This window comes from Cynocephalus volans, chromosome 10 (genome assembly GCF_027409185.1).
Source record: "Cynocephalus volans isolate mCynVol1 chromosome 10, mCynVol1.pri, whole genome shotgun sequence".
Classification (NCBI taxonomy): Eukaryota; Metazoa; Chordata; class Mammalia; order Dermoptera; family Cynocephalidae; genus Cynocephalus; species Cynocephalus volans.
In genome coordinates, this window is record NC_084469.1 from 111,513,864 (window position 1) to 111,583,607 (window position 69,744).

General features: G+C 54.7%; 2 protein-coding genes and 1 non-coding gene across 9 annotated transcripts; 1 reads left to right on the forward strand and 2 right to left on the reverse strand.

Moving 5' to 3' along the window:
- Nucleotides 1-406: 406 nt before the first annotated feature.
- MAST3 (microtubule associated serine/threonine kinase 3) lies at nt 407-27,325 on the reverse strand. 7 transcript variants are annotated; one of them, XM_063112843.1, is made up of 28 exons: nt 27,279-27,325; nt 26,905-26,994; nt 19,203-19,291; nt 19,052-19,121; nt 18,853-18,873; nt 18,064-18,142; nt 17,457-17,617; nt 17,178-17,253; nt 16,679-16,888; nt 16,486-16,587; nt 16,102-16,234; nt 14,859-14,917; nt 14,371-14,456; nt 13,163-13,371; nt 12,376-12,514; nt 8,938-9,070; nt 8,574-8,739; nt 8,181-8,282; nt 7,165-7,287; nt 6,301-6,410; nt 5,508-5,644; nt 4,634-4,878; nt 3,960-4,181; nt 3,417-3,643; nt 2,825-2,947; nt 1,916-2,052; nt 1,660-1,841; nt 407-939 (listed from the first exon to the last, which is right to left on the reverse strand). In XM_063112843.1, the coding sequence occupies exons 1-28, from the start codon at nt 27,323-27,325 to the stop codon at nt 407-409; spliced, it is 4,011 nt and encodes a 1,336-aa protein (XP_062968913.1). The 7 variants fall into 7 exon arrangements, with proteins under 7 accessions (XP_062968913.1, XP_062968914.1, XP_062968912.1 ...); XM_063112844.1 differs by lacking the exon at nt 18,853-18,873; XM_063112842.1 differs by lacking the exon at nt 18,853-18,873 and having other exon boundaries at nt 19,052-19,124.
- On the forward strand, nt 27,324-57,878 carry IL12RB1 (interleukin 12 receptor subunit beta 1). The gene is given in 23 exon segments (XM_063110079.1): nt 27,324-27,696; nt 27,813-27,914; nt 28,019-28,164; nt 33,768-33,965; nt 34,982-35,172; nt 40,399-40,495; nt 40,497-40,623; nt 42,172-42,231; nt 43,269-43,383; nt 43,858-44,027; nt 45,705-45,844; nt 47,101-47,134; nt 47,531-47,659; nt 48,367-48,449; nt 49,263-49,500; nt 51,191-51,358; nt 52,053-52,190; nt 52,561-52,716; nt 54,183-54,317; nt 55,215-55,311; nt 55,610-55,691; nt 56,469-56,688; nt 57,799-57,878. Coding segments are annotated over 23 exon segments (3,279 nt in total).
- Nucleotides 39,504-39,577, reverse strand: TRNAI-GAU (transfer RNA isoleucine (anticodon GAU)). The gene has a single exon. It is a non-coding gene; the product is annotated as a tRNA-Ile (tRNA).
- Nucleotides 57,879-69,744: the final 11,866 nt, after the last annotated feature.

The window sequence follows — 69,744 nt, forward strand, 5'->3', positions numbered from 1 at the left end:
AACTAGAAAACATAGACACACATCACTTGTCCAAAGTGCTTCCTTCTCAGCCCAGAGGGCAGGGTCTGCAAGTGGTGGCCCAGGTGCCTGGGGCAAAACCTGACAGCCGCCTTCACAGGAGCGGCTCAGTCTGACCATCGCTTATATAAAGTAATAAATTAATTGTAGGGATTTGCTGCTATTTACAATGCTACCCTTGTCCCCCATTCCTGCCCCTATGACCTTTGATTGACAGCAGAACACGAGGGAGGCCCTGTCTCCACCTTCCAGCAAGGACCGAGTTAATTTCTTGCCTTCCAGGTGTCATTGGCTGGTGGCTCAGTCTCCATCCAGGCATGACTTTATGGTAAAAACATTGCACAAAAAACACGCGACTTTGAGGCCAGGGAGAGATCAGATGAGGGGATCAGTCTTTTCCAGCAGGTCCGAGGGCTCCTGGGATGGTTTCGGCGCCCTCCACAGCAATCTGTGGCACTGACGTGGGTGGCCCAGTACCCTCCTCAGGTGGTTCATCAAAGCTCACCTCCTGCACGGCCTCCTGCTTCTTGAAGGAGTCTCGGCGCTCAGACAGGTGTAACCGCCTCATGACCACCAGCTCGGAGTCTGGCCCACGGCTGCGGCGCCCTGGCTCCCCGTCCAACCGCTCACCTGTGCCCAGCTTGTCAGCTGACTGGCCCCGGCGCAGCCGTGGCGATCGGGTGGCTGTGGGTGGGTGCCCAGGCAGGGGCGAGGGTGAGCGGGGTGGCGGTGCAGGCACTGGAGGGCAGGCCAGCGGGGAGGGTGGGATACTGCTGGTGGACTTGCGGCGGCCGGCCTTGGGGCGGGGTGGCCCAAGCTTGGCGGCCAGGCCATGCAGGGAGCTGGGGCGCGTATGGCCAGTGGCGGCCGGAGAGGCAGGGCTGCTGGAACTCGGGGATGCACTGGGTGGGGATGCAGTGTCTGTGGGTGACAGGCATGGGTCAGGGCCAATGGCTTCAATGGCGGGCCCTGGGACTGACTGAACCTGCTAAAGCCCACATCCTTCCCTGTGGCCACCCATCATGCCTGGCTTTTTTGCCTCCCACATAGGGCTGTGCCCTTGGCCTAGATCTGGTGAATTCCTACTCATCCATCAAAGCCTCAGCTCCTATACACCCTCCTCCAGGAAGCCTCTCCTGCCTCCCCTGTGGGTTGCCCCAGCCTGTCCCTCCCTTCAGCCTCACCCTAACCCAGTATGGCTGAGGGTGTCTGTGTCTGGCTGTCAAAGACTGTGGGCCCTCAGGGTTGGGACAAGTCACCATCCTCTCCTGCCTCAGCGTGATCTTTCCAACACTCAGACCATGCCCTCTCCAGCTCACAAACCCTCCATGGCTCCCTACTGCCCCCTAATTTAAACCCAGCTCTTCAGCCTGATCCATTCTTCAACCCACCTCTGCCCTCCCCCAGCCTCTCCTCAGCTTTTACATCTCTCCTGTCTCATGATGTTATCTCTGCTGGGCACACCCTTCTCAACCCCCTGCAACTGTCTGACCACCCCCAGGTTGCCTTTTAGACTCCAGGAGACTAAGGCCCTTCCAGTCATCTGTTTTTTCTACATCATCCCATCCTCCAAACTCCACTCTCTCCCTCCCGGGGGCCAACCAGCCCTTATTCCCAGGGTGGCCCGGGGTGTGCACCTACCTGCTGGGGCGTCAGGGGCTGGGCTGCGGCAGGGCGTGGTGGGGCTGGGGGATAGGCTGTGGGTGGGTGAGCCGGGGAGGCTTTCGCTGGAGGACAGCGAGTGGTGGAGGCCAGAGGAGAAGCTGCGGCTGGTGTGCAGCACAGAGGACTGCTTTGAGATCTTCTTGAAGAGGGATTTCCGCCTGGGGTGAGAAAACCGTGAGGCTTAGAACCTGCCCGGCACCACCCCGCCCGTGCCAGCTAGTGCGCCACTCACCGGTCCTGGGTCTCCCGCCGGCGGCTGCGCTTGCTCCTACGTGCCATGCGGCCCTTGGCCATGTTCTTCCGGGCAGGGCCCACCTTGATGGACGTGTTCTCCAGGGCTGTGGTCCGCAGTGATATCTTGTTGCCGCTCTGGGGGAGGGATTGCAAGGGATCGCCTGTATGCCTCCCGCTGGACCCTCAAGCTGCCAGTGGCTGCTATGGCTCCTTAGCCACCAGCTGGGATCCACCATGCCACGGCCCAGTCATCTATCTGCCCATGACCCACCCACATGTACCCAGTTAGATGACCACCCATGAGTACCATCCATCCTCCAGAGATCCTTCACCCAATGATCAACACCCATCAGGTCCCCTCCAGCTCTCTGCCTTCCCTGGGACCTGACTGTCCATCTCCTGACCCTGTAAGCAACCTTCATCTGCCCCAAATCTCCCCTTCCTCACCTAATGGCCACCCACCCCGTCGGCCAAAGACAAATGCCTGCCCTTGTCCATCCATCTACCCAAGGAGCCCTCCCTGCGCCCACCCGTGGTCCTGGGAGCTTCCAACAGTCCCTGCCTCCTTCCCTGAGACCATCGCCCACCCCCAGGCCCAGCCCCAGGACCCCTGGTCTGGGGGAGGCGAAGACGGTGCAGATACCCCAGCCACATGGGGTCAGGGTGGGCTAAAGCTTTGGGGGTGCCCAGGGGTAGGGAGCCCGGAGGAGGAGCTCTGAGGGGTGGCGTTAGAGGGCTGAAGAAGGAAGCCTATTGTGGACAGAGGAAATGGTGACTCCAGGCTTAGAGTTGACGAGTGTGAAGTGGTGTGGCTGAAGCAGAGGAACCACGGGGAACCAGGAGCTGAGGCTGAGGAGGGGCTGGGGGTCGTGGGGACCCCTGGGGTAGGCAGTGGGGGGTACCGCACCTTTAGCAGCAACTCAACGACATCCATGTGCACCAGCCCAAGTACCGACTCCCCATTGATGTGGGTGATGAGGTCCCCGGCTCGCAGGCCAGCCTCCTGGGCAGGGCTTCCCTCCTCCACGCTCTGGGGGTGGGTGTGGGGGGATGGTGAGGTCAGTGGCCCAGGCCCCACATCTGGAGACCCCAGCCCCACTGGCTCAGCTGAACCGCTTGTGCTGCCTCAGTTTCCCTGACCTTGGGGGCGGTTCAGGGAGCGACTAGTTCCCCTGATGGGGGACTGATGCCCCTGGGCGGGGGGGTAGCAGTGACAGACAACATACCCACTGTGCCCGGTGTGGTGCATGGGGCTTAATGCTCACTCAGGGTCTCTGTCCCTTGTCCATCCCTGTCTCTCGTCGGACCTCCTCCCTCACAACTGATAGGGATGGAGAAGAACCAGATGGGACCAGTCCCCACCTGCCTGCCGCCAAGCCCTCAAATGCAGCTCTGAGAAGGAAGGGACTTGCCTGGACAGAGCCAGAGTTGACCCCAGACCCCCGTGGCTCCAACTCTCCTGGAGCGCTCCCTGCATCCTCCTGGGTAGCTCGACTCACCCAGACAACGTGGTGCACAGTGTAGACGTCGCTGTCGCCCATGTAGACGCGGATCGCCCGAAGGCTGAAGCCGTACTTCTTGCCTGAGCTGTGGATGACAATGGGGGGCCGCAGGCTGCTGCACACAGGGGACGGGTCTCGGCTCGGCGAGGAGTCGCGGGACGACGGGTTCGAGGATAGCGAGCGTGGGGACAGGGGGCTCATGAGGGGGCCCCCGCTGCCGTCATCTGCAGGGGGTCAGGGAGGGGGTCACTCCCTTGTGGGCTCCCCCAAGGGACCCTCTGCCCTCCCGCCACCATGACCATTCTGGCTGCTTTGCCTGCCCCAGGCATGGCCTTCCTGCCAGCGGTGCCCTCCATTGGGAACACTGTTTCCCCAGCTCTCCCTGTGTCCGGCTCCTTCCCCTCTCTTGGGGCTCAACCCCAAGTCACCAACTCAGGAAGGCACTCCCCTCCCCAGCTCCTGACCCCAAGGCCAGAGCAGCCCCCACACCATTGCTTAAAATGGATGTAGACGGAGAATAGACCGGGCCTCGGGCATTACCTGCCGTGATGATGAGGGACAGGGCAGAGACGGAGGCTGACTTGGGTACACGGCTCCCGCCACCACCACCACTGCTAGAGGAGGCCCTGGGCTTCTCAGGGGCTGGGTCTCTTGGGCCCCCAAGGTGGCGGCCACGGCCAGCATCCAGGGGCCGAGGTGTGGAGTGTCGGGCGCCAATGCTGTTACTTCGGAGGCGGGCGTGGCTGAGGGCAGCTGTGTCAGCTAAGGGGTCAGTGGCGTCAGCCTGGCATCCCTCCATCTCACACTTCACCCCTCCACCCTCGGGATGCCTAAGGCCCTTGCTCCCTGGTCAGCATGTACACAGTCCAGCTCTGGACATTTTTCTGCAGTCCCCTCCTCGGCTCAGCCTTCCTGAATCGTTCTCCATGGAGTGCTCCACTCTTCAAGTCCCCTCCTCCAGGAAGCCTCCCCTCACACCCAGTTGAACCCCTAGATCCCCAGCCTCCTCTCTTCCTCTAGTCCCATCCTGACCCTATGAAGCTGGGCATGTTGTCCCTAGACTGGGGGCTCCTAGGGGCCTGAGGCCTCTCCTATCTTAAAGCCTTTGTTAGCTCTGGAAAAACTCCTACGCACACTTGAAAACCAATCTCACATAGCCCCTCCTCTGGGAAACTTTCCATGACACTATCCCTCTCACCCTGGACGCCACTTACCAGAAAGGCTCGAGGGCTTGGGCATCACTGGTGTGGCCACTGAGGGTGGGTCAGGCTCCCCTAGAATGAAGACAGGCCTCTTAGGGCCAACAGGGGCAGGGCCTGCCCCCTCATCCTCTGATGAGAAGGCAAACTTGGGCATCGTGTCCAGGCTGACGTTGCTCAAGAGAGACGGGCTGGGGCCCCGCTCAGGCTGGGATGAAGATGAGTGACAGGAGGAACCAGAGGATGTCCAGGACCTTAGCCTGCATGGAGGAAGAGCCCGTGTCACCCCTGTCAGGAGCTTGCACCCCAAGATACCCAGTTGCCCCTTGTGGCCACATCCTAACTCTCAGTCTGGAGTCAGGGACTGTAATTTGCAAATACAGGGTGTGTTCCCTTGGTCTGAACCATCCTGTGTCTGCCTGAACAACTCCTACTCAACTTTTTTTTTGGCGGCTGGCCAGTACAGGGATTGAACCCCGGGCCTTGGTGTTACCAGTACCACACTCTAACCAACTGAGCTAACTCTCTAGCCTATTCCACTTTCAAACCCAGCTTCCAAAGCCTATCCTCTAGCAGACAGGGATTGTTTCTGTTGGGTCTGGACTTTGAAGAGTGAACAGGAGTTTGTCAGCAAAGGACATTCTGGACAGAATAGCACAAGCAAAAGCCCAGCAGGGCGATGGAATACAGCTGCTTTATGTCGGGCATGGTTAGGAATGTGATTCCAAAGGGAGCAAGGGGGTCAGGGGCCTGACAGCCTGGCCGATACATTTGACCCTTTTCTACTGGGCTACTGGGAAGCTCCATCGATATCAGATTTTGTGTCTCCACCTCTCCACCTCTCAGCAGGCTTAGAAACTGGATCTGCTTACACCCCCTGCCCACCTACCGGATCTCGGTGCTCATTCGGCGGCCACACTCTCCCTCACTGCTGCGCTCCCACCCTTCCTCCCGGTCCTCACTGAAGCTCCTTTCTGCAAAGGTAGGGGTGGTCTGGACGGCCAGAAACTCAGAGCTGCTGTAGACCTGGGAGTCAATAAAAAATAACAGTAACAACGGTGGCAGCAGCCGCACCAGGCTGGGGAGCTGGTTTAGTTGAGCGCTTCCTGTGTGCCAGATGCTCCCATATCAGTCACTTTCTTTAACTCTCACTCTAAAGAGAACAGACTCTTTAGGCCACTGTACAAATGAAGAAACTGAGACTCAGAGGGGCTTGGCTAACAAGGAGGGCCACAGCTGGGGTTTCCACTGACAGCTAGAAAGTCCTGTCTGGGGTCTAGGTCTAAAGCAGTGTGGAAGGTTTTTCTGTTTGTTTGTTTTAAAAAAATGACTGATAAGGAGATCTGAACTCTTGACTGGGTATTGTCAGCACCACGCTCTCCGAAGTGAGCTAACCGGCCAGCCCTATATAGAGATCCGAACCTTTGGCCTTGGTGTTATCAGCACCGCACTCTCCCAAGTGAGCCACGGGCTGGCCCTAGGTTTTTTGATCAAATTACAAACAAAGAAAGGAATTTAAGTTAAGCTTGTGAGACTATAAAACACCACCCAGCATAGCAGCTGTATTAATAAGTGCCACCAAGTGGAAACTGCCCAAATGGCCACCAAAGAATAAATGGATAGACACACAAATATCTTGAATATTTCCCGAGCACTGGCTGCATGCTGGGCCTGGAGCCCACCTTACTGAACCGGTGGGAGCAGGACGAGAACTGGGGGATCTCCGTGGACGACTCCTCATCATTGGTCTCATCGTCCTCAGAGCCCAGGTGGCGGTAGCGTTCCGAACGTGCTGTGGGAGACAGAGGCATGTGTGGCCCACCTGACACCACAGGTGACCTCAGGGGCTGTGTGGTGATGCAGGAAGGGTGTGTCAGGCTGGATGGGGACACTGCCCATGGCAAAGGCCCCAAAGTGGGACCAAGTCTGGTGTGTTTGGGGACCACAGAAGGCTTGGGTGGCAGAGCAGGTGTCTGGGAATAAATCCTAGCCGTGTCCCTAAAAGCTGTGGGACCATGGAATTCTTGTCTCCTCAGCCTCGGTTTCCTCACCCTTGAAATGGGTCGCCCAGAATTAGGTAAAATTGTACATCTCAAGTGTAAAGATGTTTGTCATTTTACAGAAGACGACACAGAAGCTCAGAGGAGAACTCTGACATGCAGTAAGTTCTGGAGGAGGCCCTGTACGCTGAGGCTGGACCCCCAAGTGGGGAGAGGGAGCTGTTGGAGCCCATCTGCAGCAGCACCCTACCCTCCTGCATGACACATAGGGCACATGCCTGGCTAGGGCCAGACACCCAGGAGGCTGACCCTGCTAGGGGACCCCAGCCAAGGCCACATTCAGTGACTTGGCTTCCCCTTCTGAAATCTGAGGGGAGCAACCTGAACCCAGACGCACAGGAAATCCCAGCCAGGGGAGTGATCAGCAGACATGCCCTAGATTCTCGGAAAGCTCAGGAAGTCGGAAGCTCCAGGCCCAGGGTGAGGTGCCAAGCATGGGTGGAGCCCCTGGCAAACAGTCCCCCCACCCCTGACACCCCCACCTACTGTCGAAGTAGCTGGTGTCATCCTCGGCTTCGAGCTGCGGCACGAACTCAGCTTTGTGTCGCAGGAGCCCTGCCCAGTCCAGGGCCCAGAAGAAGGGGTGCTGCTTCACCTCGTGGGTGCCACCTGCAGATGCGCCTGGCTGAGCCCTATGGGGGCTCACCCTGTACCCCGCAGACCTCCCCTCCCATGCTGGATACATGAAGGGGCCAATGCAAAACCAGAAAGATGGGGGCAAAAACAAGCCAATGTTTAGAAGACTGAAAGGGACAGAGCTGGGGCTGAAACCCCAGGCTGGCTGGTTCCCAGGGCCCTGCTCTTCCCTCTGCTGGATTCTCAGATCCCACTGCCCAGAGGACCTGGACCTGTAGGTGGGCTTCCTTCCTGGGCCATTCTGACATGTTTCTACTTCACGGAGCAGGAGGTGACTGTTCCCCAACCTTGAACCCAACCATCCTCTCCCATGGCCAAATTTGTCGTGAACATGACCCATAGTGGCTGCATAACAGGTGTCTACAGGAGTCTCAAATACCTATTCACCAGGTGGCCAGGAAGACTGGGACAGTGGAATCCTCCAGGTGACTTCACTGGCTCATGTACTTACTCAGCCTCAATGTCCCTTTGGGCACCAGACCCAGCTACTGGCTATTCCTCCAAGATCTTGTGCTAGTTCCTGGAGAACTCCTATGCATCCTCCAAAACCCCAGACCCTCCTCCATGCAGCTTCCAAAGTAGAACTCCTGGGCTGGCCCGTGGCTCACTTGGGAGAGTGCGGTGCTGATAACACCAAGGCCACGGGTTCGGATCCTATATAGGGATGGCTGGTTGGCTCACTAGCTGAGCGTGGTGTTGACAACACCAAGCCAAGGGTTGAGATCCCCTTACCGGTCATCTTTTTTAAAAAAAAAACAACAACAAAGTAGAACTCCTGTTTACTCCAGGCCCTATCCCTCCCTCTATCCCCTGGACACCAGGGCCAGAGGGAGCCACCCAACAGGGTCCCACCCACACCTACATACCAGTGCCCAGACGGTCCAGTGGGCTTTGCCGGAGTAGTCTGGTGATGAGGTCCTGGGCATCAGCTGGAAGGGCCTCGTCCCCCTCTGGCCACATGATCTCATCTAAAATGAGGGAAGGGGGCTGGCTGGTTAGCTCACTTGGGAGAGCATGGTGTTGAAAACACCAAAGTCAAGGGTTCAGACCTGCATATGGCCACCCACACTCACACAAAATTCATATAAAATGGGGGGAGGGGAGGAGGGGGCAGGGACAGCCCTTCCTAGCACCTCCTGCCACCTCTCCTCAATTCCTCTGCTCTCTCAACACCCCAGCTTGGCCCCACCTCACAGATGCTCAGTCCTCACTTGGGCTGCTCCCCTCCCTGACACACCCAGGGCCACGAGGGAACGCACCGCTGACCACCTGGCCAAAGAGCTCCTCAGGGGTATCTCCGAAGAAAGGCACGCAGCCCACCAGGAACTCATAGAGGACGACGCCCATGGCCCACCAGTCGACCGGCTTCCCATAGCCCTGGCGGAAGATCACCTCCGGGGCGATATACTCAGGTGTCCCGCACACCTGGGCCAGGCAGAACAGGGAAACTGAGCCCAGCCCCCAGCCTGGGAGAGACGGGGAGGCCGCCGCCGCTCTGGGAATAGGGGTGCGTGGAATTATGGAGGAACAGTTTATGTTCTTCTTTTGCTGCAAAGTCTGCGCACATCTCAGGAAGGGAGCCAGCCCCGCATCCAGGCCCACCCAATCTGCCCGCCAACCCACCTGCTTGTCCACAAACTCCCTGGCGTCCTTCTCGATGTGGCCCTCGTAGAGGTTGGTGGCCATGCTCATGAGTCCGATCTTGGACAGGCCGAAGTCGGTCAGCTTGATGTGGCCGAGGGAGGTGATAAGCAGGCTGTGGGCAAGCAGGCGGCGTGCTCAGGGCTGGGGCCGAGGTCCCTGGCTGCTCGTGCTGCCCAGAACTTGGCCCCAAAGCTTGGCCAAGGCCTGACTCTCTCCAGAGACGATAGGAAAACACTTCCTATGTGCAGCCACGTTATTGAAAGAGCCATGGTGTCTTAGCAGTATTACAAAGCAGACATCTCTGTGCACCCACTGGGTGCATTTGGTGTTGCTATTGAGCACCTACTGTATACTCCATTGTTCAAAAATAAACTTTCTGAGAACCATGGTGTCTACCCACTGAGTGTTAAAACATCTCACAACATCAGCTGGTTGCATCTACAGTATATTTTTGTATAAGCATTGTTATCTTAACAAACTAAACACTTTGCAAGCCCCTACTATTTACATCCCCTTGTTGAAAAATGAACGTATCTTGAGCACCTGCTGTATAAAGGAATATTTCTGTGCACCTGGTGAATGCACTCACTTTTTGAAAACCTGTGCATGTACCACATACGTCTGTGTTTAAGTTTTCCTGTGAACTTAAGTACTGTATATAAATGTTTTGCTAAAGATATAATCATATGCACCAGCTTTATAAAGTCACCTTTTATACAACTCATAGGTATATCTGCCACTTAAAAATAAATTTCTGGAAAACTCATATCATATATCCATTGTGTAATGAACCATTTATTTGGCACCTACTATGTACCCTAGCCCTATTAAAAAAACAATTCTGTGCATCTACTACTTTTTTTTTTTTAAGGAATGATTCTTTTTTTTTTTTTTTTTTCGTGACCGGCGCTCAGCCAGGGAGTGCACCGGTCATTCTTATATAGGATCCGAACCCGCGGCGGGAGCGTCGCCGTGCTGCTAGCGCAGCACGCTACCGAGTGCGCCACGGGCTCAGCCCTAAGGAATGATTCTTGAGCAACTACAGCGTACACAGTTTGTGGGAAAGACACTTAGGTGCAGCCAACACCTCCCAAAACCAAGTCCTGGGGCCATCCATTAAGAGAAGTAATGTTCCTTGAACTCCTGTTGGGCATATCCACTTTCTGGAAAACATTTGCTTCTTGAACACTGACTATATCTGCTTTTAAAATTATTTTTTCCTTCTTACAAATGAAATGATATGATGCCTGGGATTTGCTTCAAATCATCCGGTCGGGAGAGAGGTACCAACAGGGCGAGGAGGAAATGGGAGTGGGGAGTGGGCAGGGACCCCGAACCCTTCTGTTATGGCTCAAACTGTGTCCCCCTAAATCCATATTTTGTTGTCCTAACCATAGTACTTCAGAACATGACCTTATTTGGAAGTAGGGTCACTACAGATGTGATGAATTAACTGAGGTCACACTAGAGTAGGGTGACTCCTCATCCAATATGATTGTGTCCTTACGCAAAGAGGAAATTTAGACACAGACGTACACACAGAGAGAACGCCATGTGATGACTGGAGTTATGCTAAGGAACTACCAGAAGACAGGAGAGAGGCTGGAACAGACATCCCCTAGAGCCTTCAGGGGAGCACAGCCCTGCTGACACCTTGATCTTGGACTTCTAGCTTCCAGATCTGTGAATAAATTTCTGTTGTTTGAGCCACTCACTTTGTGGCACTTTTTAAATGGCAGCTCTAGCAAACTAATGCACCATCTGTTGACTTTTGGGTACATCTGAAATTTTCAAAAGTGAAAAGGAAAAAATATTTTTCTCAAGGGGCTATTGTGGGTGCCTATCTTTCCTTGAACACCCTGGAGCTGGACACCTTCCTACCTCATTTACAAATGAGGGTCCTGAGTTCAGGAGGGGCAGTTCCTGCCGTGGGGTCTGACTCAAGACTCTCAAAAGACTCAGAAACTCTTGTTCCCTGGACCCCACTTCACCCCAGGATGACCCCCCCCGGAGGCTGATGGTAACAGGTTTCCACTTCTCCAGCAGTGAAAGGGCCCCTGCCCTCACACACAGTAGGTGCTCAATGTATGCTGACCACAAAATAAAAACTTGGGCCTGAGGAGCTGGCCAGTTAGCTCAGTTGGTTAGAGTGCAGCCTTGCAACACCAAGGTCAATGGTTCAGTTCCCAGCACTGGCCAGCCACCAAAACAACCACAACAAAAAATTTGGCACACAGTCATCGTCTGATACTTGCTCTGCTCACCTTGTACATAACTGGTGCCCAATGAATACATGCTGACCAAAAAAATGTTCTTTATAAACCCAATGTCAATGTGTAAGGAGTTATTTGTACTTCTGTCTGGATTCCTTAGAGCACCAAGCACAGGCCCAGGTATAGACAGCAGGTGCCAAATATACATTTGGTTTATTTTCATTTTCTTTTCTTTTTTCTTTTTTTTTCTTAAAAAGATCACCGGTAAGGGGATCTTAACCCTTGACTTGGTGTTGTCAGTACCATGCTCACCCAGTGAGCTAACCAACCATCCCTATATGGGATCCGAACTCGTGGCCTTGGTGTTATCAGCATTGCACTCTCCTAAGTGAGCCATGGACTGGCCCCATGTTTGGTTTATTTTCTAAGCCACTTGCAAACTACAGCATGCCCTGAAAGCACATAAGGCTCTTTACACTTATGTTCACATCTGCACACAGCCAGTTTCTGAGACACATGCAGTTCTTACATCCAGAGGTAAAATGCTGGCCCCTCCCTCTGTACACAGCAGGTGTTCAATAAATGCAGGCAAGAGTGCTTTGAAAATTATACAGGATTTACAAAGCAGGTAGCCCTGTATCTCCCAGTCAACCATGGAGGACCTGGCATGCAGTAGGTGTTTACTAGACACTAGAACAAACAGATGAAGGCTCTCAATAAACATGTTCTCTTCCTTTCTTCCCTGCACTAATACACAGCAGGTGCTCAAGACGCGCATGGTCCCTTCCTTCACATATAAGATTTTGCAATGTGCATGTCCCTGTTCCCTGTATATAGCTGGTGCCTCATAAGTGCATGCTCTCTCCCCTTGTGCAGCAGCAGCTCTGGGAGTGCATGGTTCCTTCTCCTGTACACAGGGTGTGCATCCTAAGTGCACATCCCCTTCCCGTGACCGGTAGCACCTCCATTTTCCTGCATTTAGCAGGTGCCTGTTAAGTTCCTGCTCTCCTCTCCTCTGGACACACCAGGTGCTCAATATGTGCACGTTCCCTGCCTTCCTGCCAGGAGAGGTCCTGAGATGCCAACTGAGTTCCAACAGCCGGGGCTCCTGAGCCTCTGTGCCACCCAAGCCTGTCTCCTGCACCACCCCCGCCTCTCTGGGCCCTGCCCCGCCCCCCGCCTCACTGGACGCACGCTGGCTCACTTGTCTGGCTTGAGGTCGCGGTGCACGATGCCGTAGTTGTGCAGGTACTCCAGCGCCAGCACCGTCTCAGCGAAGTACATGCGGGCCATGTCCACGGGCAGCGGGCCCATGTTCTTCAAGAGCGTGGCGCAGTCACCACCTGGGGGAGGGGCAGAAGGGCTCAGGGAGGCCCCGGGCTCCTGGACCCACCTCTCAGGACGTGCCCGATGCCTGTGCACCCTCCTGATTCTCCCAAGCAGGGCAGCAGCTGTTAGCGCACAGTCCCTTAAACGCACGTTCTCTCCCTTTGCCAGCAGCACCTTCGTATTTATACCTGCCTGAAGGTCCCACAAAGCCCCACCCTGGCCCCCAACCCTCCCAACCTCCCCCCCTGCTTTTTTGGTGGCTGGCAGGTAAGGGGATCCAAACCCTTGACCTTAGTGTTACAACACTGTGGTCTAACCAACTGAGTAACCGGCCAGCCCAGCCCTCTGACCCACACCTCCCCTGCCCACTTTTACTCTCGGCCTCCAGACCTGTGCCCACCACTTCCCCCTGCCTAGGATGTCCATCCTTCCTCTGTCCCCAAGGATCTCATCCTCCCACTCCTCTCTGGGCTCCCCCCACCCCAACCCTCCATGGCTGGACCCCCTGGCCCACACTGTGGTTCCCGAGGTCCCCCCAAGGCCAGCTGGAACCCCACAGAGGACAGAGCAGACTCTAGCTTGATCCGATGAGGGACTTTCTCCCAGGTGGAATGGGGGTGAGCTCCCCATTGCTGGAGGCATGCAAGCCCCAGTGCCCGTACCTTCCACGTACTCCATGACCATACACAAGTGGCGCCGGGTCTCAAAGGAGCAGAACATGCTGACCACAAAGGGGTTTTCAGCGAAGGTGAGGATGTCACGCTCCACAAAGACCTGCTGGATCTGGTTGCGCAGGATCAGGTTCTGTTTATTAATCTTCTTGATGGCGAAGCGCTGCCGTGTGTCTCGGTGCCGCACTAGGTAGACAGCCCTGGGGGTGGGGGCTGGGCTTGTTAAGGCCTGAGATGGAGGCCCCAGTAGCCTCAGAACCCAATCTGGCCAGCCTTTGCTTATGCTGTGCCTTCCACCGAGGACACCCTTTCTCCATACCTGGCCCCTCTCCCAAAGCAGCCACCCTACCGGTTTAAGTCACCATCCCCTTGTGTCATATAAATGAGCCACAGATGGCCTCTGTATACTGGCCCTTCTGTGTACTGGCCCTGAGGGCCAAACTTTACTGCAGTTTGAGACCCTTACCTCAAAAGCCCACTAGTTGATAACATCAAGGTCAAGAGTTCGGATCCCCTTACCAGCCAGCCACCCCAGCCCCCCAAAAAGCCCACTGGCACCAAACTCAAATTTTTACACATCCATTTGTTTTAAACAGAGCCCAAAGAGGCAGGATTTTAGCCACTGAGAGCCTGCCTGCTTTGCATATGCTGTGAAACTGCACCTAGTACCTCCTAGCCACAGTTAAGAAATTCTGTTGATATAATGACCCTGAGCTGCTGCTGCCCTACAGAACTGTGACCCAGAGGCTCTGCACCTGTGGTATGGAGACACACCACCGAGTCCCAGGAGCTCCCTCTCCCCCTGGAGTTCCCTTGCCCTGCTCCCCTTTGGGATGGCAACTCCCCAAACCTTAGCCTCAAAGGTCTTATTCTGAGATTTCCCCTCTGTCCCCTGTGCAAACCTGTCAAAGCAGCACCTAAATAAAGCCCACTGCATGCTACTGCTCTCTTTTTCCTTGATCAGCCCCAAACCCCTAGAATCCCTACTCCTGGGGCAGGTATCATGGACAGAGCCCGTCTGAAGCAGCAGCCGGGCCACGTGTCTCCATTTTCCTCTGCAGCCCTCAGTTTCCCTGAGTGCCATTTGAGGGTGAATGCATGAGCCCTGCTGGGGTGGAAGCTGATGCAAGGGCTGCCTGGGGCTCAGTCATCCCAGTGGGCATCTGAGAAATGAGTCTATGGGGGACCCGAGGACTCACCCGTAGGCCCCGTTGCTAATGAGCTTGATGGTCTCAAAGTCGCTCTCACATGGCTTCCTCCGTGACGGGCCGACCAGGGCACGGCTCTGGGGGGCAACAAGGACTAAGGGTCCCGCTCCGCTGCAGGGCAGGCCAGGCTCCTTCTGACCCCAGTTCCAGTCCTGGTGCCCGATGCTACTTCCTCTCCCATCTAAATTTCTCGAGCTCAGCTTCCGAGTTTCTAAGCTTTTGCTCAAGCTGTGTCCTCCTCTCAGCAAACTCCTACACATCCTTCAAAACTCACCTTTCCAGTGCCCCTCCAGCCCTCTCCTGTCTGACCTCCACGGTGGGACAGTCCCACTTGCTGCCACCTTCCTTCCCCAAGTCACAGGTGTTCATCAAGTGCTTACTACATGCAAAACCTCAGCAAGTCCAGCCCCTTCTGTGGCTACCTGGTCTACCCAGAAAGAACAAGATAGGTGGGAGAGCCCCAAAGCCACATGACTCACCTCTGGGGATTCGGGGGCTGGGGGCTGTCCTTCATCAAGGTGACTCAGCGGCACCACCTCTGCAAGATGAGGGAGGAGCCTTGAATGGGGCCTCTATGCTTGGCCCCTCAATCACCCAGCAAGTTTCCTAGGCCTCTGGGGCTTATCCTGGGCTGGGGACGAGGTGCCTCCCTGACCAGCTCCCATGATACTGTCACTGAACCAAACCCAAGAGTCTGGACAAAGCAACAACTGAGGAGCCTTCTAGAAGGGCCAGTGGGAAGCCCAGCCTCTAGATCACTGTTGTGATTAAACCCGGGCTCTGAGACTTGGGCCTTTGGACACAGGTTGAGACACAGCCCTCTGGGTCCTGGCCCTGCACATCCTCCTCAGCTCAGGGCGCGGCCCAGGGCTTGCTTGGCAGAGGGGCAGCCCCTGGTGAGTGCTCAGGGAACGTGTGCTCTGGCACACCCGGGTTTGCTCCCTTGGACCTCATCTGCCCAGAGCCTCAGCTTCCCCAGCTTTAAATGGAGCAACGTCAGTTCGGTCCCAGGATTAACACAGCAATGATGCTCAGTGAACCCTGTACACTGTTAAGACCCTGACTGTGTCTGGCCCCTGCCAACACCTTCATCTGCTCCCAGTTTTCCTCCTTCCACCAGCCACACCCCCTCCTCGCTGCCTTTACAACCCTCCAGCCAGGTCCAACCTCAGGGCCTTTGCCTCTGCCATTCCCCCACCTCGCTCCCGAGATCTGCACCTGGTTACCTCCCCATCCTCCATCCCTCAGCTTGAACATCATCTCCCTCCAGAACCTCTGACTGCCCCTAGACTGAGCCAGGTCCAAGTTCAATACTCTCCTTGCACCAGATTGGTTCCCCTGTCATGGCTAATTTGTGGGAGTTTCTGACCAGCTCCGTCTTGCCCTGTCCATCTCCACGTTCACCTCTGGGCCACAGTCAGATAATATTGGGAAAGCAATTTGTGAACTTGCAGGACAATGGGAAGGCCACTGCTAATGCTGGTCCCCAGGCATCCTGGCCCATCTCAATGTGGCATTTGAAGACACGGAGGCCCTAAGGCCCTAGCAGGTCAGGGGGTCCTACCCGAGGCTGCCTGACCCCAGAATTTGGGCTGCTTTCCCACAGGGGGCCAAGAGCACAGCCGCAGAGAGGTGAAGGACAGTGTGGTTCTGGCATTGGCTCCACCCCAACCTCTGCAGGCCTCAGTTTCCTCTCCCCACTCCACCCCCACTCCAGCTCACCCTCAAGGGGGTCCTTAGTCAGGCCCAGCTGCCCGATGATGTACTGTGGCAGGTCCGTCTTGATGCCTTGGCCCTCCCGGGCCTGGCCCTCGGCCGCCTCCAGCAGGTGGTAAAACTCCTCGGGGTCGAATTCCTGGGGACATAGGGGTGCTGGTCAATCGGGGCTTGGTCCCACCTCTGGGACTTTGCACGTGCTCTTTCTTCTCCCTTGTGCAACCTCTGTGGTGGCTCCAGCTCATCCCCTGGGTCGCAGGTCCTGAGCCCTCCTTGGGGAAGCTCACCCAAGCCTGGCGAAACCCTGTGATCCTCTCAAAGCCCTGCACAATGGGACTGTCTCTTGCATCCCGCCAGGAGCCTGTGCTGGACATGCCAAAAGGGACTCACCAGACACTCGAGGAGCCGTGCCGGCCGCGAGATGATGATCAGCAGTTTCCGGACAAGCTGGATGATAAAGCCGACTTCCTCGCTGTCTGAGCGCTCGTGGGCCTGTGGGGGAGGTGGGCGGTGGTGTTACCCGCAGGCCCTTGGCCCTGCCCCGCCCTGCTTGGGGACCCCCAGCCCCACGTCCCCCACACACGTCCTGCAGCAGCCGCTCCAGCTTCTCCTGCATCTCCAGGAAGTAGCGGGAGGTGATGAGAGCCTCGCCCGACTTGGCTAGACAGTCTCGGGCCAGCTCAACGATCTGGTGGTGGATGAAGCCCAGGACGCCGTCTGCCAGCGCCAGCCGGGCCCCAGGCGCAGAGGCTGCCAGGAACTCCTGCAGACGGCCCTCCATCTGTGCCGTGGCCTGGGCAGGGGGAGACAGGGTGACCTGGTCAGAGGTCGAAGCTGGGGACAACAGGCACAGCTGGGGGCAGGAGAGGCACAGTCAGGGCGAGAGAAGAGATAGGATGGGTGAGGGAGGGGAGGACTGGGGCAGGAGAAGCAATGTACTTACATGCAATGGGTCTGAGACAGATATATGGGGACAGACAGAAATGGACAGATCGGGGGCACAACCAGGAAGACAGAGTGCTTTGGAGGGACAGCCATGTGGCAGGGAGTTGGAGCTGGTCCAGCCACCAGGCGCTGCCCACCTTGGGGAACCTCTCCCGGTACACATGATTCATCATGACGATCTCATTGTCGAAGGTCCCTGTTGTGCGTCCCGGGCTGAAAGGTGGTGGTTGGTTTGTGACATGGGACCCAAGAGTGAGCCCAGGGGAGGGTGTGGGAGCCCCTGAGCCAAGGTTGAGGACAAGAGTCAGAGACCAGGCTTGGGCAGAGTCAGGGCCACAGGGGAGCAGGGGTCACAGAGTGGGTCTCCAAGCCAGCCCAGGGAGGGGCTGGGCCTGGGGCCAGAGGTCTTGGCCCACCTGAGGCTGCGGGAGCGGGGACGAAGGCGGGGTGACCGGCCGCCACCCTCCTCGTCAGCCACACTCTCTGAGCTGCGGAAGTGCTTGGACAGGAAGCACAGCTCGTCCGGCGTGGGTTGGAAGGGAAGCTGGTGGAGGCGCTCCCGGGAAGATGAGCTCGACTGGCGGGGAAGAGGGGATCAGGGCCACGGGTTCACGGTCAGTGCCACAGCCAGGACCCCAGCACCACCCCTCACAGCCCAGGCTATCTGCTAGCCATTGGACAGTAATACTCTTTCTTCAGCCTGGCTGCTGTGTATCTCTCAAAACCCCAGCTCTGATGCCCCCTCCTTTAGGAAGCCCTCCTTGCTTGCCCCCCTGGCAGCTCCATGTGCCCCTCTGGCCAGGTTCTGACCCCATGGGTTGGGAATGTCTGTATCCCCCAGACTGGTGGCTTCTTGGGGCCAAGGCTGGTCCTCTCAGGGGCCCCTGCATTGCCCAGAATGGGACATGGAGGGAGCAGTCAGGATGTCTGCTGACAGCTATCTGACACCTTGAAAAAAACCAAAGATGTATCCTTCCAACCCTGCACCCGACTGTCTGCCCTCCAAGGTAGGGCTGTGGGTACCGAGACGGTGGAGCTGGGTGTGTTGGTTCCATAGCCAGAAGACGGGAGAGATGCAAGAGACCATCTTCTGCCATCTGCCCTGGAGAGAGGGAACAGAAGAGTTGGAAGGAAGGCTTGGTGCCTGTGGTTTGTGGGGACCGAGGGTGGACACCATGGCTAGCAGATTCTGGCCCTGTTGGAGGAAGGACTTTCTGAAAAGGCCGAAAACAGGAAGGAAGACTGAGCGGGTCCACTGTGTGCTCTCGCCTCGTTCTTCACACACCTCCTCCAGGAAGCCCTCCCTTACCCCAGTGGCCAGTGTGTCCCCCAGCAAAGCTCCACCCTCCGAGCTGTAGCTGCTGGGGTACACACTGACCGCCCTCACCACACTGGGACCTCCCAAGGGGCCAGAGTCTAGCCTCCATTCATGGCCATGTCCTCAGCCTCCCAGCCCAGGGCATAGCACACAGCAGGTGCTTAATAAATGTTGTTGAGTGAATAAGTGACACAAGAGCCTGGCACACAACTGGTGCTCCATCTGCTCTGGTTAAGTGAGTTAGTGACTTTTTTTTTTTTTTTTTTTAAAAGATGACCGGTAAGGGGATCTTAACCCTTGACTTGGTGTTGTCAGCACCACGCTCAGCCAGTGAGCGAACCGGCCATCCGTATATGGGATCCGAACCCGGGGCCTTGGCGCTATCAGCACCGCACTCTACCGAGTGAGCCACAGGCCGGCCCGTTAGTGACTTTTTTAGTGAGGTAATGGACTGGGCTATGTCCCTTTCTTCCCCGAGGGCTGGTTGAAGTTACCTGTCCATGTGCGGGATGTGGCTGCAGGAAGCCGTGCATGTGCCAAGGGTGGAAGTCAGAGGGAGAGGCCACCACCAGGCAGGGGGCAGGGGAGGGGGAAATGCCAGTGAGGAGGCAGGTCCAGCCACCAAGTGCATGCCCCTGCCTGACCCCTTGCCAGTTGTGCCGACACCATCCCCCGAAGCCGGGGACCACTTACCTCCGGGCAAAAGGGAAGTTGACAGCCGATGCAGCAGAGAAGTTCCGAGGGCTATCCAGGGGACTGCTGCCTGCTGAGGAGGAGGCGGGGGAAACTGAGTCAGCAGGGGTGGAGACAGGACACAGCACCCACCTGCTGCTCCCACACTCACCCGTTGGGACTGAAAGCGGTGACAGGGGCCGGGAAAGGGTTGGCGAGGGTGTTCCTACCACCAAGCTCTTACGGTTCCCACTGCGGCAGCTGTGGGGGAGCAGGGGATGAGGTCAGGTGGCTGGCCCAGGTCTCAGGGCTCAGAGGACCACATGCCCAGCCCAGGGCACACGTGCGGCCAGCTTTGGAGCGAGACAGGAAGTTGGGCATGCCACTCCCACCCTGCCCCTCGGTTGGGTTCCCTATGCGCCCTGCGGGAGTCACCACTTGATAAACATTGCTGAAACTATTGCCGTTGCTGGTATTGCCAGCGGTGGCACGAAGCATTTGCAGCCTTCATGGTGGCCACTGCATGTGGCCAGGAGCCCCTGGCCCACCATTTCAGGCTTTTGTGTTCATGACCCCACCCCACACCTTCGTCCACACTGTGGCCACTGCCAGGCAGGGGGTAGACAGCACCTGGGGCTCCACAGGTAGGTGGAAGCAGACCCCCTAATTCTATGCACCATTCCCTGAGACTGCTGCCCCAATCTCTTGGCAACCCCCGTCCTCCCCAAGATTCCCCTAAAATGCCACAGTCTGACCCAACTAAAAACCCTACAGTCAGTGTCCTTCACAGTTGGGTTCTGTCCTGCCTGTTCTGCTGATCTCCCCGCCCCACTCCGCAACGTCCCTCCCTCTGCCCCAGCTCCCTTCCGACTGCCAGAACCCCGGCCTGGCCTCTCACACCTTGCCTGGCTTCCTTGACCACCAGGGTCCTGGCCCAAGCCCCTGCCTTGGCAGAGCAAAGTTGGGAGTGACACCGTCCCCCGCCCTCCAAAGCAGTCACCCGGCAACGGCTCTGCTCTCTCGACAAGTGCATCAGCCCACACACCCTAAGCCGCCAACGCAGCTCAGCCGCTGGCAAGAGGGTGAGATAAAGCCTGGGGGCCTTAGAAGGGCAGGGACAGTGTCCCGGGCAGAAGGCACAGGACAGGCCAAGGCATGGGAGGGTGTGATGGGCAAAGGACACGGGGGACAGGTGGGAGGGAGGAGGGGCCCAGCCTGTCCACGGCTGCATATGTGGCTGCCTCCTGAGCCTCAGTTTCCCCATCTGTATACCTCAAAGGATGATGGGAGGTTTGATGAAACCCACACACAGCACTCGGCTTTGGGCCTGGCCCTGGGTAAATTGTGGTGGGTATGTATGTTGCTGTCTGTCTCTGGACAATGCTCACGGGCTTGGCTCGTGGTGAGAGTGCAGGCAGTGCCTCCTGAAGGAATGAAGTCACTGACATATGCCAATTGCAACAAGCCCCACAGGTAGGAGAGACCAGCTGCACCCATTTCCCAGACTGGGAAACTGAGCCCATAGACATCAACTGCCACAAGGATTGTTCCCCAGCCTGAGATGCAGAAGCAAAAACGAAACCAACAGGTTCCTGCAAAACTTCCTGCCAACCCTCCCACCCTACCCTGAGCCAACATACACACGTTGGCCAGTCCCCACATCCTCTCCCAGCCCCTCACCTGGTTCCTCTCTCCCAGGCTGCACCCCTGGGCCCTCACTGCAGCACCTGCTGCTTCCAACAGCATTTGGGAAAAACGCTTGATTGGCCTCTCACTTGCTGTCAGGAGAAGCCTTCTCAGAAGCACGGCCAAATTTGAGGTCTCAAAGGAGAATTAGGCATCGTCCAATCACTCCCTGAGCATCTATTGAGTGCCGACTGTTTGCTCAACCCCTCCCTGGAGGAAGCCCAGGACTTCAAGAAGCTGCCACTCAATAACTGTCCTAGTGAGACCCAGAACACAACAGAGAATAAGGACATGACAGAAAGCCCTGAGGCCAGTTTCCTGCACCCCACCCCTGTGGTGCCCATAAGCCCTTCCATGGTTCCCCAGGATCTCGGAGGAGAGTCTAAGCCCTCAACTCTGCATTCAAAGTACTTCAGCAGCTGGTTCCTCTGTCCAGACTGCCTGGGCTTCCCTCCAGGAATGCCCAGTCCAGCACCAATGAGAAACTCAAGCACAGAGAGGTTAAGGAACTGGCTGAGGTCACACGGCCTGGCGGTGGCTCAGCGGAAATTTGAAACCAGGTCCAGCAGAGTCCACAGCCCTCCCTCAGCCTCTCTGCTTTTCAGATGGGGAAACTGAGACTACAAGAAACCCCAGGCTTTGCCTCCAGTCAACACCAGCTATCTGGGCTCCTGACATCCCACCCACGCGCCAGCCTCCTGCAGTAAATATTTGCTTCTGAGCCAACATTTCCGTTGAATGGGCCCCAGGGACAGACCAGCCTCAGTTTTTCCAAGAAGCTCTTCCCTGGTTCTGCCCGGCCCTAGAAACCCAGGTTCGAATCCTGGCTCAGTCCCAACCCGCTGCTGACTCCGTCACCACCGCAGCTGCGACCCCGGCGGACAGACACCCCAGCCCAGGGAACGGGAAGCAGAAGGAGAGCGCCTGGGAACCCCGGGTCTACCCCGATCCTGCAGTATTCTCCCCCATCCCCTGCTGGCGCACGCGGTGGCCCGCCGCGGCCACCGCCACGCCGCCGGGACGCACTTGTGGCAGCTCACGTCTGCTCGGCCGGCCGCCGCGCCTCTGCCCGCGGGCCCCTACCTCTTGGAGCGCTGCAGCAGGGCACCCTTGGCCAGGCGGCTGCGATGGCCGGGCGCCGCCACCGCCGTCCAGTAGCTGGGGTCGGACATGCTGCTTCCCTTTGTGTCACAGCCCGAAGCCCGGGGGGAGGCGCGGGGGCGCAGCGGGCGGCGGCGGGATCGGCCCCGGGAGCCCCGCGGAGCCGGGAGGGGCGGGGGGCGCCGCGAGGAGGAAACGCGCGCCCCGGAGCTCGGCCTGGAACCCCGCCCAGGCGAGGGCGGGGGCGGGGCCTCGAGGGGCGGGGCGAGCGGCGCGGAAGCGAGGCCGGCGAACCCGCGCGCCGGCGAGTGGGCGGGGCGTTACCATGACCGCGGGCGGTGGGGCGGGGCGCTGCTAGGGCCCCGGGCGGCGGGGGCGGGGCGTTGCCAGGGTCGCGGGCGGCGGGGGCGGGGCGTTGCTAGGGCCCCGGGCGCAGGGCCGGCGGATCCTGGCTCCTCTCCCTCGAAATGAGATGCGATCAGTCAGTCCTCCTTTTCCCTCTCTCCCCAGCGCTCACCCTTTCTGAGTGAGACACTCACGCCCTACCCAGCGTCCTGGCCCGGCTCATCCCACCACGCCCACCCTGGCTGCACTACTTGGAGTCCAGCGTGGCAAAATCCAGCGTCCCCTCCTCTGGAAAGCCCTCTCCGTGCCTGTGCGGGTCTGTCTTCCTCAGGCTCGGGGCTCCTTGGGGTCCCAGGATCTCCTAGCACTGAACTTGCACAGAGGGCATGTTTGGCAAATCGAGTCAAGGGCATCTGACAAGCTCTGTCCTGTGTGATGGGAAAGGCCATCAGCCCAGCTACAGTCAGAAATCAGACACCTGATTTAACTTCTCCAGCCTCAGTCTCCTCAACTGTAAAATGGAAGGGAAACTGGGCTGACGCGAGGATTACAGGAGTCAGATGTAAGGCAGGGCCGGCAATAGCACCTGGTAAACATTCCATAAATGTTACCATCAGGCTAACATCCGGGCCTCAGTTTCCCCGTCTATCACATGACCTGTAGTAAAATCGGAATAGTATTGGAGGCACAGAAAGAGCCTGGTACAGGGCTGGGAGTGCAGTACGTGTTCACTACGGAAGTCGCTATGGCAGAAGAAATGTAGGCACTGAATTAATGCTCCCTTCTCTCATGACAGCCCTGGGAAGTTAGGGGTGGTGTCATCCAGAGGCCCACCCCTTCCTGGGCCACAGGGCACTTTGGGACCAGTCCTGACCTGAGGCTGGAGCCCAGATCTCGTATCTGAGAAAAGGAGACAGTGGAGGAGACTGAGGCACAGATGGCGTGTTACCCTAACCCTGTGCATCCCTCTTAAGTCTCTGACTCCCCATCATGTCCCCTCCATGTCCAGCACCACCCCCAGGTTCCCCCATCCTGTTAGATGGGTGTCTCCCCAGGAATGCTCGCCAAGTTCCTCAGACACATATCTGGCCATTGATTCACTCAACAAACATTTTTTGAGCACCTACTGTGAGCCTGCCCCTGTGCTGAACTCTGGGGACCCAGTGGGGAACAGGCCACACAAAATCCCTGCCCTCAGGGATCCCCAGTTTGGTTAGAGGGGACAGAGAGTAAATAGTAAACAATTAAAAGAACAAGATAATTTCAAACACCTAAGTTGAGAAAGGAAAAGACAGGGTGTAAACTGGCAAAGGGCAGCTTCTCAGAGGAGGTGACCCTGCAGCCAGCCAAGGCATTAAGGAAGAGGAACTGGTCATGGAGAAAGAGTGTCTCAGGCAGATGGTACAGCTTGTGCAAAGGCCCTGAGGCAGGACTGAGAGGAAGAAGCTAGCAGGGCCGATCACGCAGGCCTTGTGGGCTGCAGGGAAGAGTGCAGTTTTATTGTCAGAGCCATGGGGAGCTATGGAGAGTGTTTGAGCAGGGAAGAAGTATGATTTGGACTATATTTGCAAACCCCGCCATGTCTGCCATAGAAAGCGGGGACTGTCTGGGGTAGAAATATAGGTGGCAGGAAGCCAGTGAGGGGCTGGGACACTGGTTGGGAGGGGAACATTGAGGCCTGGATTATGGCAGGGCCATCGAGAAAAGTGGGTAGATTCTGGACTTGTTTTGAGATCAAAAGGCAGACCCTGCAGGGGCCAAATGTGGAGATGAGGGATGGGAGTGATCACCTATGACCCCCAGCTGTCCAGCCTGAGCCAGGTGTAGAGGACAGAGCCTCCTGAGCCTGGGGACCCACGTAGGGATAGAGCCACGGTCTCCACATACTGCTGCTACATGCTGAACCACCCCACCCCATATGTGCAGGGACACATTTCTGCAAATACTTAATAAAGGAGCTGTCCCCTTACCCTCAGCCACAGGTGCACCTGGAGATGCCTACACCCCCCCCATTATATATGCCCACTGCCAAGGCATCCCCAGCAGCTGCTTCTCCCACACCCATATGCCCTCAGTTTCCCCTTCTGTAGAACAGGGCTTCAGCTGACAACCCAGAGGGCCTGCTACCATGGCAAAAGCCTTCCATGAAAGGCTGGCTGAGCTACTGATCTCTGGCACCAGTCCACTGCCCACCAGATTATGCTCCTCCCCTGCTCACATGCCCTCTACAGCTCCTCATTGGTCTTATAGCAAAACCGCACCCCTACATGAATCTGTCTCCCAGGGCTCAGATCCTAAACCTGTCCCTGACCCACTCTGTGACCTTGACATTTGCCTTTCTCTGCTTGTGCTAGTGACTCTGTAAATGGCAAAGCCCCAAGTAAATGTGCAGATGACCCCCCCCACGACTCCTTGTTAGTTGGACCATCCCAGCCCTTCCCACCTGCCCGTGTGCCATCTGTGCCTCTCCCAGCCCTACACCCTGTATGGATCCCAGTGCCCTAGGTGGAAAATTCACATTCTTCCTGCCCTTGGCATTCAAGGCCTCAGAGGAATGCTCCTCTGACAATGCCATTCCCACATGGAACAGCCTTTTTGTCCATGAGGGCCCAATTCATGACCTTCAACATCACCCTCCAGCCACCACCACCACAGACAGAGCCCTCCTAGCTGCTTCCCATTCATCCATGCACAAGCATTAACTGAGCACCTGCTGTATACTAGGCCCAGCTCTCAGGATACGGCATGACCAGGACAAATCCCAGTCTGGCCTGTAATGGGCTCCCAAATCCTTGGGTGTGCAAAACAACCCAATAATCACACAGGAAAATGTGGAAATCACACCCTAAATGTGGGTCTAAATGAGGGAAATGGACATGCATAATGGATGTAACTGAGGCCTGGAGGAGGGGTGATGGGAAAAAACTTCCCATCTGAGGGCTTAATGGAGACCTGACAGATAAAGAAAGGAGGGATTGGAGCTCTGGGCAGGGGGGACTGCAGAGCAAAGGCCCTGAGGCTGGACCAGTTTGCATTCTGAAGGACTGGCCCAGGGAGCCATACGGCTAGAGCTGAGTGAGCCATGGGGAGGAGGCGGGGGGTAGGTGGGTGCAGAGGCTGGCCTGTGGGGCCGTGGAGGTTGAGGGGACAAGAGTTGGCTTGTTCCTAGAGTGTATGGAGCATGGGAGGCAGGGACCATTTCCTTGCCTGGCCCAAGGCGATGTGACTCTGCTTCCCCCTGGTGGTGGTGAGTGAGGCAGCTTTGATGGCCTCTGCCCTAGCCCCAAAAACTCTTGTCTCCATTTCCTCCTGGTAAAATTGTGGTAAAACCAGTCAGCTGTCCCCAACCCAAGGGTCGCTCCCCTCATCCTGTCCTCACCTGGGGTTGAGGCCAAGGACTCAGAGTTAGATCTGGCCAGACCAGGGTACTACTAGTCAACACATTGTGAGGTCCTGTGCCTCAGTTTTCTCCTCCACTAAATGGGAGTGATGACAGTCCCTACCTCCCATCAAATGCCCTGACCTGGTACAGATCCCACCATCTCCTGCCAAGATGTTGCCCTAGCCACTTCCCTGTCTCTGCAGAACATTCTCTCCCCACGGCAGCCACAGAGGCTTTACAAATCTTGGTCCTGCCTCAGGACCTGTGCACATGCGGTTCCTGCCACCTGGTGCCCATCAACCCCTAGCCCTGTACAGGCCTTGATTCAAACACCACCTTCCCAAGAGGTCCCTGTCTGAATGTGTCTATGTGTGCATTCATTTGTCCACTGCTCACCTCCTCGGCTGACTGAGAGTCCCTGGGGGGAGTCTATGTTTGTCTTGTTCACAGCTGTGCCTTTAGCACTTGGCACATAGCAGGTGCCTAATAAGTACTTGTTGACTGAATGAAGGTACCTGCCTATGCCCAGCACCCAGTGTGGGCCCCATATTGTTCTCTCTTCTCCCCATTAAAGATCTATGAAAAGATCTGAGCAGCTCGTTCATACTAAGGTGTAAAGGATTGATGGACCATCTAAGTCTAGATATCACTGATCCTCACGTGTCCTTCCCTGAACCTTTGCTCAAACTATGGGAGGATCCCACAGTGGTCCTTCCTGTACAGGGACAAGACCCTAGGTCCAGTCACAGAGGGTGGCTCGAACCCTCAACAGACTGGTGGCAAAGATGGCCTTGACGCTTGGCCCCCAGATGTACTAATTCCAGAGAACTGGCATCTCCTGTCTGAGCCTTAGTTCCCTCCATCCTGGGGCTGCAGAGGGAACAGAGTACCTGGTACAGAGCTGGTGCTCAGTCAAGCTGGTTCTTTTCTCTTTACACCACTTTGTCTGGTTAAGCTCAATGCACCGGGCTCTAATAGAGGGTGCGCATGTGTATATGTTCAGAGGGAGGAGTTTTCCACCCAGGTCCTGGAGGGCACAGCTGGGGAGCCAGGGAGGGCTCTGAGCAGTCTGGGAATCTAGCACCTGCCTCGGGGAAGTCCTTGGGCAACAGCTCAAGTTCTGGCTACCCCTGGCCACCTGTCAGACGGAGGACCTGATGGCCATGGCTGAAAATGGAATTTTCCTATCATAGCCCTAGTGTGTGTCACAGCGCCATTATATGGAAGGGCAAACTGAGGCCCAGAGAAGTGATGTCAGCAGCCTACAGTACCTTGGGGAGAAAGCCAGGTCTGGAAGGCTTCCAAGGCTCTGGGGCACCAGGGCGATGTCCGCGCCCCGCCCCCACACGCTGTCACTTACCTCCAGGGGTGCAGGCCCAGGGAGGGGCTACAAGGGCTGCAGGGGCTGCTGGGGCTCAGCAGGGACGGGCTCAGGCTGCTTGGAGACAGACTGCAAAGAAAGAGGCCGGGGACCGTGAATCTGGCGGCCGCCCCTGCGTGTGACCGAATCCGGAGACCGGACCAGGGCTGCGGTGGCCTCAGGGAGGAGGGGCCCACGGCCCTGGACTCTGGGTTTCGCACAAGCCGTGAGGGCGGGGCCAGACCGATGACCCAGGAGGGCTCCCCGTAGGCGGCGGTGCGTTTGTGGGCGACACGAATAGAGACGCAGGGGGAGGGTGGCTGTTATTCTGTCCTCCTCGGTCCCCCCCACCAACTGCCCCACTTAACACTCACTCGAGGGTCAGCGCCGGGATGTGCAGCTTGTCCCTGCGGGATTTCATGCCGAGGCCGGGGCCACGTCTACGCGGCCGGGTACCGACGCCCCCTTTGCGGCCTCCAAGCCCTGATCGTGGCGCGATCGGACAGACGGACGCGGGGACTGCACGCCGGGCGGGCGCGGCAGACTCGGCCGGGAGGCTGGGCCGCTGGGGACAGGGAGGGGGGAGGCGGGCTGTCTCCGCCTCGGGGCGGAGCTCGGAGCTGGCACCTGCGCGCAGCCCCGCCGGCCGGAGGGGTGGGACCGCGGGAGACCGAGGCCGGGGGAGACTGGGGGAGACCGGGGTCGCCCCTCCCTGGGAGGGACACCGAGGCTGGAGCCCCGGAGTTGCGCGGCCGGAAAGGAAGGGCGGTCACTGCCTCCGCGGCCGGCAAGGTTGCCCCATCGCCTGACCCCTCCCCTCCCGGCCGGCCCGGCCTCCGCCCTCACTAGGCCCGCGGATCTGGGGGTCTGGGGGTCGCTCCGCCCCCACCCCGCCGGCCGCTCAGCAGGCGCGGCGTTCCCCGCCCAGTGCGGCGGGTCTCGGCCTCCCGGCCTCTCGTGCCCCACGCCGTGCTCTCTGCCAGAAACGCCGCCCCTCACCCACATCCGAGGTCAGCCCCACCGGCCCCTCCTCCGCGAAGCTCTCCCGGAACACTCACACCCCGATGGCGCTCCCAGCCCCGCCCTCCGCCCCTTGCCCCTCCCTCTTTCTCAGCCCAGACACCCCCCGCCGCCCTTAGCCCAGATCATCATGTCCCACGACCCGGGACTTTGCCCTCTGCGGTCTTGATGGACTCACCATTCACCACCCTGCCCCCAGCTTGGGCAAAGGCCGGGGACAATGTCCGCCCTCCCGGCAATGTCTGAGTCCCGCCCCTACTGGGGCCGTCAGGGCCCTCCCCACCAGCTGCATTAACTCAGCTCCAACAAGACCAGATGGCCTGGGCTTGGGGGCCACTCTGACCCCATTCCCACGACCTCCCCCTTCTCCTCTCCCTCCACCGACCCTCTGCTCACTCCACTCAGCTACCCTGCCTCCAGGCTGCTCTTCCAATGCCAAGCTGGTTTGCACCTCAGGACCCTTGCCCATGCTGTTCTCTCTGCTGGAATGCTATTCTCCCCAGACTTTCCCGCTGGCTGACTCCTCTTGCTCTTCCAGATCTAGGCTGGAAGGGCACCTCCTCCAAGCGGCCCCCCCGTCGCACTCTGTCTCTTTCTCTGTTTAATTTCGCCCCTGCATACGTCACTTCACCACTGCTCTCCCCATGAGAACGTGAGCTCCGAGGCCAGGGTCTGGGATTGACTTGTCTCCGCATCCCCTGTGCCTCGAACAGGACCCAGAGCCCAGTAGGTGCTCAGAAAATGTTTGTTGGGTAAATCTCGCCCCCAGCTCGGACAAACGCAGCCCCCAAAGGTGGGCTGTCCACACTCACACACACCCACACCACCAGCACGAGGCAATTCTTCCCCCTCCTGGGCTTTGGTTTCTCCCATCAGTAAACAGGTGGAAGCACTGAACAAGTGTCCTCTGATCTTTGGGGACCTGAAAATGCCAACTTACAGGAACACCGATGTGACCCTGGAAGAGAGGATTTTCTACCATGTTCTCCAAAAGAAAGTGAATTCCCCATCATGGGGGGCATTCAAGCCAGTTCCAGTATACTTGGGTTGGAATTTTAGTCTGGACTCTGGATTCCAACAAATCCCCACCCAACCCCACCTTCCAAGCTGTGTGTCCTTAAGCCAGTGATGAAACTCCTCAGGAACCTCATTTGCAAACTGGCACGGGCCTCCCAGGCTGTAGTGAGTGCTCAGCAAGGCGCTTGTGAAACACTTTGCAAGCACCAGGGCAGGATCAAGACGAGAAGTATTGTCATTCTTAAACAAATTCACAATTCAGTGGCTGTTGCTGAAACGTCTGCACGCAGGACCACAGGGCCCCAGCCAGCCCACCAGACCCAGGTGAACTCACCCACGTCCCCGGCGTGGCAGGCTCAGCTCCTTCTGAAATGAGACAAAAAGGGGGATCATTCGCAGGGAGACAAGCCCTCGAATCCCTGGTCCTCTACCCACTGCACCCCCCAATCAGCTCCTTGCTTCCCCTCCTCCAGCAGATGCCTTTCCACCAGCTGTACCCTCTCTGAGGACCGCCTTCTCTTCCCTCCGGCCCTAGTTAATTGCAGCTCATACCTCGGGTCTCAAGTTCATGCATCTTTCCTCCTGGACGCCCTCCAGACTCCCAGTCTACCTCTCCACCCAGCTCCTACCCTACCTGCGTTAAAAATAATTTTATAACAGATTGGTTATATTTCTAAAGGAGTGTGTCAACAGTGGCTGAAAACTAATAATTTGCTGAGGAAAGGGAGATTTCTGAGTTGTCTTTGCTCTGCCCGCTCTCAGATGTCGTTCCCCTCCCCATTCTGAAAGCCATCCCCTCCCCACCCTCTGCAGAGGCCTGTGTAGGTTTGGGCCCCGGGAACTGGCAGGAGATGGGGGCACTGACCAGTGCTACTTTCTTTTTTTCTTGTGGCTGGCCAGTATGGGGATCTGAACCCATGCTCTCCCAGGTCGGTGACTCCCTTTTGAAGACCCTTTTAGAGCTCAGCAAGCTGACCTGCACCAACTCTGGGTGCCCTCACCATGTGCAGGGAAGAAAGTTCTAGGCTTGGGGTCCACTGTAACTCCAGAGTCCACCCTCAGACATGGTCTGCCCAAAAGGTTTTTAAATTTTTAAAAGGCTGTGTAGCACAAGTTTAGAATCTGGGGACACTCAAATCTGGGTCCGGTTCTATTATCTGTTCCTTTCTGGCTATGCAAGTGATTTGTAGCCCGGTCCTCAGTTTCCCCATCTGTAATGTGGAGGAAACATCAGGAGGGTTCCTGGGTAATAATGATCAGCCATTATTACTATTGTTGTTGTATGCTGTTGTATTATTGTGGAGCTCAACGAGGGCCTAGGAAGCTATCATAATATCTGGTAAATTTTGCACCCATGTACCGAGGCACCTACTATGCACCAGGCGCAGGGGTCGTTTTACAGGCTGGGAAACTGAGGCGCGGAGGGCAGTTAGCTCATCGCGTCTATGGGCAGGGGGAGAGCCGAGAAACTGGGTCTCAGGACCCCCCCACACACATATTGGGGCGGCCGCGTTGGGGACATACAACTATTTTTACCTCAGCGGGCTCTAGGCTGCCCACGTCCAGATCAGGGTGTTTGCCATGGCAACCAGTGACGTCATCGGCCCCCGCAGCCAATTGGAGGGGGCCGGAAGCAGCCAGGAGCGGGATGACCCGGCTGGGAGGAGTTGGCAGGGTCTCCGGGCAGGGTAGAGTGGGATTTCAAGACCCTTCGGCCTGACCCCAGCTACCCTGCGCTCAGAAAACCGAGCAGTTCAGGATGGGAGGAGACCGGCTGAAGTTTCTCTGCCTGCTTGAATACCTCCAGGGACAGAGAACTCACTACCATTCAGGGCAAGCAGCCCGATCGAGGAACCATCATCATACCATTAGGACCTCCTTTTGCCCCCTCCAATCGCTGTGGAATTTTATACCCTCTCCTCCCACTACCCCACATGAAACAGAGAAGGATTTTAATCCAGGGGTCCTAGCTGTACCCCACTCCCATCCAGCCATTTCCTTCCAAAGCTCTGACAGTCCTGGCTTGCCAGTCCGGCTTCCCCACTCCTGCACTGTGTGACTCTTGCTAAGCGACTTAACTCCTCTGTGCCTCAGTTTCCTCATTTGGAAAACAGCCTAGTTACCTAGGGTCCTGAGAAGAATCAATGAGCAGCAAGCTTAGGGCCTGGTGCTGGGGGAAGACCTCGATAAATAGGAGCTAATACAATCATGTTGTGAGGTTAGTAATAACCACCAGTTTATTATTTATTTATTTATTTATTTATTAAAAAGATGACTGGTAAGGGGATCTCAACCCTTGGTTTGGTATTGTCAGCACCGTGCTCAGCCAGTGAGCTAACCAGCCATCCCTATACAGGATCCGAACCCATGGCCTTGGTGTTATCAGCACTGCACTCTCCCGAGTGAACCATGGGCCAGCCCATAACCACCAGTTTAAATTGCCTTCCAAAATACAAAAAGATGTGAAGTGGCTAAAAGAGGTGAGGGAAAGCTGGCAGCCCCCTGCCAACACTCTGCAGGAAGCTGGACCCACACAGAACTCTCCTAGCACCACCCCCGGACCCTCCGCTCCCCACACCATCTGCTGCCGCCCCCTCTCAGCCGGCTGTTCCTCAGGGAGTGGCTCCCACCCAGACAAGGACTGGTGGGTGCCTCGACCCCCTGGAACTGCCCTTTAAAGATAATATTTATGGTCTCCCCATCTGTGCTCAATGTGGCTGGGTGATGCTCCCTGCCACCCCAAGCCTCAGCCCCACCCTGAGGAAGCCCCAGTTTGGAAGAGACAGGGCAGGATATGGGCACCCCCATACTTGAAGGATTAGGAGGGACCTGCAGGGAGAGAAGGCCTTGGAGGCATCCAGAGAGAGGAGCCAAGGGGCTTCCTGGGGTAGGGGCATCAGAACAGCCCAGCAGGCAAGTGGGAAACAGCAGTCCAGGCCCAGCAAACAGCACGTGTAGAGGGTGGGGTGGGACTCAGCCTGGGGACACCGAGCCCCATGGGAAGTTCGCTGCCCTGGAGTGAAGCAGGACAGAGTCAGCATGGGTCACATGCCACCAGCCCGAGGGCTTCCTGGAGGAGAATATGTGGACCTGGGCCATGGGAAGCAGGGTCGCTTGGAAGGAGGCACCTTCCACGGAGTCCTCCCAGTAGCAGTGGACACAAAGTTCAGACACGGCTCTGACCACTTTCTCCACCCTGGGATGCTCTGTTTGGGAATCTGGTGTTTTGAAATTCTGTCATGTGCAAAAAAAGGTCCAAGTGGGAATGAAGAAAATTATTATAACAGTAGTAGTAATTTCCAGCTCACATTAACCGGCGCCTGCAAAAGTAACGCACAAGACAGCTTCGCCCAAACTAGGAAGGACCAGTCCCCACCTCCTCCTGTGACCCACGCTACTGCAAACTGGCGGCTCCCAGGCCAGGCCGGCCCTGTCTAAGCCCTCACCTGCATGCAGCCAACCGCATGGCTTCCATGGCCACAAATGGACAGATGTCCGTGGATACTGTCTGAGTTGGCCCCGTCAGCCCCTGACTTGAGTCCCCTGTGCTTCTTCCAGCGTTTGTGAATTGACTCTTTGATCCTCGGTTCAGCCTCCAGGAAATCTGATGGGCTCTCACCAGCAGCCTGTCACCTGTCACCGGACACTTGACAGGGGCTCCAGTTAAGGGAGCTCCAAGACTGACTGACTGATGCTCAAAGACGGAGGCCCTCAACATCTGTGCACTTTCAGGAGCAAGACCAGTTAGAATTCCAGCTCTCTGGCTTACGGACTTGTTACTTTCCCTCTCTGAGCCTCAGTTTCCCTCTCTGAAAAATGGGACTAAGAATAGCACTGACCAGTCAAGCTGTTAGGAGAATTGAATCCATGTACAGTGCTTAGCCTGTTAATATGAAGTTATTACCACTAATAATATTTTACTAATAAGTTACTAATATTTTATTATTGTTTTAACCTTCTCCCATTTGGACCTTTATTCCAGCCTCCTCCCTGGATTCCCACCACTCTTTTCGCCCCTTACTGGCTCCAGAGGAGTCTTTACAGCCCCCAAATATGAGAGTGTCCTCCCCTGCTCCATTACCTTCCATAGCTCCCCATCACCCTAGGGAGAAAGTCTAACCTTTTCAAAATCAGCACTGAAGGCCCTAGAAACAGCTGGTCCCTGCCACGGGCCAGTCACTCTCTCTCACACCTCAGCTCTAGTGCTAATAAATGGCTTCTAGTTCTAATTTCCCATACAACAGGTCGGGCTTCATGCCTCTGGGCCTTTGCACTGCTGTGCCCTCTGCCCCTAACGCCCTCAGGCACCTGGGACATCTGTCCTTATCCCTCCACCTCTATGGATGGGGGCCAGTGCTGGGTTGGTCTGGAGGGGGAGCTGCACCTGTCTCGATTCAAATGTTGATTCTCACCTACAATCTGTGAGACCTGGACAGGGGCTATGCTTCTCCTAGCCTCAGTTTCCCCTTTTAAAACGTGGGACTCATCATCAGGGAATGTTTGACACCCCCCCTTATGGAACGGGCCGCATTTTCTGACGTCAGCAGCGCCCCCATTCGCCTACCCGGAGGCGGTTTCTCTATTTTAAGAGGCCGCGGGCGGGGCTGGCGTCTAACTGGGACTTGAGGCAGGGCCTGCCCCCCCACAACACCCCGCTGCTCGCCAGTCCCGCCCGCCCCCTCCTTTCCCCTCAGGCCCCCAACTCCTGCCTCTGGCCTGGGCCCCTCCCGTTCTACTCCCCCCATACCCCCGCCACGCCCTGGGGGGTGTTTCTGACCTGCGGCTCTGCTGGCGCCCTCCCTGACCACCCCCACGTGACTCCGCAGCACCTTCGGCTGAGTTCGCAGTCCCGCAGCCCCGAGCTCGAGGCCCGCCTGCCCTACGTCCCGCCAGCCTCGGCCCCCAACCCCCACCCCACCTGCTCGGTCCTCAGCCTCTTTCATTTCCCCAAATGCCCTTCCTCCATGGCCCGCCACTCGCGGCTGCCTCCTCTGCCCCAAGGCCACCCAGCCATACTGGAGCTGGTGCCTCCACACCGCGCCATGCCTGGGAGTCCTTATCAGAGCTGACCACTCTGCGGGGTCACCGCTGCTCACGCGTCCGCCTCCCCCAGCAGGCTGGGAGGTCTGGCAGGGTGGCTCTAGAGGTTGGGGAACAACCCGCTGCCTCTCCAGAGCCGAGCACACAGCAGGTGCTCAATACACGTTCATTGGGTAAACAATGAATTCTAGGTTCTCCACCCGCAAACCTGGTGGCTTCCTAAGGGCGCGATCTAAGCCCAAGGGGGAAACGGCCAGATTTTCTAAATTCCCATTTTACCGATGTAAAACTCAGATGGGAAACTGAGGCCCAGAGAAGCCAAAGGAGTTGCCCCCACGACGACCACATTCTTACCTCCTTGTGCACGAGCGAACCAAAGCCCGAACACAAACCCGATGCCAGAGGTTAGAAACGGGGTACCCTTATAGCGAATGAGGAAACTGAGGCTCAGAGAAGCAGGGGTGCCCTTCCCCCCTAAGGTCACACAGCTAATCAGCGGAGGCTTGTGCCCCAAGAGGGATGGTTAAGAGCATCGCTTCGAATCCTGGTTGGGCGACCTGATTAGCGACTTTCCCAGACCGGAGCCTCAGTTTCCTTATCTGACAGATGCGCGCCTGGACAGCCCCAACCTCCCTGGCTCGCCGCAGGGAAGGGGTAAGCTGGGGTGGTGGCGCAGCAACGACCTGAGGCAGGTATTAATACGTGTTAATTAATATTAATGTGTCACTAGTAATAGGATTAATACACCGTGAACATATGGTGAGCTCTCAGGCTGCTGTTGCTTGCATTATTATTAGAGCAGCTGGTGGGGAGGGGCGGAGCCCTCAGTCCCTTTCTCCTATGCTCTCGCTTGGAGCCTCAGTTTCTCCATATGTCAGATAAGACCACCGCCCCCCACCCCCTTCCAACCAGGCGAAAAGCACTTTGAGAAGGGGGTGAACAGAGGGAGCGATCTGAGCGGGCCAAGCCCCCTGCCTCAGTTTCCCCGCGGGCCTCCCAGCACCCGGGCTGCGTCCACTCGGTCGCGCCCTCCGCCCGCCCTCGCAGGGGTCTCACCTGGAGCCCGCGGCGCCTCAGGAGGCTGGACTCGTCCATGGCCCGCTGGTCCGGCCGCCAGGCCCGCCCCCGGCCCCGCCCCGCCTGCCGGGCCCCGCCTCCTGGAGCCATTGGCCCCGCCGGTCAGCTGATGCGGTCCGGCCCCGCCCCCCACCGACTGGAAGGGCCCCACCCGCACTGGGCAGGCGGGCCCAGTCCCTTCGGGCCCGTTCTGGTCCCCCAAGCACAGAAGTAAACATTTTGCAAGGAATCCTCCCAGAACTAAGGGAACATTACTCATCCCCATTTTGCAGATGAGGAAACTGAGGCTCAGAGAGGTTAATCAATGTGCCCTTCGCACACAGCAGGACTGGATGAGGTGAGTGAGGTGCTCGCCTCTGAGCAAAATTTAAGGGGGTTTTCAAGACTCAGCAATCAAAAGAAATATCATTTTAATGTAATATTTTTGAAAATCAAAAATTTGGGCTGGCTGGTGAGGTTAGAGCATCGTGCTGATAACGTTAAGGTCAATCCCTGTATCGGGCAGCGGCCAAAATAAATAAAACAAAATAAAACAAATAAATAAAAATAAGTGAAAACATTCATGATAAATAAAATGTCAAAATTTATTTTTGCTTTGTTTTTGGTGGCTGGCCAGTAAGGGGATCTGAACCTTTGACCTTGGTGTCATCAGCACCATGCTCTACTGAGTGAGCTAACCGCCAGCTCTAAAACATCAAAATTTAAAAGCCGGGATCAGATCTTGTTCTTGCACTGTGCTTCCTTACTCCCCTCACCCTAATCCTGGCCCTGGTGCCAATAAAGGTTTATTTACAAAAACAAGTGGCCATGTCATTGTCAGTTTTTGTTTTGAGGACAGCTACCTTTACTGAATGTTGTCTGAGCACCACCTCTCACAAGTATTTGAAGGTGATTGGCCCCACTTTGCAGAAAGGGAAACCGAGGCTGGAAGCAGCCCAAAGTCCCAAGATAGTTCTTTCCCTGGAACTCCCACTGTCTCTGCAGTTGCAGATGTCCTTGGCTGCCCCACTGTTCAACCTGGGCATGAGAGTATGTTTTCAGGCTGGAGGGGACACCAGGACAGGTCATTGGGCCCAGTTGTCTACAAGGTGCTGTAGAATCCCACGCAGTTATGGTGGCTCAATGGAGCAAGTAAAAATACAGGAAGCGGAGGGAAAACTTATTTTTCTTATGCAATTTTAAAAATTGACATATAATGCACATACCATAACATTCACCCTTTTAAAGTGTACAGTCCAGTGTGTTTTTTTTAAAAAGCATAGTCACAGAGTTGTGTAAGCACCACCACTAATTCCAGAACATTTTCAGAAACCCTGTACCCATCAGCAGTCACTCTCCATCTCCCCTCATCCCAGGCCCTGGAAACCATTAATTTGCTTTCTGTTGCTTGGATCAGCCTATTCTGGACATTTCATGTAAATGGAATCATATATCATGTGGCCTTTTGTGTCTGGCTTCTTTCACACAGGGTAATGTTTTCAAGATTCATCCCCATTGTAGCAAGTGTTGGTAAGTCATTTTTTTAATGGTTAAATATTATTCCATTGTATGGATGTACCAAATTTGTTTATCCACTCATCCATTGATTTGGCTTTTTCCATTTTTTTAGCTATTTTTCATAGAGCTCCTATGAACATTGGTGTACAAGGTTTTGTGTACATATGTTTTCAGTTCTCTTGGGTATATACCTAGGAGTTGACTTCCTGGGTCATATGGTAATTTACGTTTTAAATTTGTAAAAAACTTCCAGACTGTTTTCCAAAGCAGCCACCCTGTTAAATATGAATTTCAATAAACCACAAATATTTTTTCAGTATAAATATGTCCCCTACAATACTTGGGACATGGTTAGGCTAAACAATTATCTGAAGTCCTAATTTAGCTGGGCATCCTGTGTTTTATCTGACAACCCGACATTAAGTGAACTTCAGGTTGCTGTTTGCTCACCCCAAGTGATGTGAAACTCAGGTCCTGTAATGGCCAACTCTTCTGACTCTGGCTAGTTCAGCTCTCCTTTGGTCCAGGCTGGAGTGGGCATGTGACCCAGGGTCATTCATACACCTCGGCCACTGTGGTTGGTTCAAGGTGGACACATGACTCAAGCTCAGCCAATCAGAGTCTTCCCTGGGATTTTGGCTGGAATACTGGGGAAAGAGAGGTTCCCTGAACCAGTGGTGATTGGACTAGGCAAATGGGAGAGCCACCAGAGAGGTCTCAAATGCCCCTGCTCCATCTGGAGAACTCTTGCACAGAACTCTCTCCCCAAGTGACCCCACAATGTGCAACAGGGAGTATTTACTAATTGACAATGAATGAATGAATGCATGATGCAATTTTCCATAATGAACACTTATGCATCCTTCAAAATTCACTTTGAATTCTCTTCAAGAAGCACCAGGGAGCATTTATTGAATAAACAAATACATTTTTTCTTGTAAACTTCTACATATCCATCAGCACCCCTCAACATGCCTCAACACTCCTTATACTCCTCAAGTGAGGGCCATCAGGATGTGTAGTTGTTGAATGGACTTTTTTCTTGGTAACCTTCTGTGTATTCTTTAAAACACCCTCAAATGATCCTCTGGAGGTACTAGAAAGTCCTGGTTGAATGACAAAAACTGTTCTTATTGACGAATGGTGACTGTAAGTGTGTTTGTTAAATAAACAAACAGATTTTCTTTTTGCAAACTCCTACTCATCCTCCAACACCCTCTTTAGATGCCCCTCAAGGACATGAGGGTCTCTTGGCCACATGGAGGGAAGACCAGCTTTCCTCCAGCTGCGATCTCGATCCCTGAAAAGAAGGCAGAAGCCGAGTGGGTGGGGAAGTTCTGTGGTTCCTCTTGTCATGACTTCTGGGCCCCTGGGACCACATCCTTCCTGCTCCCCCCACCAGCCTGTGGGGCATGTGAAAGTGGGGCAGTCCTGGGAGCTTATCTTAACTGAGCTTCTGGGGCAGCTGAAAGGGGCCAATAAGGGGCACATGGGCCTCCTGGAGTAGGCAGCAGGCAGGCTGAGGGAGGGGGGAGGAAGGGAGGTGGCCAGACGAAGATGTGGCATCAGGAAGGTGGGATGTGGTAAACCTCAGGGTGAACATCAGGCTGTGACCTAAATAGGGGTAGAAATGCTACTTCACGTGTTCCTGAGAAGTCCCCCCCCACCTCGTTCACACACCTGCCATGGCTCCCCAGTGCCCTTGGAGAAAGTCAAGTCCTTCAGCCTGGTGCTCAAGGCTCTTGCCCACTTTACCAGGTTTATTTCTTCTGATTGAGCCCCAGACCCACCATGTTCATCGTGGTGTTTCTCAAAGCATATCCGCTGGACTTTTGCCACCACTGTGGCCTCTGCCGGGCATGCCCTTTAATTCTCTAAATGCCAGCTCGAGTGCCCCCTCCTCAAGGCAGCCCTCCCTGCTCCACCTTGGAGCACCCCGGCCTCCATCCCTTCCTGCACCCAGCCGGGCCCTGACCTTAAGGGGTTGGGGACGTCTGTGACCAGCTTTGTGTTTCCCCCTGTTTCTCGCTCCCTGGATGTTTTCCCATTGGTTCCTCTGACTTTGGGGGCTTAGAAAGAGACGAGATGAGGGCGGAGGCCACTGGAGGGAACCAAACACAGTGACTGATCATACCTGCAGGCTGGTGGGCAGCATTTGTGCGAGCCAAGCCCTCTATCCTTCATCCTTGTGACAGCCCATTGTGCAGGTGGGGAAGCTGAGGCCTGCGAGGGCCAACTTTGGTGGCGGTGGAGGAGCCATGGGACATGGGCCTCACTGCCAGAAGGGTGAAACCCAGCCCCACTGGGGGTTGCTGGAACCCGCCTTGTCACCTCCAGCTGGGCCTCAGGTGGTCTGGGCACCTGTGGGCTCCATCTCCCCATCTGTGAAATGGGGCAGGTGATGATGTCTTCTGGAATGGGGGGACAGTATCTCAGGATGGTCAAGGAGGGCTATGAGTTTGCCCTTATTTCCAACTATCTCTTCCATCTTTATGTTTCTCTCTATCCCTGTCTCTCATATCTCTCTCTCTGTCTCTGCCCCTCCCCTGGGCCATGCACAGCAATCCTGCTGCTCATCCTGCCCCCTTGCCCTCGCCTGGGCCCTGTGGCCAGAGAAGGCTGTTCTGTGTGGGGTCATGGGGTCCCCGTCCCCTCTGTGCCAGGCCCAGAACACTGCCTCTTTGTCTTTAAGGCACTGACCTCACAGCCTGCTGGGTGCCTGACCCTGGCTGGCCCAGCTGCCCTCAGGACCAGACTCCTTGGAGGAGGGGCCTCCTCCCAAAGGCTGAGCCACGTGGGCTGACCCTGCCTGCCTGTGCCTCAGTTTTCCCAGATACCCTCCCCTAGGAGAGACCCCCTGATCCCCTCCCTCCTCACTGCCCCTGGACTCTGTGAGCATTTTTTGTTTAGGTGAAAGTCACATAACCTAAAATCTTTTTTTCCGTGGGTGGCTGGTACAGGGTTCGAACCCTGGACCTTGGTGTTATCAGCACCATGCTCTCACCAACTGAGCTAACCAGCCAGCCACTTACATAACCTAAAATCTTAAAGTGAACAATACAGTGGCATTTAGCACATTCACAGTGTTGTACAACCACCACCTCTAGCTGGTTCTAGAACATTCTCATCACCCCAAAAGGAAACTCCACATACATCAGCAGTCACTCCCCACCCCCTTCCGCCAGCCTCTGGCAACCACTAATCTGCTTTCTATCTCTATGAATTTTGCCTATTTTGGACATTTCACAAAAATGGAATCACACACTGTGTGGCCTTTCGTGTCTGGCTTCTCTCATTCAGCCAGATGTTTTAGGTTCATCCACGTTATAGCATGTGTCAGAGATTCTCCGTAGATATTGTGGGACTTTGCTGACAGCGCGGAGAGAGGGTCAGAAACCCAGATACCCAGAGGCTGAAAAATGAAACATGGAGAATAGACTAAGTTGTGTCTTAAGGAAACAAGGAGATCTTTCAGGAACTGGGACCCAGGGTGCCCAAGGCTGTAGCTTGGGAAACAGGGAGGTGGGCATTTGGGGGGACTCCATGTACTACGAGTGCTTCATAGCGATTTGTTGGAAGAATGATTTCAAGACATCTAAGGGCACTGGGTTTCCACTGAGCTCCTGTGTCTCAAAAGCTGGCTAGAGGGGACCAGAGACCTGGCCAAGGTCATGGAGCTGCAGGTGGCCCATGGGGATGGCACCTGAGTGTAGTGCTCTGGTCTGGGGCCCAGCAGGGCAGACCCCTAGATGCAGGGCCCGGGGTCTGACTTGCCCCGAGGGTGGGTTTGCTGCCCAGGTGAGGCCACCACCACTGAGCTGATTTGCTGGGTTTCTCTTTCAGTTTCATTAGCCCTAGGAAGGGCTGTGACATTTTACTTTTTTTTTTTTTTTTGTCTTTTTTCTTGCTCAGCTTCAACGTGTTCCGGGGCAGGGACGGAGGTGGCTGGGGCCCGCTGGCAGTGGCGCAGGGGCTCCCCTAGGGCTGCAGGCATCTGCTTGGATCTGATGGGGTGGCCGGTGGCCAGGCTGGCCCCCCTCTTCCTCCTCCTGATGTCCAGGCAGGGTGGTGAGTCCCCCACCCTGGTGCCACGGTTCCTTTTGCTGGGGGCGGGGTAGTGTGGAGGGCTGTGGACCTGGGTTCTAGGGTGAGTTCCCTCTCTCTGTGCCTGTCTTTCCCTCTGTCAAATGGGAGGTCAGTGATTATGGCTTCTAGGGTCAGACTTGGGCATCTCTCCTCCAGTCTTAATTTGCTCTTCTGTGGAATGGACTGAATCTTTCCCACCCCCAGAGTTCAATGAGAAAACAGCTAAGGAAGGGATAAAGAGCAAGTCTGTATACAATAGACATGCATAATATTGTGTATTATGTATATAGTATACAATAGAGATACATACAGAATATGGTGTATGTATGTATGTATACACAAATTCTCTCTCCATCTTGTGGAATCAGGTGGGAAGGGACCTGACCCGCTGTGGTTAACTAGGATATAGGTTAACTGGACTATAACTTCAGCCCTGCTGTTGATGCTGTGTGACCTCAGGCAACTTCTTTGCCTCTCTGTGCTTCTATTTCCTTCTCTGTAAACAGGATCAGTGGGGTGCTGACTCTTTAAATGGCTTGAGGCACTGGATGCATGCGTAATGCTCAGGGCAGGGCTGGACACTCTGCAAGCTTCCAGGACCTTTGATGGCCAGGCATGGCTGGAAACCAGTAGCAGAGAGGGGGACGGGGAGCCCGTATTCCTTTGCAGGAGGAACCCAAAGGACAGCTTAGTGGCGGTGGCAGTGAGTGGCCAGCCCAGGGAGAGAGAAGCAGGATGGGCTTCAGGTTGCAGGGGGTGGGTCTGTGTCATCTCAGAGATAAAAGGAAGGACAGGGAGCCCGGGCTTCATTCTCCCCTTGAGGCTGGACCACGCGGGGCAGTTTCCTGGCATACTGCCTGCTCCCCTAAAGACTCTCATCTGTCCACAGGGCTCAGAGCAGTTCTTTCTTGTGATGTGTGGGGGGTGCTGGGCTCTGCCCGATCCCACCCATAGCAGCCCCTTTCCTCTCTCGCCCAGTTTCATGCCTGGCAGACACTGGCACTGCTGAAGGGACCCAGTGGCTGAGGGAGGTCGCTGCCTCCTGGGGAACTGTCCATAGCCCTCACGGCTGGTGGGCCAAGCGCACTCACGTGGGCTGGCTCAGCAGGCCTCTCCCTGTCATCTGGTCTCTGCTTGCTCCCTCCATGCCAGCTTAAGGTGCTAGTGGCACCCCACGCACGCCCCACTTCTCTTTCCCTCTAGGCCATCAAGTCTTACTGCTCTTTCCTGCTGGGGAGACCTCCTCATAGGGACCCCCAACTATGTTTCTCAATCTCCACTGTGAGATTTCTACCCAGACTCCAATGGCTAATGGGTGGTGCGTGGATGGACACATAGATGGATGAGTGAAGGGTGGCTGGCTGGATAGATTGGTGGGTAGACGGATGGATGGATGGGCAGATATATGGATGGATGGATGGACAGATACATGGATGGATGGGTGGATGGATACATAGATGGATGGGCTGAGCCCCTCTCCCCACACTGTGTAAGATCAGGGATGTCATTATCTCTACGTTGCTTTTGCAGCTGCCTGCAGAACCAGTGGGTGCTGTTTTCAGGACCCTCCATATCCGGATGCTGACTCAGGTTTGGGGCAGTTCCTCTTTGTAGGCAGAGGGTCATGCTGGGCTCAACCTGACCCCACTAACAGCAGCCCCTCCGTCAGCCTCCCTCTGCCCAGCCAGAGACCCAGCTCCATCTGTGGTCTTGGGAACCCCGCCCCACAACCTGCCGGCCCACTCTCATTGGGTTCAGGGTGTCGTGGAGAAGTCACCCACCTCCCTGACCCACATTGCTTCCCTGGCAGAGTCACAGGGCTGGTGTCTGTGTCTATTCAGATTGGTTGGAGCGTGGAACAAGGGACCTGTGAAGCACTTTGAAGTCACCCCCAAGGCAGGCATTGCTGGAAGGTTTATACTCATAACGTAGCCCAAAGGTCTGGCACTGAGCAGGCCCATTATCCATTCTTTCATTCACCAAATATTTGCTGAGCACTTACAATGTGCAGACATGTTTCTAGACATAGAGATTCAGCTGTGAGCCCACTGTCCTCCCAGGGCCACAGCCTCGTGGGGGAGATGGATAACAGGGAAACAAATGCATAAACTGGGCTGGCCGGTTACTCAGTTGGTCAGAGCACAGCCTTATAACACCAGGGTCACGGGTTTGGATCCCGCTACCAGCCAGCAGCCAAAAAAGAAAAAAGAAATAAGGACACACATGTAAACTGCACACGATAACGTGCTATGAAAAGACAGAAGAGGGTGAGGGATGGAGACGGAGGGGGATGCTTTGGGTTGGCTAGTGGTCGAGGAGGTGACACTGAAAGAGAGACTGGAATGTCAAGATCTGGGGGAAGGGCATTCCAGGCAGAGGGCACAGCATGTGAAAAGGCCCTGAGGTGGGAGTGAGCCCGGCATGTTTGAGGACTGGTAAGGAGGCTGCTTTAGCTGGGAGAAGGCAGGTGGGGAGGACACAAAGACGGTGCTGGGAGCCACCGTGGGTTTAGGCTGAGATGACACTGGGAGACATAAGTGTCACTAAGATTTGTCCTGGGGTGACATGTCGGTGCAGAGACCCCTGCACACTCTGGTTTGTTCTCAAACCTAGGGGGTCTCTTCCAGGCTCAGTCTCGGGCCCCAGGGACCTGAGCTGCTATCGGATATCCAGTGCCAATTACGAGTGCTCCTGGCGGTATGAGGGCCCCATGGCTGGGGTCAGCCACATCCTGAGGTGCTGGTGAGGATCCTGCCACGGTCCCCAAATCTTCACCTACCATCCCACTCTTGTTCCTGCCCCTCATGTTCCTGCGCTCAGCCATGTGACCTTGGCCAGGTCATTATGCCTTCCTGGCCTCAGTTTCTTATCTGAGAAGGGAGGACTGGGGGGTTGTGATGGGCCAGCATGAAGGGGCAATCCAGGGTGAGTGGTTATGAGGGTCCTTCTAGTCCTTCCTTATCCTCGCTGCCTTGCTCATTTATCCATCCATCCCTTTCTTCCTTCCCTGTGTGGCAGCCCATATTGGGAGATTCTGGGGCCCCTCAAATACCCTCAGTCCCAGGCTGATCCCTAAGGAGCACCTGGGCTAGCGGATGGGGGGTAAAAGGGGCAGAAAAGAATACTAGACTATGATGCACAATGTCTGTTGTGGTTGCTGAGACTCTGGGGTCCATTAATACCCCAGTCTCAGCACGAACACCCTTTCTCCTGTAGCCTTAGCTCTGGACGCTGCTGCTACCTCACTGCAGGCTCGGCCACCAGGCTGCAGTTCTCTGACCAGGATGGCGTGTCTGTGCTCCGCACTGTCACACTCTGGGTGGAATCCCGGGCTGCAAACCGGACGGAGAAGTCACCTGAGGTCACCCTGCAGCTCTACAGCTTGGGTCAGAACCCTCTTCTCCTTCCTGTCCCTTTGTCATACAGAAAAGCCTCCAGTCCCCAAGCTTAGACCTGGGGCTGTTCTGGGTCCCTGGCAAGGAGCTTGACAGTGTCAGATGTTGTCACATCAAACATTGCTGTGTGACATGGCAGTCTTTCATCATCCCCTTACTAATCCCCTATTGATGGGCACTTAGGTTACTTCCAGTTTCTTCCTGATATCCTGACATTTTTTTGGTGGCTGGCCAGTGTGGGGATCCAAACCTCTGACCTTGGCGCTATCAGCACCATGCTCTAACTGAGTGAGCTAACCGGCCAGCCAATGCAATATTTTTATTTATATTTATTTATTTATTTATTTTTAAATTTTGTTTTGTCGATATACAATGCAATATTTTTAAAATAAGAATTAATGCCAAAAAAAAAAAAATCCATGACAAACAAAATAAAACATTGAATACAGACAGAATCTGACTCTGTATTTGCACAACCTTGCCTCAACTGTCCAGCACTAATCCTGGTCCTGGCCCCACTTCATGGAGCCCAAATTCAAGTTGGGATATGGACAAGGCATGATCATTACATGTGGTGCAAGGTCAGGGAGGCCTCCAGCTTGAACTGAGCCCTGAAAGATATAAAACATATCCAGCAGGAGGCCTGGCCAGTTAGTTCACAAGGCTAGAGCATGGTGCTGATAACACCAACGTCCAGGGCTTGATCCCTGTACCTGCCAGCCACCAAAATAAATAAATAAATAAATAAATAAATAAATAAATAAAATTATATTGTAAATGTATCCAGCAGGAGTAAAGGTGGAGAGGTGTGTTCCAGGCAGAGAGTACAGCATGTGCAAAGGCCCTGAAGTAGAATCAGGAATAGTATCATTATTCACAATAGCCACGATATGGAAACAACCTAAGTGATGAATGGATAAAGAAAATACTATATGTGTATATACACAATGGAATATTATTCAGCCTTAAAAAAGAAGGAAATCCAGCCATTTGTGACAACAGGAATAAACTCGGAAGACATTATGCTAAATGAAATTGGCCAGACACAGAAACAAAAATACTGTATGATCTTGCTTATATGTGGAATCTAAAACAAAAAAGTTGAATATGTAGAAATAGAGAATAGAACGGTGGTTATGGGGTAAGAGGGGGAGGAAATGGGGAGATGTAGGTCAAATTTGCAGTTATATCAGATAATTAAGTCTAGAGTTCTAACATACAGTGAGAGAACCATAATTAATAATATCATGTTGTTGGGTGACTAGGGCTGGCAGCTTAGCTCAGTTGGTTACAGTGAGGGTATTTTAACACCAAGGTCAAGGGTTCAGGTTCTGCTACTGGCCATCCGTCAAAAAAAAATTTTTAGTACAATTTTCCTGAGTCCTTCAGAAAAATAGAATCAATTATCCTCTTGCCAGTAATTTGCAAAAGTGACTGTCTCACCACAGCCTTGCCAGCAATGGGTATTGATATTCTAAAGATATCTTCACTAACAGGATCCTGTGTATAAGTGTTGACTCGTTGAATCATAGAATACCAGGCTTAGCTGTGACCTGCAAGGGTGTCCCTGATTCATGTTTGGGGCCTGGGAGGGGCATGATTTTCTGGAATTTTCAGGACCCATCCAGTCATATCCATGCAGGCTGCCCCTCCTTTATCTGCTTCCAGTTAAATATAATCCTCCCCTGGGAGACATCAAAGTGTCCAGGTCAGCGGGGCAGCTGCGGATGGAGTGGGAGACCCCAGACCACCAGCACGGTGCTGAGGTGCAGTTCCGGCACCGGACACCCAGCAGCCCATGGAAGTCGGTGAGTTTGTTTCCCAGGTCAGGGGGAAACACAGCCTCTCTCAGGGAATCCTCACCACCCCCAAGTCAGTCTCACCACGTCTACATGTCACACCTCCCACCCGCCCACTCTTGCTCAGGGTCTAGACCCTGAGGTCCTTCTGACACTCAGATCTGATTGTGACCTCCCCTGCTCACACACCCTCCATGGCTCCCCATTACCCTCAGGAGGGCATCCTCACCATCAGCTCCCTTCCACTGCCTCATGCTTCCTCTGATCCCGCTCCTGAATGGCTGCCATTCTCTGCCCATGCCCTGAATTTATAGCCTCTTTTGCACACGCAGTTTCCTCCACCTACATGTTCTCTTCTCCATCTGGGCACATGAAATCGAGCCCAGCCTTCAGGGTCTAGCTGAAGGGCCACTTCTCCCAGGAAGCATTCTTCTTCCTGCATTCTTCTATTCATCCATTTATTTATTCATTCATTCTGCAGCTACTCTCTGTTACCTCCAGGCAGAGAAAATCTGGGTTTGCAAATATCCTCAGCCCTAATCTGATGACCAAGGAGTCCCCAGTTTGGGGGATACAGAGGCCCCAGCCTCTGAATTGTGGCCAGTCTCCTCCTCCCTCAAACTGGGAACATCCTGAAGGCAAGGAGCTGCCTCAGCTTCAGCCCCATCTCTGTCCAAGTATTGTGCCCCTCCTGGAGCCTCAGTTATCCCATCAGGTAAATGGGCATGAGATCAGCCAGGGGCAGGTTACATGGGACCACTGATGAGAAGGGGCATCTCTTTATGTTTTATTTGCATCCCCCTAAGAACACTCCACCACATGCCCTCACAGCCTTCTTTGCAGACAGGGAAACTGAGGCTCAGGTCATTCAGGAGCATGTTCAGGGTCATCCAGGGAGTGAGGGGCAGACTGGCTCCAACCCCCCAGACAGACGGGTTTTGAAGTCACTATTTTGCTTCCTAAAATAATTTTTTAAAGTAAGCTTTTTATTTTGGATTAATCTCAGATTTTCAGGAAAGTTACAAAGAAATACAGAGAGCTCCTGTACACTCTTTACCCACCTTTCACTAATGTTAATATCTTACATAAACTCCATACATGATTTGAATGTCACCCATTTTCCCATGAACGCCCTTTTTCTGTTCCTGGATCCAATCCGTGGTTTCACACTGCACTCAGTAAAATAATTTTTAAAAAAATTTCAAAACAGTGAATATCTTTCAGCACCAAAGTGTGGAAATAATTGATATATGATCTCCTTCTAGGGTGTCTGCAGACCTCAGGATGATACTGACTTAGGTGAGAATAATGATAGTAACAGCAACCACCACAACAGCTTCAGCAAGTTAGCATTAATTGAGCAACTACTGTATGTTGGGCCCAATGCTAAATTATTTGTGTGCCTGTTGCCCCACCCTGTACTTTGGTATTGGATTATTTCCATTTTGCAGGTGAGGAAACAATCCAAGGCTTGGGGAGTAAGCCACTGGTCAAGGTCACAATGCAAGGGTGGCATGGTGGGGACTAGAACCCAGGACAGGGACAGAAGTGGGTGATCCTGGAGACCCCAAGAGGACAGGAGCCATCACCTGGCTCTGTACACAGTAGGAACTTAATAAATGCTTAATGACTAAGTGACCAGTGCCAAGCCCTGGGCAACCCCCATGACCTGATGTTTGACCTGCTTCTCCCCAGAATCCTGCCTCTGCCCCATGGAGATGAATGTGGCCCAGGAATTCCAGCTACGACGGCGGCAGCAGCTCAGGCCGGGGACCCCGGGAGGTCCTTGGAGCAGCTGGAGCAGCCCTGTGTGCGTCCCCCCTGGTGAGAGCGCCCTGGGCCACAAGAGCAGGGGCAGACATTAGAAATAAGGCAGAGCTGGCCGGTTAGCTCATCTGGTCCGAGCGCAGCCTGATAACACCAAGGTTGCAGGTTCGGATCCTGTATCAGCCAGTTGCTGGGGAAAAAGAAAAAAAAGAAAGAAGACAGCAAGTATTAGAAACAAAGTAGCGATGTTAGACATAAGGTGATGGGTGTTAGAATTAAGGTAGTGGGAGAAATAAGCACTCAAGATGTTCATAATATGGCACTTGGGCTTCGCTGCACCCTCTTTTGGGCTTTATGAAGTGGGGACCATTAGGGTGGGGTTCGGGGTCAATGTCACAGTGTCTTGAGGACAATGCCACCCACCTGGGGTGGTTAAATGGGCTGCTGCCCCTAACCCTGGACTATTGGGAAATGAGTAATGGGGTTTCAAACTGTGCCAAAAATATGTTTGTGTTTAAAGAAAAACCTGGGCAGCACGAAACCACGGCTGACTGTCTTCCACGGGGATGGGGTATGAGCGGGACCAATTCCCCTTCCTGTTTCTCTCTGTTATCTGCATTCAGGGCAGCAAGCAAATTTCACTTTGTGCATGTGGCAAACCCATAACTTACAAAGAAAAAAAAAAGAAACATAATTTACCAAGAAGATATCTCTGAGTCTTTCTCTCCTTCCAATTCATCCGGTTGGTTTTGTTCTTGGTGCAGAAACCCTCCCACAGCCCGAGGTGAAGTTCTTGGTGGAGCCCCTGGGCCAGGATGGGAGAAGGAAGCTCACCCTGCATGGGCAGGTAATGGGCTCATTGCAGGACTGTGAGGTGTCCTGAGATGGGGAGCAGGTGGCAAAAGGCCGGAGGAGGATGAGCAAGGTGAGATGTGGAGGTGGCAGAGACTGAGCAGATTGTGGGTTTAACTGCAAAGGTACTAGGGAGCCATGGAGTGTGTGTGAGTGGGGGAGCGGGGGATACGGCTGGACTCAGGTGTTCATAGGCTCCCTCTGGGTCCTGTGTGCAGAACAGATTGTGGGGGGATTGGGCAGACACCAGGAGGCCAGGAAGAAGGTGACAGTGACTATGCTCGCCCAGATGGGAGATTATTACTTTAAATCCCCCAAAGATCCCATGAAGTACAGCCTAGCTAGTCCCTTTTTGCTGAGAAGGAAACTGAGGCACAGAGGGAAAGTCTCTGTCGGGGGCAAATATTCCACGCATTGGCTTCACCATAGTTGACTTAGCCAGATCCCTAGTGCGCTGTCTCTCTGAGGCTGTAGCAAAAGTCCTCCACTTCCCATTTCCTCTAATTCAAATTCCTTTTCTTAGGAAAAATTTCCAGGCTTGAGGTAGCTGGCTCCAGAGATGGAAACTTTTATTTTTCCTCCTGGATCACAGTGGGTTTTGTCAGGTTTTCCCTCCAAAACCAATGTGCACTAGATGTGAGTGCCAGTTTCTTTGCCAGCACTGAGGTTCATGGTTCTTTAAATTTTTGGCATGTGCATTCTGCTGTGGCCCTCGGGCAAGTCTGTCCTCACAGGCTGTGTCCTGGTGTCTGTCCACGAGACGGTGAGCATGTTCAGGTGCCCACAAGCCATCTTGTACTCATGACAGCCACCTCAGCTCGAGCTTCCAGAAGGCTGCCACGGGCCCTCACCTGACGTGAAGGTGACCTACCGCGTCCAACTGCACATGCTGTCCTGCCTGTGTAAGACCAACGCCAAGAGGACCCTGCGCCTGGGGAAAATCCTCTTCCTCTCGGGTGCTGCCTATGATGTGACTGTCATCTCCTGGAATCGCTTTGGCCCCGGCCCCAACCAGACGTGGCACATTCCTGCCTATGCCCACACAGGTGCCTCCTCCTGGCGGGGAAGGTTGCGGGAGGGCCCCTCGGAGCCGAGCACTTCCTCTGATTCTCAGCTAGACCACGCAGAGGCAAGTCAGGCAGAAGAATTTGAGGGGGTGTTTAATTTAGGGGTGTGTCAAAACTCAGTAATCCAGATACATAATATTAACACGCAATATTTAAAAAAAAACTCCACCTGGCAAATGACAGCCCGGGCCAGCCACCTGTTTTTGCAAATAAAGTTTTATTGGGACCTGGGCCAGGATTGGGGTGAGGGAAGTAAGGCAGGATCATGCAAGTACAGGGTAGGGTTGATACTGTTTTTATTTAAAATCTTAATATTTTGTTTTATATGTATATATTTTATTGAGCTAAAATTCACATAGCAAAAGTAACCATTTTAAAGTGCACAATTCAGTGGCATTTATCACATTTACAATGTTGTGTAACTGTCACCTCTATCTAGTTCCAGAACATTCTCATCCCCCCAAAAGGAGACCCTGGTCCCCATCAGCAGTCACTCCTCATGCCCCTCCCCCAGCCCCTGGCGATCACTAATCTGCTTTCTCTTTCTGGATGTGTCTGTTCTGGATATTTTGTATCAATGGAATCATACAACATATGTCCTTTCACGTCTGGCTTCTTTCACTGGGCATGTTTTCTTGTTGCATCCATGTTGCAGCATGTGTCAGTGCTTCTTTTCTTTTTACGGCTGCGTAATATTCCACTGTGTGGACGGACCACATTGTGCTTGTTTAGTCCTCCGTTGACTGGACATTTCCACCTTCTGGCTGTTGTGAATAGTGCTCATCATACATTCTTGCATTCATTTTAATTTAAAAATATATTACATTAAAACATTGTTTATCTTGATGACCGTGCTTTTGGTGCCCCCTTGAATTTTGTGCCCGAGCACCCAGCAATCCTGTGAGGGTGTCACAGTGAAGCCCATTTTACAGATGAGACAACTGAGACTCAGACAGATGTAGCCACTTGCCAGGGTGGCATGGCAGCCAGTCTGTCAGCCCCAGCTTGGTTTGGGCCATGGCGTTGCTAGGTGGCCTAGGGCCCCTGGCTCTCTCTCTGTGAGCCTCAGTTTTCATATCTGTAAAATGGGGTGATTATGGTCCCACTTCATAGCAAAGCAGCGCTTGGGAAGCGTTTGGCACTAGCCTGGTAGATACAGTTGGCACTCAATAAATAGTAATTGCTGTCCCCAGGCTTGGGAGCAGTACCCACCTCTCTGAGATTGTTGCAGGCACCCTTGCTGTAGGGAGTAGGAGAGAGGTGCCCAGAGACTGAATGGGTGTGTCCTTGTGCCTCTGAGCCTGGCATTAGACCACTGGTGGGTCCTGTCCAGCCGGGGAGGCCTGGTCCTGCACCACACCCTCTGTGGGCAGGCAAGCACTGGGCGGCCAGGCACCTGCTGCAGCAGGAGACGCTCACCAGGCTGGAGCGGGGAGTGGTGGCAGTGCAGGGAGTGCTAATGGTGGACGTCCTGGCAGGGAGCCCACGGTTAGGCTGCAAGAGGACTCAGCCCATTGAAACACCCGCTCCTGCTCTTCTTGTGCCCAGCCCACAAGCAGCCCCCAGCATGGGGAGAGAGCCAGATGCAAGAGGATGGGATGGGGGCTGCAGGAGCCTGGGGAGGGGGCACTGCAGGCAACTGTCTTGTGACTCTCCCATCTCCTTCCAGAACCAGGGATGCTCAATATCAGCATTGGAGCCAATGGGACCACCATGCGTTGGCCAGCCCGGGCTCAGGGCACAACGTACTGCATTGAGTGGCAGCCCCAGGGCCAGGATGGGAGCCTTGTCAGCTGCACCTTGACTGCGCCCCAAAACCAGGACCCAGCTGGAATGGGTACAGTAATGTTAGTCACCTGGCCTCTGCCTGTGTCCCCCATTACAGCTCCTGGCTGGCTCAAACCTACAGGGACTGTGTATATGGGGTGTCTTAGGCCCAGAGAGGTGTGGACATTTGCTTAAGGTCACACAGAGGTGGGGACAGGCTGAGACTTGGATTCTGACCCTTGCAGGTCTGGAGCCTCTTGCTGGCATCCAGGGCTCAGCCCTGGGCAGGTTGCACTTTGGCGGGTAATGAGTCTCACATCCCAGCGTGTTTGTTAAATATCCGCTTGCACCAGGGAAGGTGGCAAATAGCAAGATACTGGTGGCAAATTAATGAGGACTCTGGAGAGAAAGGGGGGCATGTGGCGCGGGCAGTCTCTCGCTCTCCCACTTCCTGCCCTGTGCCTGGCTAGAGCCCCAGGAGGCCTCGGCCTCAGCCTCAGCCTCTTCCTTGGAGAGTTCTTAGGCTGAGGAGGCAGAGCTGATGTAGGTACCCTGGCCCCGTGGAGGAAGGGCTGGGCTGGAGGGGCTGGGGACGGGCTGGGGGCATTGCCCAGAGAAGGGATCCTGGAGGAGCGACATTTGTGCAAGGGTTTTGAAACATGAGTAGGAGCCCTCCAGGAGTTCCTGGCAGATGCACAGCTGGCACAAAGGTGCAGAGGTGGGAACACGATCTGTTTAGTGGCCGCTTCTTGTCCTCCTTCCAGCAACCCACAGCTGGAGCCGAGCATCTGGGGTGATAGGGCAGGAGGAGTGTTACCGCATCACCATCTTCGCCTCCGCACACCCAGAGAAGCCCACCTCATGGTCTACGGTCCTGTCCACCTACCACTTTGGGGGCAATGGTGAGTGTCCCAAACCTGTAGATGCATCTCCTGGGAGGACTCGGCCATAGCCTTGCGTGTCAGAAAGAGGGAATGAGCATTTAGAGGCACCTACTGCATGTCAGGCTCTGGTCAGAAGTCTGGCACATGGAAGTAGCTCAGTGAACGCCAAAGATACCCTGAGCAGCACTGCCCCATTTTACAGATAAGAAAACTAAGACCCAGAGAGAGGAAGTGTCAGTGAGTGAGTGGTAGAGCTGGGATTTGAATCCAGGACCATCTGACTCTGGGGCCAAGGTTGCCCCTCTCTCCGGGCAGTGCCAAGCCGAGCATGCAGGAAGTGCTCAACCAGTGCTCTTGGGGTTGACTGTGGCACCGGTGCTGGTTGCAGCCTCAGTGGCGGGGACCCCACACCATGTCTCGGTGAAGAATCACAGCCTGAACTCGGTGTCTGTGGACTGGATGCCGTCCCCGCTGAGTGCCTGTCCTGGTGTCCTGAAGGAATATGTCGTGCGCTGTCGAGATGAGGACAGCAACCAGGTGTCAGGTATGTGAGGGCAGCACAGGCCTGGCTGGGGGAAGTGGGGTTTTGGCTTGACTTTCGCCTTGCTGCACTGCCCTGGGCACCTTGCTGTCCCTCTCTGGGCCTCAGTTTTCCCATCCTTAAAATAAGAGAATTGGACTCAAGGGTCTTGATCATCCCTTCCGGACCCCCAGATGGAGCTGGGTGGCATCAGCTGTGTCCTCGTGGAGTGAGGATGACTGTCCCCATTCCACAGATGGGGAAACTGAGGCTTGGAGAAGGCATTCACTTGCCAAAAGATTGAACAAGGCTGCATTTCAGCTCAGTCGGGTGCCCCTTTCTGCTCCTTAAGAGACAAAGCGATGAGAACGTACAGGGCCAGTCTCACTTCCTGCCCTACCTGTGACAGGTCTCACCAGGGCTGGAGACTCTTGGTCATTTCACAACTGGGGGTCCCGATCCTCCCTGCTAGATAACATAGCCTTGCAGATAAGGCCTTGCCCACTCACCTCCTGCAGCAACGGGTCAGGCCAGTAAGATAGAGCTAGTGTCCTGCCTCCCCCACTCCCACCTCCCCCAGCGCCCAGCACGGGGCAAGGCATGGATGCAGGGGGTCCCCTGGCATCAAAGACATGAATATGCTGCCATCAGCTTGGCCACCCCCACATTGTTTAGAAGGGGAAACTGAGGCCAAGTGGGGGTCGGTGACTTATTTAGGGTGGAACAGCGGAAGACAGTCCATCTGCTGAAAATCAATTTGCCAGAAGCCAAATTGCTGAGGATTTACACACCCAATGACCATTGGGCCAGATTTACCAATTTCCCCAGAGTTTCTTTTGAGGAATATTCCTCTTGAATATATTCAAAGAATACTTATTTAGAGTATATTTAGAGTTCCAGGAAACTTTTCTTCTTCTTGATGACAGCCAGCAACTGTATTCTCATCTTGAGGATTTTTTACAAAGTATTTCATTTGTTTGATTGATACAATTCCACAAACACTTATTGAGATGCTACTGTGCGCTGGGGACACTGGGGACAAGATAGACAAAGCTAATTCTAACCCTGCCCCTAAAGACCCGAAGGAAGTGAGGGAAGACACCATACAGGTATCTGGAGGAAAGGGTGAATCAGGCTGGGTGTGGGGCAGCCACCAGTGCAAAGGTCCTGAGGTCGGACTGAGCCTGGTGCCTTTAGGGAGCAGCGAGGAGGCAGATGCGGCAGGAAGGAAGACGGGTAGAAGGAGGGAAGTTAGAATTAGAGAGAAATAAGCATCATTTGCTGACTATTTTGAGGAACAACATTTCTCCAAATAAGCTTGAGGTGGATGGGTACATTTAGGGAAGAAGTCTCAGCAAAGTGTCCAGGAGCCCCACCCCTATCCCCAGGGTGTGGCAGCATCGCTAGGACTCTAGGACTCGTTCTTGGGTCAGGGACTGACCTCCAGGGAGTAAAGGAGTCCTGAGACCCATGGCTGCCTCTCCCCACAGAGAGCACCGTGAAACCCACAGAGACCCGAGTCACCCTCCACGGTTTGCGTGCGGGCGCAGCCTACACGGTACAGGTGCGAGCGGACACTGCAGGGACGCGCGGTGCCTGGAGCCAGCCCCAGCGCTTCAGCATTGGTGAGCGAGGGGGCGGCGCCCGGCACTCGCCCAACACACACTGCACCGAGCTTCCTTCCCGTAGGATCCGAGCAGCCCCACCCTCACTCACATTCCTTCCATGGCTCCCTATGGCCTCAGGAGCAAGTCCCAGCCCTGGCTCTGAACTTCTTCACCTCCTCCTCCTACAGTTCCCCTCACCAGCCTTCTCTCACACTCTGGGGACCCTGCCCATGCAGCCCCCTGCCTGGAATGTTTGACTCTTCCATTGTCAGACTCCTATTCATCCTTCAAAACTCAGCCCTAAAGCTTTCTCCTCCAGGAAGCCTTCGCTGCCTCCTTCTGCCCCCCCACCCCACCATCTGCAACCGCTTCTCCATCTTGGCCTGATATCTTGGGGTTGGGGGTATCTGGGTCAGGCTCTGCCACACCCCAGCCTGGGGGCTCTTGGGAAGGGGAAGGGGGCAGGGGGCTGTTTATCGAGCGAATGAATGAAAGTGTCTCTCTCATCACAAGGATAAGGACACAGGCTGTTGTCTTGGGGCACATGTCCGTGAGAGATTTGGAGGCCAAATGATCCCTGTTCCTGCCATGGTCTCTGCCTGGTGTTCTTTCAGTCCTAAGAGAAGCAATTGGATCCAAGAGAATGAATGAGCTAGGCTTAGTGTGGGGTGGGCAGGTCTGGGTCCATGGGGCACCATGTGGGCCCAACATGCAGGTGCCTGGAGCTACAGTGTCCTGAGCACTTCCTGCAGGCCAGGTCTTTATTCTGCACTAGCTACCTGGTGGTGGGTTCCGTGGCCCCCCACTTCACAGATAAGGAAACTAACCGCAGCACCTGGGCATGCCAGGATCAGCAGCAAGTTGGTGGAAGGCCCCGGCCTGTCCCTCTCCCAACCCGAGCTCTCCCACCCTCAGAAGTCCAGGTCTCCTATTTGTCCATCCTCCTTGCGTCTCTGGGGAGCTTCGTGAGCATCCTTCTCCTGGGCATTCTTGGGTACCTCGCCGTGAACAGGTAAGTAGCAGCTTCGCCCCCCAGGATGATCCATGATAGTGATAGTAAATAATAACAACCTGTCACACAGAGTAAGTCGATTGTGCCCACTTTACAGATGAGGAAACTGAGGCCCAGTTGGTCAGGGATTGGCCTGCAGTGGGGGCAGAGGTGGGATTTGAACCCGAGTCTGTACGATTCCCTTCGCCCCAATTCTCACGCCCTCTATAGCTTAGTGGAGATGAAAAAACGAAGTCAGAACAATTAAAAAGTAAAAACAGAAACGCTGCTTCTCTGACTGGCTGCCCTTCCCCCCCAGGGCTGCACGGCGCCTGTGCCCGCCCCTGCCCACACCCCGCGCTAGCTCTGCCATCGAGTTCCCCAGCAGCCAGGGGAAGCAGGTAAGGCCTCCTTTTCTAACTCCAGGTCCCGTTTATTGGGTGCATCCTCTGGACAAGGGCTCAGCTGAGCAATGGCCATGCATGAGCTCATTTTATTCTCTCTTAACCCACTGAGATAGAGACTCCAAAACCAATGCTCCAAACCCCTTCCCATTTTACAGATAGGCAAGTGGCAGACCAGAGAGGAACCTCCCGTAGGTCATTTCCTACCAGCAGAAACAGAACTCAATGTGGCTTCAGCAAAAAGGGAGCCTGATGGAAAAACTTTCCCAAGGTGGTGGGCTTCAGACAAGGCTGGATCCAGAACTAGGGATCTTTCTCCTTGCAGTGTTCTCCTCCCTGCAGGGTCCTTTCCTAGGCAGGCTCAGCCTTACCCCGGTGGAAATAGGGTCTCCATTTTCCCTATTAACTAGAGCAAAAGTCTCAGGGCCATCATTGATCGGTCCAGTTTGGTCCACATGCCCATCCCTGAGCCTGTGACTGGAACCAGGGGATGGGAAAGCTCTGATTGGCTGGGCCAAGGTCACATACCTATTGCTAGAATGGGGGTGGGGCCACCGCTCTTCCCAACCACCCAACTGTGAGAAGAGGAGGGACAGTTCCCCAAAGAAAAATGGGGTGCTTTTCCTAAGAAGGACTGAATGGGGGCTACTGAGGCAGAGTCAATCCTTGAACTGGCCTGAGAATTTTAGCCAGCAGGGACCTGGTCCATTCCGTCCTTATGTGGAGGGGAAATAGGGCCCCACCTACAGCCTTGGCCCCACCTTCCCTCTCCAGACTTGGCAGTGGACCAGTCCCACCGACTTCCTGGAAGAGGTGTCCCCGCAAGAGGCCCTGGTGGTGGAGATGTCCTGGAACAAAGACAAGGGGACCGAGACTTTCACGGAGAAGAAAGAGCTGCCCTGGGGCATCTCTGAGCCGGCCCTGGATACAGAGCTGTCCTTAGAGGACAAGAGACAGGTGCAAGGACACTCTGAGGCCAAGGTCCTAGGGTCTGGTGGGCAAAACGGTTGGGACAATAGCCCTGCCCAGGCAGCGAGACTCCCGCTGCTCCTGGGAGACCTAATGCAGAGTCCCAGGTTTGGTGACTCTTGGTGGGCCTGGAGGCCTGAGGGAGAAACAGGAATGTCCACCTCGTCTTACAGATAGGAAGACTGACTATCACCATCACAATGCCTGGATATTAAGCATTTAAGGTATACCCAGACCAGTCCATCCAGACGCTCACATGATCCCTCCCCACCCAATCCTCACAACCACCCTACGAGGTACCATGTCTGTCCCATTCTATAGATGTGACCACTGGGGCTCAGAGTGGGTGAGTGACTTCCCTGAAGCCACACAGCACGAGCACGAGTCAAACTCGGGCCTGAGTGACCCAGAGCTGCTCCTTTCCCAGGCTCCAGCACCCCTGCCTCCCTCTCTGACCTACTCTGTGCAGCACCTGTTGCCACAGCTCCTGTGGTGGGAACCCTAGAATGCTCCAGGAAACAGAAGCTGCTGTGCCCAACCAGGCCTGTCATCCACAGGGCAGGGACGGGCCCTGTTATTAGCCTGTTCCAGGGTTGAATAGACTGGGGGCGGGGCGGAACCAGAGGGAGCTCAGGTCGATCCCAGGGCCCTGGGCTGGGCTTCCTCTCCCAGGAGCACTGGACGGGGAGTCTGGGCTCTCCGCAGCATTGTGGGGTCGGTCTCGAGGCTTGGAGGATCCAGGCCTGGGGAGTAAGGGGGCTCTAAATATTTTGGGGAATGTGATGGCCCCTCCGCAGTCCCGGTCTCCCCCCACCCCCGTAAAATGGGGGTGATGATAATGTTGACCTCACAGAACTGTTGGAGGGGGTCAAAGGCTTAATAAATGAGCCTCTTCTTGTGAGTCTTTCTCCTGATTGAAGCTTGAATGTCCTCAAAATCCCCAAATAGGAGCCTGAGAATTCCTTCATCCATTCATTCCAGGAGCACCCAGTCTGGGGGAGACAGAGCCAGATAAAACTCTGCGAAGTCTGGATGGGGCTGGGGAAGGGACAGCCCCGCCCCTCCCAGGGGTCGTCCGCCCCCCGCCCTGGACCCGGGCCCGGACCTGGAGCTCCACCCTCCCTCTCACGCCCAGAGCCCCCCACGCACCCTGAATCACCTTCTTCTTGTCGGCACCGCCCGACGCCCAGCATCCTGCTCCCCAACACCGCCTGAGGCTTCCTAATGAAATCCCACCCCAGCTCCGGGGATAAACAGGTGGTCGCTGGTTCCGCCCATGGCCACCAGGTGGCAGCAGCGGCCCGTGTCTCCCGGGCCCGGCCCGCCCTGCCCCCTACCCCCTCCTGTGGCGTTTGCAAAACAGACTTTTCCGGTTTCAGACCGAGGGGGCGGAATTAAAACCCACAACCTCTGAATTTTGTGGCGAAAGAGAAAGAGCGCACTGGTGGCAGGTGGGCCAGGAGGCGAGAGGCCCAGGCCCCGCCCCTTTTGGGAGCCCTCAGATTCCCCATCAATGCATCTAGGCTGGGAAACAGAGGCCTAGCCGCCCCGTCTGGCGACTTCCCACCTCCCAGCCTGCGCTCAAGCCGTGCCCTCCACCAGGCGTGCCCTCCGTTGAGGATTTCACCTCATTCTCCAGGGCAGGTCTCCAGGCTGAGGAGAGGGCCTGGGCAGGGGCGGGACCAAGCGGACAGACAGGAGGGATGCTGGGTCAGGGGTCTCACCGGAGTGACCAGAGCGCCCTGATCCCTGGGGCTCCAGGTAGGGTCCATTGTTACAGGACCCCATGGGGTGGCCCCTCGAGTTAACCACAAACCCGACCCGAGGCACAGCCCCTTGGGTCTGAGGAGTAGGAGACAGGTTTATTGAGCACCTGCTGGAACTGTTGCCAGAGCGCATGAGGGAAAGGGACACCCTGTTAAAAGAGGGAGAGGCCGAGCTGGGCAGAGGGAGGCTTGGAGCTCAGGAGCCTCTTTTCCACCATGGGGAGCCTGCCTGCAAGAGAAGTCTGCAGGGAGGACAGTGCACAGAGAGATGGAGCGTTAGTCCCTGGATCCAGCCATACCCCAAACCCACAATTTTCCATCAGGTTCCCTTTTATGTTGAAGCCACATTAAGTCCTGATTCTGCCGCTAGGAAATGACCGACAGGAGTTTCTGCTTGCCTTTCTGTAAAATAGGAAGCAGGTTTGGAGTCCTTACCTCAATGGGTTGGGCAGAGCCCTGGCCCAGTATTTACTGAGTGACTGCTGTGTGACCATGACTCCGGAGCTCCTCAGAGTGTAGGCCCCTCAGCTCCTCCCAGCAGCTCCAGGAGTCACTGTGGGAGCCCCCATGTCATAGTTCAGCTTCATTCATTCATTCCAGAAGTCAGTGTTGAGTGCCTACTGTATATCAGGCCCTGTCCTGCACAGGTCAGAATCTTCGTGGTCATGGAGGGTTCCTAGTTGGGTCGGAAAGGCACGCTATTCTAATCATTGCACAGAGTTATGATCAACGTGCAGGAGTGACAAGTGGGAATGTGAATGGGGGTGAGGGAGGGCTTCCTGGAGGAGGCGGTGCTAGGACCAAGGTGGTGAAAAGGGGCTGGGACAGCGAGTGCAAAGGCACTGAGGCAGGATGGAGCCCGAAGCAGGTGTGGCTGGTGGGATTGAATGAAGGGGAGATGGAGGTCACAGCTTATGGGGATCTGGGGGGGCCAGGGTTTTATTCTTAGGTTGTGGGGTGCTGGAGCAGGAGACACGGAACCCAACTTGTGAGTCCTTCAAAGATTCTTCCAGCTGCAGTTCAGCTGGCAGCAGGTGACTTGTCCTTGCTGGCCTCAGTGTTCTGGTCTCTAAAATGGATGCAATAAGGCAGCCTCTCCACAGCCCCTGGTCCTGTCTCACCTCCTCTCCCCCATCTGTCTTTCTTTGTCTGTCTCTCCCTTTCTCCGTGATTCCCACCAGGAGGCAAGAAGCATGTCTCCATCAGGGAGATTGGCTGCCTTGGTTTACCTCCCCAGACTCTTTCCTCCTCTGTCTCTTAAGCGGCCTCTGGATTTGGTCAGAAAGAGATGTTATCTCTGGGAATGGGGTGTCAGAGGCTTCTAGGGACCATGGGTTGCAGGAGATGACTAGGTGACACAGAGGAACCCCTGGCCCGGCCCTTAGCCTTCACTGCCATGTCCCCAAACCCCATGCTCTCTGCCAGGAACACCCTTCCCCAACTCTTCCCTCTTTGCCTATTTCTCCTCTTTTTTTAAAGATACATTCACATACCGTACAATTCTCCCTGTTAAAGTGTACAATCCAGTGGTTTTAGTACATTCACGAGGTTGTGCAACCATCACCAGTATCAAATTCTAGAACACTTTCATTATCCCTAAAGGAAACTCCATCACCATCAGCAGTCGCTCCCCCCCCCTCCCCCAGCCCCTGGCAACCACCAATCTGCTCTCTGTCTCTCTGGATTTGCCTGTTCTGGATATTTCCTATCAGTGGGATCACACACCACGTGGCCTTTTGTGTCTGTCCCTTTGCTAGCAAAACTAAGATGTTTTTGAAGTGTATCCACATTATAGCATGTGTCAGAGCTTCATTCCTTTTTATGGCTGAATAATATTCCATCAAATGCATATATCACTGTTATTTATCATTTGTTCATTCATCCGTGGATAGAACTTTGGGCTGTTTCCACATTTGGGCTAGTGTAAATAATGCCGCTATGAACATTTGTGTGCAAGGATTTGTTAGAACACCAACTTTCAATTCTCTTGGTGTATACCTAGGAGTAGAGTTGGTGCGCTGAGTGGTGATTCTACGTGTGACTTATTGGGGAGCTGCCAGACTGTCTTCCACAGCTGCTGTCCCACCAGCGGTGCACAAAGACCCCCCACAACCTCACCAGCACCTGCTATTTTCCATTTTTTTTTTTTTGATTCCAGCCCTCCTAGTGATTGCAAAGCGGTATCTCCTTGTGATTTAGATTTGCATTTCCGTGATGGTTAGTGATGTCGCATGTCGTCCTGTGTACTTAGCCATTTGTATATCTTCTTCGGAGAAATGTCTATTCATACCCTTGGCCCATTTTTAATGAGGTTTTTTAAAAAATCATTTTATGATTGAGTTCTAAGAGTTCTTTATATATTCCGGCTACTAGACCCTTATCAGATAGATGATTTGCAAATATTTTGTCCCATTCTATGGGCTGTCTTTTTTCACTCTCTTAATAGTATCTTTTGCAGAAGAAAGTCTTAAATTGTACTGAGTCCCATTTATCTGTTTTCCTTTATTGCTTGTGCTTTCGGTGTCGTGTCTAAGAAGCCTCCTGGTTTCCAAGTCCCCTCTTACAGGCAGCTCCCCCCAGCCCCTCCGTCTGGCTCACCCCCCACCCCCCGTTTGGGGCATCTGTGTCTGGCTCTGTCCCCTCACTCGGAGGCCTCTTGAGACGGCCTCGCTCGCCCTGGCGGACACCGCACTGCCTTGATCAATGTTTAATAACGGAGTGGACGGAACCTTGGCAGGGACGTGGAATACCCCGCCTGGCCCCCTCCGCCCCTCCGCTGCTGCCGGAGAGACGCGTCCCCCACGGCCATGCGCAGGGGTCGCAACCACGCAAGGCCCCATTTTCCAGGTGGGGAAACTGAGGCACGGGGCGGAGGGAGGACCACAGAGGAGGTTGCTCCTGGCTGCGTCCCCGCCCTGGGCAGACCCTGCCCGGCGGGAACCGCCTTGCTCCCGCCTGGCAGCTCCTGCCGAAACCAAGACACTCAGGAGGAGGGAAGAGAAACACCCACCATGCGGGCTGGGGGCGGGGCGGGGGCGGAGGAGGGGCGGGTCTCTCCGCTGCGGGTCTCAGAGGTGCTTTCCGGTTGGGGACTGAAGCGGGGGTGTGTGTCGCACGATTGGCAAACGTCTCATAGATCCGGGCGGGTCTCAGCTCTGTCTCTAACCAGCTGCGCAGCCAGGGACTGTCCGAGCCTCGGTTTCCCCATCGGTGAAATGGGGTAGTGAACCCCCTGGGGAGCTATGTGAGGAGAGCGAGGCGCTGGAGACGCTCACTGCGCAAAACTGTCCTTAGTGATGTCAAACTGTTGGCTGGCCGGTTCCCCGGTCGGTTAGAACGCGGCCTTACAACACCAAGGTCACGGGTTTGGATCCCAGTACCTGCCAGCTGCTGCCAAAACCCAAACCCAAACCCAAAACCAAAACCAAACCAAAACAATAATAATATTAAATGGTATATGGTCGAGCACGCGGGCAGGGCCTCTTCTGGCCCATAGGAGTGGCCTCTGGTTGGGGGCGCAGGTCCCACACCCCAGCTTCTAGCCGGTTTGCCTGGCAGAAGGCTGTGTCTCCCCCGACTTCCGCCTCTCTCTGTCTGTCTCTCTCTCTCATGTGTCATCTCCCTCTGTCTCTGTCTTCTCTCTCTCCTTGTCTCTCCGTGTCTCTCACTGCCTCTGTCTCTCTACCGGCAGGGCAGATCCTGGGTCCTAGCTCTTGATCTCCCCACCTTCCTTGCCAGGCCCCTGCTGTGACCTCTGGGGCCCCAAACCTGCTGCTTGGAAGACCCAAACCACATGAGCCCCTCTTTAACCCTTGCAACCCAGAAGCTCAACACCCACAATCCTGAGACCCAGCCCCTCCCCCACTACTTTTTAGGTGGAGAAACTGAGGCTTAAGTCATGAAGGGTCTCATCCAGAGCCCCCAGCCCTGGTGGCATTACTGGTCACCCTGGCCCGGCTGCCGGCTCTGTGGCTCTCAGGCTGCTCTCCAGCCTGCCGTTTCCAGGGCGGTCAGTGCAGATGGTTCCACCCCCACAAGCTGGGTGGCGACACCCCCACCCCCACCCCAGCCCGTTTCCCAGCAGCCGGTCTGGCAGGTGGCCCAGTTCCCATCCCAGTGGCGTTGGCGGCTGCCTGGTGCCAGCCGGGAATGGGGACTAGAGGGGGCGTCTAAGGCGGGGCTTCGAGTGCAGAGAGACTCTGGGGTTCCACACCAGGCACCATGCATGGATCTTGGGTCAGGAAGGCACATGTCACCCTTACCCTCCCTCGCTCTCATCGTGGTGGGGGCAGGCGAGGATGGAGGTACCAGGCTCCTCTGCCTATGGCTCCCTTTTCAAGAGGCCCCCCCACCTCTTGGACCCCCAGCTCTGCGTACCCCTGTCCAGCTTAGCCTTGGACTCCAGGACTGGGAGTATCTATGTCAGCTTAGATCCTCCCAAGCTGGGGCCTCGGGCATCGTCCCTCTCAAGGCAGGCCCGGAGGTGGCCAGGAATGAATGAACATATGAATCATATAAAATCCTAGAACCACAGAAATTTAAGGCCATAAAAATCTAAACCTGGATTCTTAGCACATTGGGGAGCTCCCTGCCCAGCCCCGATCTGAAGCTGGGAACCGAATGATACAGCCCAGGGTGGGGCATCTGATGCTATTGTCCCCCCAGGCAGAGTGGGCCCCAGGAATGGGCTGTGCCCCACACTTGAATCCTGCCTCTGCCTCTTGTCGATCTGGATGACACTTTTTCTCTCCGAGCCTCAGTTTCCCTGTGTGTGAAACAGGGTCAGCACCTGTGGCTCGGAGTTGTTGGAGGGGAGTTAATGAATCCACGGGAAGCCAAGTCAGGCTGTCAGTGGCGGAGCCTCTTCCCTCTGACAAGGATCGAAATTACAGAGATAACATCAAAAAGATGAAGGTTGGCTGTTGCATCTGGAGGAAGCTGGGAGCCCTGGTGATGCGCGGAGCAATCCCTCCCGGACCCTGGCCATCTCTGAGCTTCCCACTTGTCCTTTCCAGCCCCTCCTTTACCCAGATCCCTCCCTCCTCCCCCAGAAGCTGTTTCCTCCTGTAAGATAGGATCAAACAGGCGCCCCCAAGTCTTTGAGTTTTTTTCCTTCCCTCACCCCATCCACCAGCAAAATTCCTCTCAATTCTGATCCCTTCTTGCCACCTGCCCCAGCCCTGTCATTGCTCCCTGGGACCAGCACAGGCACCACCACCCTGGTCTTCTCACTTCTTTATTCCCCACGGATGTCTGCTTCCCTGGTGGCCTGGGTCAGACCTGTTCTTCTTCTGTCCAGAACCCTCTGCGGCTCCCACCTTCCTTAGGGTAAAAGCCAAAATCCTCAGGGCCCTGTTTGGTCTCACTGCCTGCCCATCACCTCTTCCCCCTCCACTTTTCTCATTCCCTCTCCTTTTCCCCACTCACTCAGGCCACATCAGCCTCCTCAGCCCTCCTCCAACAAGTCAGGCCTGATCCTGCCTCAGGGCCTTTGCACGGGCTGTGCCTCCACCTGGGACATCTTCCCCGAGATACCCATATGTCTCCCCACCTCCTTCAGATCTCAGTTCAAACACCACACTCACGCACATGCCCTCTCTTCCTCCCCTGCCATCAGAAGTCTGTATTTTGTCCATAGTGGTGTCCCCAGTTCCTGTACACAGTTGGGGCTTACTCAGTGTGTTCACAAATAACCACACTGACAATAAGAGTCTTTTCACCATGTGCCTACTATGTGCCTGGCCCTGCGCTGGGGACTGAGGACACAGCCAGGAACAATTGGGACAAATCTCTGCCCTTGTGAGACTCATGGTCTGGGGCTGATGAGGGACATGGAGGACATTAAGCACCTAAAGCAATGAATGTGTAGTGTAGAGTCGGTCAGTGAACAGAGCAGGACACACGACCAGACGCGGCAGAGGGAAGATCTTTTCAGATCAAGTAGCCATGGAGGGTTTCCTGGAAGAGGTGGCTTTGGGTCCAAGGCCTGAATGGAATGAGGGAGGGAGTAGAAGATGTGAATACGGAGGGTTCCAGGCAGAGGTGACGACCCATGCACAGGCCCTGAGGTGGGAAAGGGCTCGTTGGTCTGCAGGGAGGCAGTGCAGGGTGATGACCTACTGAGTGTGGCATGGCTGGACCCTATGGGGCCCCAGGGGCCACGGGGAGAGGGTTTGTCCTCCCCTTAGCAACAGTGTGGCATGAGATGGTCTCCGGGCAGGGGATGGGATTTGATTTGTGTCTCCTAAAGGAGAGACATGGCCCCTTGAAGTGGCTGTGTCAGCTGTGTGTTTCTCACTAGTTCACAAATGGGGAAACTGAGGCTCAGGGAGGTGAAGTTACTTGTTCAACTTCCCATCTCCAAGTCCAAACTCCCCAGCCAGGAGCTTGCAGTGCCCTCCCCTATACCACCCAGGTGCAGATGGGAAATCGAGGCACAGAGTGGTGCTGTCGCTCCCCGAGATCCCCTGGGAATGGAGTTTGCCCTCCCCCACTCCCCTGCTCCTCCCCCCTCCCAGCCTTACCGGGGGACTTTCTCACAGGGAGGAGAGAGTGACAGCTGGTTACACAAGTGGGTTGCCAAAGCCAAGGCTTGGTTTCGGTTTGCAAACAGCATCCAGCTCCGACTGCATGCCGCAGCCCCGGGAGGTTCACTTGGCCACTGCCGGCGACAGTGGCATCTATGTGTAAGAGGACACAGCCACTAACCTGCCTGTTCAGGCGAGGGAGGGCAGTCAGGGGTCGGGCCTGGGACTGGGGTGGACAGCGGGGCTGGGAACTGAGGGTACACTGAGCCTTCATCCCCACTTAGCCTCGATCCAATCCACAGCCGATGCTTACTTAACACTTCGCTGTATTCACATATTTTATTATTCTCCCAATGAGCATGAATTAAGTGCTTACTGTGTACCAGGCATTAGTTCATTTAATCGTTTCAACAGTCCTGTAAGACAGTGAATGAGTTTCCTGTGGCTGTTGTAACAAATTATCACACCCTGGGTGACCTGATACAATAAGACTTTATTCTCCTGCAGTTCAGGAGGCCAGAAGTCTGAAATCAAGATGTTGGCAGGGCTGGTTCCTTTTGGAAGCTCTGAGAGAGCATCTGCCCTAGGTCTCTCTCCTGGCTTCTGGGGCTGCCAGCAATCCTTGGCATCCTGGGCTTGTAATGCACCACTCTGGCTTCTGCTTCTGTCCTCACATGGCCTTTTCTGTGTCTCTCTATGTGTTCTTTTTCCCCATCTCTTATTAGAATATCTGTCATTGGATTTAGGGTCACCCTAATCCAGGATGACTTCATCTTAAAATTCTTAACTAACTACACCTGCAAAGACCGATTCTCCCTCAGAGCCTCTGGAAGGAACCAGCCCCATGAGCATCTTGATTTTGGACTTCTGGCCCCCAGAACTGTAAGAGAAGAAATTTCTTTTGCTTTAAGCCACCCAGGTTGTAGTAATTTGTTACAGCAGCCCTAGGAAACTCATATGCTGCCCCTCGGTCTCCAAAGAACAACTCCCCTACTCTCCCACAATTTCCCCAGCCCCCAGGGAGCAGTGTCTATACCTGGGCACTGTGGCCAGGGTCAGGAAGGTGTGTATTTCTCTTTGGGGATTTCTGGAGGATGTGGATTGTGGATTCTGATTTGCTCAGAAACTCCAGATGGTTTTCCAAAGCGTTGGAACCATTCAATCTCCCCCCACCTTTCTTGAGTTTCTTATGAATCTACGTCTCGGGAAACAACTTGGTATAGTTGAATTTTGTAGCTTTTAACAATCAAATAAAATCTAATTGGTGTTTGAGTTTGCATCTTCCTGGTCCCCAATTGGTGCTGAATATTTCCTTGTCACTCGTGTTTCCCTTTCTGCAAAATCCTCCTCTGGGTTTTTTGCAATCTTCGTGATGTATCACAGGAATTCTTTATGTACGTTTGATACTATTCCTTCATCAGTTGAGTATACTGCAAATATATTGCAAAGTTGAGTGTATTCCCCTAGTTTGTAACTTGTCTTTTCACTTTCTTCCAGGAGCCTTTCAATGGACAAAAAGTCCTATATACACAAATTGACTAATCTCTTCTTATAGAGACAATGCCTATTGGCTCTTACTTGGGAAATCTTTCCTTACCCCAAGTTCACCTATATTTTCTATCAACATATTAAAGGTTTATTTTCTTTTATTTTTTGTATGTAACCTCTTAATCCATATGGAGTTGAGGTTTGTGTATGATATGAAGTAGGAAACCCATGTGATTGCTTTCAATATGGACTTTTACTTCCTAGACCCTTTTATGGGATGGTCTCCCCTCCCCACTGCTGGGACAGTTTCTCTCCATCTTGGAGCAAAATTCCTGACCTGTGTAGGGCTGTCTGTGGGCATTTAGTTCTAATCCATTGGCCAATGTGTGCCAATATCTCAGTTACTTAATTTATAATTAGTCCCAGTATCTGGTAGGACAGGTAGCACTACCTTGTTCTTCTGCAGAAGTGACCCAGCTATTTGCAACCCTCTGTTTTTCTGGTTAGATTTTCCAGGTAGATCTTATTATGTTCCAGGGAAAACCCTGTCATGATTTTGATTTGAAATGTGTTGAAACTACAGGTGGGGAGAATCAGCATCTTTATGAGCCTTAGCCTTCCTGTCCATGAACATGGTACATCTGCCATCTCCTTAGCCTCATTAGTCTCTCTCTCTCTCTCTCTCTCTCTCTCTCTCTTTGGCGGCTGGGCTGTATAGGGATGGAAACGCTCGACCTTGGTGTAATAAGGCCTGCGCTCTAACCAAATGAGCCAACCAACCAACACTTCTCTCTTTCTTTCTCTCTCTCTTTCTCTTTCTTTCTTCCTTTTTTTCTGGGGCACCTTTTGTTTCCTTTATTTTTCTTTCCTGATACAGGAGTCCTTCTGTCTGACCTTCCATGTCATCAGATTATTCCTGTCCCTTGTCTTCCTGACTCCACTGGAGGTTTCCTCATGCCTGGTATTCCTGCTTGTTTCTTTTCAGAGGTTTGTTGTTTTGTTTTGTTATCTGCTTGTTTATTTGTTTTTTGAATGAACTCACTGTCATGTGGCCAGCATCTTCCCCTGCTTGTTTAGAGATTGTGGAACGTGTATCAAATCCGGGATGTGTGTTAAGCTCCTGGCCTATCTGTACTCCTGTTCCTGCTCCTGGTGAAGATGTGGTTCAGGGTGTGAGGATTTTCTTGGTGAAATGATGGGTTTCTCCAGATCTGGTAATTTGGGTCACAATCCATTTCCTCAGGAGCATCAAAGGTAGGGCCAGACCCAGCCCCCATGCCTCAGGAAAAGGGATGAGACTCCAGGTACCCTAAAACCTCAGGCCATCACCCCCGCCTCCCCCATCTGGGGCTGGGGAGGAGTCATTCTGTGAATTGCAAGTCCCTTGACCACTGCTCTGATCATTCCAGCCTCTGTACGGGCAGGTGTGTCATGTGCACCATGTGTCCCTGCAATGACAGGGGTAACCAGGATCAGAATTTTCATCTGCCCTCTTGAAACCACCTGGTGCCATCTACCCTGGCCCTGGGGGCAGTCTTGGAGTTTTCTTGGCTTCCACCATTTGTGCACCTCTGGGCTGATCTCTGGAAGGAGCTGAGGTTTCCCTCCATCCTGGACATCAGGTCTGGGATCTGCCCTGGAAACTGAAGGTCATTTTTAAATGCCTTGAGTCATGGAAAATTTCAAACATGCCCTGCGGTCAAGAACATGTAGCAACCCGTGTGCTGTCCCAGGAGTCACAGCCACCCAGAAGTGCTGGGCCCCCAACACCCTTCCCTACCTCATTAGACTTCTTCTAATCCCAGGTTCACATCCACCACCTGAGACTCAGGGTTCTCACAGGACCAGCATGGCCCCAAACCATAATCACCCCAACACCCATCAGTACTTCGGGTCCTTCCGTTCCTCATTCCCAGCCTGCAGGGTCCCTCCCTGCTCTTCCCCATCCTCAGGTCCCCAGCCAGTGTCATGGCCTTGGAAGCCACAGGTTGGCAGCTCTGGGCCTCAGTTTCCCCATCTGTATGTAGGAGGGGCAGGCACCTGGCTAGCTGGGGGTCCAAAGGCTAGGACTGGGGGTGAGAATAATGGCCCGGGATCCTATTCTGTCTCTCCGTCTTTCCTGCTGTCTCTCTGTCTTTCCTAATGTCTCTCCCACTGTCTCTCTGTCTCTCTCTCTGTCTCTCCCACTGTCTCTCCATCTCTCCCTCTGTCTCTCTGTCTCCGTCTCTTCCACTGTCTCTCCATCTCTCCCTCTGTCTCTCTGTCTCTGCCACTGTCTCCCTGTCTCCCTCTGTCTCTCTGACTGGCGGATCAGCTCCACATCCGACCTCCCCTCCTGACCACAGCGTCTACACCGCACCTCTGTCCTAGTGGGATTAGCCCTGCTGAACCTGCGCTGAGCACTCGTTGGGCTGCACTTGTGGAAGAAGCTGCGCTCGCACCAATGGATTCCTGGTCTGGGCCGGGCACCTCCCCCTCACTCTGCTAATGCCCCCACCCCGGCTGTCACATTGCTGAGTCCCTAAAGTGACTCCCCTATGTCCCTTTGTCTGGGCCACCTGCTCCCCAATTTGCCACCCTAAGTCAGCCTCCCAGTGACCCTGGGAATCCAGGGTCTCAGGAACAAGACCACAGGATGTCAGGCTGGGCTCCTCACCCCTGAGATTGTTCTAGAATAGAAGCACCCCAGGGAATGGGTCTTGTGAAGGTGCAGCCGTGCAGTGGGCTGTGGTTGGGCACTGGCTGACACAGGGACATTGCTGCTGCGGCCACCACCTCATTGGGGTGGCAGGGAAGTGCTCTGAAGATCAGCAGCTTGGCATTCAGACGATGGTAAGACGTCAGCTCTAGCCTCTACATTGGTTGACGTCAGCATAAAAGAAATAAATGTAACTAAGAGGACAAAAGATACTAAATCCAACTCAGGGCTTACTTATCGCCCTCCGACAACACCCTCTGCACCAGGCCCAACCCAAGCCCTTCCCACAGCGCCCCGTGTGGCCGGGGAACTCTTATCCTCACTGTACAGATGAGGAGACTGAGGCACGCATCTGTGCGTGCAGTGTAACTGCTGTGATATCTGTACTTTTTCCACATTTACGCTCACATGTGTTTCATGGGGCTTTGTATACAGCAAGTTAATATTTACACCATTTAAAATGCAGATATGTTTTATTTTGAAATGAGAGGGGGGACATGGACAGGAACGTTCAGACGACCAGAGTATGGAGAGACGTGCCCCTCTCCGCCGTCCCAGGGCTGCGACCACTACCACGCATTTCCAAGACACAAGCCTTTGCA

Excerpts from the sequence above, each read along its gene's own strand:
- MAST3 (XM_063112843.1), bottom strand. The coding sequence starts at position 27,325 with ATGAAATCCCGCAGGGACAAGCTGCACATCCCGGCGCTGACCCTCGA. Across the intron at positions 26,995-27,278 it reads ATCCCGGCGCTGACCCTCGA|TCTGTCTCCAAGCAGCCTGA; the intron begins GTGAGTGTTAAG and ends CTTTCTTTGCAG. Across the intron at positions 17,254-17,456 it reads CCCCGCTCCCGCAGCCTCAG|CCCGGGACGCACAACAGGGA; the intron begins GTGGGCCAAGAC and ends ACCACCTTTCAG.